The sequence below is a fragment of the Microcebus murinus genome, chromosome 4 (assembly GCF_040939455.1).
Source record: "Microcebus murinus isolate Inina chromosome 4, M.murinus_Inina_mat1.0, whole genome shotgun sequence".
Classification (NCBI taxonomy): Eukaryota; Metazoa; Chordata; class Mammalia; order Primates; family Cheirogaleidae; genus Microcebus; species Microcebus murinus.
In genome coordinates, this window is record NC_134107.1 from 97464541 (window position 1) to 97534329 (window position 69789).

A 69789-nucleotide genomic window follows, 5' to 3' on the forward strand; every position below is an offset into this window, starting at 1 on the left:
TAACGAAATGACAGGTTTTCATTTCCTCCCCATTCCTATCAAGGCTTCAAAGATTTAAGCTTTTAGGCTCAAGTTTCAGTGGGGGGCGCTAGCTCCAAGTGTCCGTGTGTCGCTGCGTGTGCTTGCGTGTGTGTGTGTGTGTGTGTGTGTGTGTCCTTGTCCTCCCATCCACAGGAATGAGAGAGCAGCCTGAGCCGTCCATTCACAAAGCCAGGCCTGTCCCTGCCAAAAGGTGCAGCTTGGACAAGAATATACATGGAGGCCCATAGGCCATGTATCTCATAGTTGAAAGTTGTAAAGAGACTAGTAGATCAGATATGGCCTACCCTCCTACCTTGACAAATATACCTTCGTGACAACTAGGAAGCTCAGCTCAAATTTAGAATTTTTGGACTCCTCAGAATGTGGAGGTGCAGGGAGGCCCGTCCTGTCCCCTTCTAGTACGTCGCCTATATCCCGTCTTGCATCGGGCTCTGTGGGCCTGCCTGTGGACACCCAACTAGCACATCCAAGTCCCGCCACACTTGGATGGGACTCGCCCCGGGCCACCTTTCAGGCCTAAGGATGCACACATAAGTCTGTCTTTGGGGTGACAGGCCTGGGGAAGAGGCCCATGAAGACCCCGGGAGTGAGCTGGGGGAGCTGGGAAAGGCACTCTAGGGTCCCAGGTATGGGGGTAAGAGGTTCCTGGTGGACACATCTTCTGTCCTCCCCATGGGGAGGAGTAAGACTGTAAGAGGGCAAGAGAACAGGCCCCATGTGGGAGCTCCTCTTGCTCTGGTCGTAGAGTATTCTACATTCAACAAGTGTTTATGGAGCATTTACTCCACGCCAGAGCCCGTGCTGGGTATTAAGAATGCTGCAGTCAGGAGACTGACTGTCCCAAGAGCGTTACAGTTTGGGGGTCGGGGGAGATGGACAATAACGAAGTGAACAAACAAAGAGCAACTGTTTGCACATGAAAAAACACTAGGGGCCAGGCATGGTGGGGTGGTGGGGTTAGAGGCGGACAGGGGCCGGGCTGTGTCAGCCTTGGAGGCCACATTCAAAGTCTGGATTTTATAAAGAGTGTTAAGAAAGGCGTGATGATTTAATTTAGTGTCTAAAGAATTACTCTTGCTGCTGTGAGGACAGTGGATTGCGGGGTGCAGAGTGGGAGCAAGGAGACCAGTTAGGAGGCGGTGGTGGCAGTTCAGGTGTGAGAGAGTGCTGGTCTGGATTAAGATCGGGGCTGTAGAAGGGGACAGAGTGCACGAATACAGCAGCATCCACAGACCTGCTGATGGATTCCGTAGGGGGAGTGTGAAGAACAAAGAGATGTCAAGAATAACTGGCCTCTTTTCTCCTGTGATGGCCACATCCTGCCGCAGTCATTGCTGCTGCTGTTGCCATATGCAAGCCCTATAACAGACATTTAAAATGTTGGTATAGTCAAACCTGCTGACACTTCCGAGATTTTTTTCCATTATTTTTTTAAATCTCAAGACCTTTCTCACCTTGAGACCTTATATTGTTTACCCATAATTTTTTTTCTCTCTTTAAATTGGAAATTAATTTTGGTATAACATGGTATTTTCTTCAAACTGCTGGTAGCGACTCACCAGAGAGTTGTAAGATCAATTTACTGCATAGAGACCAGAATTTTCTTTCTAATAAAATAGGAATGGAATGGAATGGAACAGAATAGAATAGAACAGAAAATATCAGAGTTCATCTGACATAATGAAGATAAATATTGCTTTATGAACTTTTGCTTTAATTATGAATTTATATTTATGAGCATATTTACTGGGCTGAAATGTCTCACATATTTCTTACTGTGGGTCATGGTCAAAAAAATATGAAAGCCTCTTTATAGCATGAAATGATAAAATCTGACTATTTTAGTCCCAAATTTAAGAAATTTTCTCATTATCATTCAAAGAATGGTTCTTTCACTGCTGATTAATAAGTCTTCTTTTAGCATGTATTAAATTCTAATCAACAAATATTTTTAAAGTATCTACTGTATGCCATATGTATATTAGGCATGGGGGAAATGACACAATGGTGAATAAAGACATAGACTCTTTCCTCACTTCTGAAGCTTATCGAAACTCTGAGATCTGTTTCTAGGTTATTTATTCTGTTCCATTGATCTTTCTATGGATTTTTGCCCCAGTGCCACAGTTGTTATCATTGTAATTGCCATTTATTGAACAAAACCACAAAACCACAGCTTGTTAGAACTGGGAGACCTTCAAGATCACCTTACCTAGGGCTTCCTAGGCAAGGGTGTTTTGGACTGCCCGTATTCATGCTTGGGCCTCACCCCCGAAGAGTCTGATTCAATAGGTCTGTAGTGGGCAGTGCAGGATTTAAACGATCCCAGAGTGGGTGGTTTAGACACATGGCTAGGATTAAGAACCACTGTCCCTACCCAACCCCCCTGTTTTGCTGGGAAGGAAACTAAGCTGGGGAGGGAAGCAACTTGCTGAAGGCCACACAGAACCATTCTCTAGAACTATCTTAAGACTTGCACTTCTAGAAGTCAGGAATCATGTCCAACTATGGACTTCCTGATAAGGAGAGGGGAAAGAGGAGTAGGGGAAGGAGTAGAGACGGACTTGGCACCTAGACCTGGTATCCCATTTCTCCAAGTACAAGGCTGGGCCAGAAAATTCTTGTGTGTGAGTAGGAAAGGCAGTTGCTTATGGGCAATAATTTGAGAGATGCAGAGGCTTTCACTCCATCTTTTCAATGTTGTGCAGGTCAAGCCATTGAGTGGTTAAAAAAGCAGAGATCTCTCAACGCAGAGAGCCAGTGAGAGAGTCCATATCCCAGCGCTGCCACCAATATTAACAAATCACTTAACCTAATACTCAGTTTCTTTACCTATAAATCATGCTCATTTAACAGAGCCCACCCACAAGCCTACAGGCTCCTTTGACACTTGGCGCCAGACTGGCTGGTCCCGTAGTTCTGCTAAGTATTAGCTACGTGACTTTCGGCAAGTAATTTCACCTCTTTATGCTTCAGTTTCATCACTTGTGAAATGATAACAATACAGGAATAGCAATTGCCTCAGAAGGTTGTTGTAAGGATTAGATACCTGACTATAGTTCCTTAACCTCTGAACCTTGATGTGCCCTAGGCCACAATCCTTAATCACTCCTCTGCCTGTACTCACTTCCTTGGCTTTCAATGCCATTTATAGTTTGGCCAGTTCCAAATCATCTTGAGCTCATTCTTTTCTCCGAACTCTACATTTGAAAAGCCACCTCCCTAATGGAAAACTCCATATGGATACCTAATAGATATCGTCAACCTAACATGCCCCAAACTGAACTCTGGTTCTCTGTCCCTACACCTGCTCTTTCCAAGATCCTTCCTATCTCATTAACTATCTCAATTAATAGCAACCCCATCCTATAGCTGCTCAGTCCAAAGGCCTTGGAGTCATCCATCTAGCCAAAGGCCTTGGCTCTACCTTCACAAGATCCTGGACTCTGGCCCTTTCTCACCTCCCCACTGTAACTGCACTGGTCCAAGTCACCATCGCGTCTTAGTTGGATTCATGAAATAGCTTCTTGGTCTCCCTGCTTCCATTCGTACTATCCTGTGGTCTATGCTCAATGCAGCATCCAGAGTGAGCCTATTGAAACAGAAGTTGCATGGCTGGGCGCGGTGGCTCATGCCTATAATCCTAGCACTCTGGGAGGCTGAGGCGGGAGCATCACTCTTCAGGAGTTCAAGACCAGCTTGAGCAAGAGTGAGACCCCTGTCTCTACTAACAATAGAAAGAAATTCGCTGGACAACTAAAAATATATAGAAAAACTTAGCTGGCATGGTGGCACATGCCTGTAGTCCCAGCTACTCAGGAGGTTAAGGCAGGATTACTTGAGCCCAGGAGTCTGAGGTTGCTGTGAGCTAGGCTGACACCACGGCACTCTAGCCCAGGCAACAGAGCAAGACTCTGTCTCAAAAAAAGAAAAAGAAAAAGAAGTTGCATCATGTCACTCCTGTCCTAAACCCACTAGTATGTCTCAAGAGTAAAAGCCAGTCCAGGTGCAGTGGCTCACGCCTGTAATCCTAGCTATCTGGGAGGCCAAGGCGGGAGGATTGCTCAAGGTCAGGAGTTAGAAACCAGCCTGAGCAAGAGCAAGACCCCATCTCTACTAAAAATAGAAAGAAATTAATTGGCCAACTAAAAATATATAGCAAAAATTAGCCAAACATGGTTGTGCATGTCTGTAGTCCCAGCTACTTGGGAGGCTGAGGCAGAAAGATCACTTGAGCCCAGGTGTTTGAGGTTGCTGTGAGCTAGGCTAAAGCCACGGCACTCTAGCCTGGGCAATAGAGTGAGACTCTGTCTCAAAAAAAAAAAAAAAAAAAAAAAAGAATAAAAGCCACAGTTCCTACCAGGGCCTATGAGGCCTTCCATGATCTGGCCTCATCCTTTCTGATACCATCTGGCCCACTGGCCTCCTTGCAAGTTCCCATATCTCAGAATCTTTGTACTTCCAGTTACTTAGCCTGGAACACTTTTACCCCTGGTATCCTCATGGCTCATGCTCTTAACATCAAATCTTTGCTTAAAAGTCCTCTTGTAAATATTAAACCTTTCCCAAGAGTTCCAGCCTTCCATCTTCCCTTCCTGAGTTGCTTTCTTAATAACATGCATGCCCTTCTAGATAATTTTTGTCTGATGTACTATTTAATATACTTATTTATTTAGTTTATTGTCTGTCTTTCCTCCTTAGAAAGTAAACTCCACGAAGACTTGAAGACAGAAATCTTTGCTTTGTTCACTGCTATATCTTCAGAGCTAGACCAAAAACCCAGCACATAGTAGGTTCTTTATAATAATTGTTGATTAAATTTAACAAATATATGTTAGCTCTAAATTATTATTTTAACATTTGGAAACAGCACCAGGCAGAAAAAGAACAATTTTAAGCATTGACATTTCATGCTGAAAACCTCCAATGTTAATGAGAACATGCTAAATGAAAGGCACCTTGCAAGATTACATGTGTACCATGACTACAAGTTTGCAAGACAGGTGTAAGAAAAAAGATGATGCACAAAACTTATATTAGTTCCCATATACCATTATGATAGATTTTTCCTGAAATTTTCCGATTATATGTATTGTTGATTCTAAAATAAAATTTTAACTTATTGAAATAAGAACAACATGATATCCTTTACAGAAAAACAAAGCAAAACCATACCTTATATTTTCTACAGTGCATAGAACAGGTCCAGAAAGGTAATACACTAACCTTGCCACTGTGGTTATCTCTGGGAAAAACAAGAAGCATGGTTGTGGGTACTGATCAAAGGGCTTTTGCTACAATGTTTAAATCATTTGCAAAAATAATGTGTTCTTATATTGTACAATTTGATTTTAAAAAGAATAAGGCGAGAAGAAATCATTTAAAAGTTCTTGAAGATAGCCGGGCGTGGTGGCTCACGCCTGTAATCCTAGCACTCTGGGAGGCTGAGGCGGGCGGATTGCTCGAGGTCAGGAGTTCGAAACCACCCTGAGTGAGACCCCATCTCTACTAAAAAAATAGAAAGAAATTAATTGACCAACTAAAAATATATATACAAAAAAATATTAGCCGGGCGTGGTGGCGCATGCCTGTAGTCCCAGCTACTCGGGAGGCTGAGGCAGGAGGATCATTGAGCCCAGGAGTTTGAGGTTGCTGTGAGCTAGGCTGACGCCACAGCACTCACTCTAGCCTGGGCAACAAAGTGAGACTCTGTCTCAAAAAAAAAAAAAAAAAAAAAAAGTTCTTGAAGAAAACAAAGTATAGTCTGTGACTAAAGGCTCCCCAAAGCAACAAAACTCTTTCTTTTCCTGCCCAGGCTCAAGCTGCCTTCACCTAAACACCCATTTGGGGACTACAAAAAGGCCTGGAGCACTCACTGTGCCCTCTGGGGTTATGGCTGCAGGTGACACACCCCAGAGGCTTCGACTTGTTTTGGATGTGGACAGGGTGAGAAAGACACCCTCTCCCCTTTCTGCTCCCAGCAGGGCTGCAAGAAACTCCCATCAGTTCCTCAATAGATTGGCCTTCTAGAAGCGAGTTGCACACAGATTTAGTTTGCCTGGAGTCAAAAAGGCTGGAGAGAGCCTGCAGCCTCCCTGGGGTCCTCTGACCTCAGCTTCTTGCAGCTGGGCACCCGCTGGGCAGCGCGCTGGCTTCTCTCCAGGGCACACCCACACAACCAGGGCGCTCTGCGCCGGCCTCAGACTGCAGAGCGGAGCCCTGCATGCGCCTTCTGGGCCACTGATCATTTCTGAGACCCTCTCTGTGATATGCTTACCGCAGAGAAGCAACTGGGTGCATGGAAAGCTGGTGAGGCCATTGGGGGCCCCTTCTTTCCTACCCCTAGGCAGCTCCCAGCCAATCCCTTTCCCTCTGCCCAGCCCATGAAGTCCCCTCTGAGGCTGACCAGGGCTCAGCACATGGGCCTCTCTCCAGGACAGCAAGCTCCACCGCCATAGAAGCCTGGCTGATGTCCCTTTACTGGGCACTGGGCTGGTTCACAGGGGTCGGTGCACTGTGGCTTTCTCCTCCCCGCCACAGGCCTGGGAAGGGCAAAAGCGCCAGTTTGTTTCTGGGTCAGCCATGGAGCAAAGACTGTCCTTATGGACGGGCTGAGCCTCGCTCCAAGCCACTCTGTCTTGGGGGCGTCCCCTCAGCACCCGGCTGGGGATCCTGGAGGGTCCCAAGGCTGGATCATCGCCCAGAGGACAAAATTCCTCTTGTCCTGAGGTAGAACAATAGTAACAGCAACAGCTATGTTCATTTAGTTTCCAGACCACCTTGCTTAATCGGAAGTAGGATTTTAGACTCCAGAGACTGTTGATTTATTCACTGTGCATGTGTTCATCTGCCCATTCACCAAACCTCTAGTGACGGCTCACTCTGCCCTACGTGCCCAGCGCTGTGAGGGGCTGCAACCTAGTAGGAAAGATTTGACAAATGTCAAATGATGTCTGCACTGCCAAAAGAGATAAAGGCAGATACCCACACCAGCCCCAACCCCCACCTCAAAAAGAGAATGAAACATTACCCTTCATTGGATAACTCATCCACAAACTTCACTGAGCACCTACTGGGTACTGGGTGTTTTTGTGTGTTGATGCCACATGGGTCCTCACCTTTGAGGTAGGTATTGTACCATTTACATATGAGCAAGAAGACGGAGGCATGCCAAACATCACGCAGCTACTGAGTACCAAAGCTGAGATCCAAAGCTCATGTCCTTTCTCCTGGCCAGTAATAGCACTGCAGCCCCAGGCCATGGAAAACCACCAGGGAGAGCCAAACTTGGCCTTGCCACAGACACCCTCCCCTCCTCCACTGCCCCACCCTTGTTCCCTCTTCATTCAGCCACAGACAAGTGTTGTGCACCTACTACTCGGGAGGCTGAGGCAGGAGGATCGCTTGAGCCCAGGAGTTTGAGGTTGCTGTGAGCTATGATGATGCCACTGCACTCTAGCTCTAGGGCAACAGAGCAAGACCCTGTCTCAAAAAAAAGAAAAAAAAAAGAAAGAAAGAAAGGAGGGAAAGGATGAATCATAAATTATTTTGTTATCAAAGGCTCTCATAGCCTAATAGAGTATAGTACATAAATAACTACAGTGCAGGGTAAAAAGTAAGAAATGTAGGTAAAGTGCTAGATCAAGTTCAGAGTGGGGGGTACTTTAATTTAGGTGAGTCTTTGTAGAGAGAGGGGCACTGAGATGGGCCTTGAGGATGTTTAGGTTTTGATCATGCAGAGATAGGGGGAAAGGGCTGCCCAGATTCCAGAAATGGAAACATCCTAAGCCAAGGTGTGGAGGCAGGACAGGGGTGGAGGGTGCAGGACGAGGAGGGAAGGGAAGACTATGAGGGTTCTCGTGGTATCATGAAGTTCGTGCCTCTCCAAGGGAGTAGCAGGATATAAGTTTGGAAACACACAGTAAACACATTTTATTAATATTTATTACCTGGAAAACAAAAAGTGACAAATTTGGGCCAGGTTACAGAGGGCGTAAAATGCCAGGCTACAGAACTGGGCGCTTGTTTCTTTGCTAAGGGGAGCCGTTGATGGGATTTACCATTGTCTCCCACCGGCAGCTAGGGCCAGGTGGCTGCTCCGTCTCTGCCCTCTCCGGAGCGGGTCCCACAGTGTCAGCAGCCCTGTCCCCCACTGCTGTGTCATCACTTACTCACTTTCAAGTGCCTGGCCCCCGCCCAGCGGCCCCCACGGTGCAGCCCAGAAAGCTTCCTTCCTGGGGCAGCAGGCCCGAGTCATTTGGAAACCTCTCCCCATTGAGCTCCGTGATCAAGGTGCTGATACGGCAGGTGGGCCAGCCTCGCCCTGTCCTCAGTCTGAGGGTGACTGCGGTGAGGAGTTTCGTTGGCCCATCACCTCCGCCTTGGGCCTGGTTCACTTTCACTGCCTGGGACTGTGCAGCTGCCTCTGACGATGCCATTTCGCCATCCTGCTTCAGCATTTCCTGCCTCTGCTGTTAAGGTCGCTCAGTCCCACCCGACCCAGTTTGGGCCACCAAGGCCAAGCCCCTGACCTCTGGCTGCCGACCACAGTTCCTCACGCTAGACAAATCGAGAGGCTCTGAGGACTGAGAATGGGGGAGGATGGAACTTTCTACCATTTTACATCTTTAGCGTCTCCTCTAGAACAGGCAGGCCGGCTGCCCCACCCGGAGCCCATTCATCTTTTGCTCCGGAGAGGACAGAGCCCTGGGTCCCGAGTCGGAACTAGCTGGGACTCCCTTCTCACTGGATAGACTTACTCGGCTCGTGAGACCCACTGAGCCTTAGTTTTCTCATAAACGTAATAGGCTGAGAACTGGCTGGCGCTTTCCACGGGCTGAGATGAGGCCCTCGTGAGACAAGAATGTGAGAGGGCTTCGTAAACTGTCAATTAAGGTGGGAGTTTTACAGTTGTGGTTATTGGTTTACGAAGATTGAGCTCATGTTGTATTCGCTCTCTTAGCACCGTGCTCTTTTTCCTCGCAGCAATTATATATTTTTTTTAACTCTGAGTTATTATTATTACTAAGCACATGGTCTGTGTGTTTAATGCAGACACGCCGTCCTCACCAGGGCATAAGCTGCAGGCGAGCAGAAGCCATGTTCAGTTTGGTTTCCCATCACGCTCCCAGCACCTAGTTCAGTGCCCGGAATGTCATGGACGTTTAAGGAATAATTAACTGAGAAGTTATTTGAGGGCCCATCACCCATCCTCACAAGAGACTTTTATTACACTAGTCTGTCTTGTTCACTGCTGAAGTCTGGCATGTAGTAGGCAATTAATAAATGTTTCTTGGAAGTGGAAATGAATACACCTTAAATACGAGCTCCATTGTGCAATCCTGTTGCCAAAGATTCTGCCAGGTCTTTCAATTGCCCCCCTTTTGATCCAGATGCTCAGACAGGCTCTCTGAGTCTCTCAGTACCACCCTCCTCGCCTTCTTCTGCTCCAGTCCAGACAGACAGCTCACCTCCACCCCTAGGATGTGCCTAGACCGCCTGCTGACCTCCGTGGGGACTGCGGCCTTCCCTTTTCCCTTCCCTCGAAGTCCTGCCTCAAGTTCCTTCCTTCCCAATCCCCCTTTAAAAAGTGTGTGTGTTTGTGTGTGTGAAAGAGAGAGAGAGGGAGAGACAGACAGACAGACGTAGCACTTTATGCCTATGGAAGATTTCTATTTGGAAAAAAAGGCTTTCACATACACAATGTTATTCAAGACAAATAATAGCAAGATTGGCCATGCAGGCATTTTTCAAGTGTACGTACTATGAAACTAAGGCTCAGGGAAGTTATATTCATAATTTCCAACCTGAGGTTGTGCCTTATGTGTGAATCCATGAGAGCAATTTGGTGTATTAACCTCCATTAATAAAAGAGAGATAGAACAAGAGCAAGAGAGAGGGCAAAAAAGGAGGGAAGAAGAGTAGAAAATGTAAAAGTATATTCCATGAAGAGGGAGTTGAGAAAAAAAGAAAATATGAATATATTAATACATGTTAAGTATTGTTTATGAAACTTATTATATATGTGTTTGTGTGTATGTGTTCACACATGCATGTGCGCCAACTATGCTGTGATATAAAATGTATATTTCTTGCCACAGGTCATGGTCAAAGTGACAGGATTACGTGACCTGCGAAGATGAACTAGCAGAGCTCAAGCACCACTAGTGAGAGTGGGGCCAAGATGGACCACAGAGGTCCAGAGATGGGAGCCAGCTGGAGTCTGGGAGGAGTGACATGATCCTCAGCTGGGTCAGAGGGGGCCAAAAGTGGCCAGGTGCTCTGGGGAAAACCAGCCAGCTGTTGTGCTACTGGCTGGTGCTGTGTTGTTCTGGAAAGGCCTCAGCTACGGCAGCCTTTGTGTGGAGGGCTGCAAGCCCTGCTGGGGGTGGGTCGGGAGCTCCAGTTTGGGACACCAGCTGTGTCAGAGCACGTGTACCAACTGGTACATCTGTGTGTACCAGTCCCGTGCACCCAGGACAGTGGTTCTCAGTCTAGTTCTCAGGCCAGCAGCAGAAGCCACATCTGGGCATTTGTTGGAAAATTCTCAGGCCCCACCCCGGACTTCCTAAATCAGATGCTGCAGAGGTGGGGTCAGCATCTGGATCTAACAAGCCCTCCAGGTGATTTTGAGGTATAGCATTTGAGAACCACCACCCTAAAGACGCTTGATTGGCATCCCGTGTTCAGTGTGCCTTAGAATACCCAGGCAGGGTCTGGTCTACAAGTGGTCTTGCTGGGTCTCCAGTGCAAGCCCTTTGATATTCGAGCCAGCGTTCTTTCCGTCACCCACTCAGCCTCACAGTTTGCCCGGCGCATTCACACGCGGCACTTACGTGCGAAGGAATGCCGCGTGTTTCCTTCCTATTCAGACTGCCTTCCACACGGCTGGACTTCACCCACTCTGCTTTCATCACCACGGTACAGTCTGGTAGACTGCTTTGCAAACATTCTCAAGCTGTATCTGTGTATGAGTGTGCAAACTTGCATGCATGCATCTGTTCTGCTTTCTCTGTTAGACAAAGTGCTCCCAGGGCAGTCTCCCCTCTAGCTGGTGCTCGACTTGGTACTCATTATATAAACACCTGATCCAACCACCTGACCCACTCTCCAACCCTGGTCACACAGCCCACCCCCAGGCCGATGTTCCCAAACACACTCAGGGCCCCTGTAACCTTGCAGTAACCTTGATGTGCCTACCCAGCACCTGCAGCCCATTTCCTCCCCGCAGGACTCTACCTGTTACCTAGCGAGAGGGGAGCTGAGCGTGGGTGCTTTACCACCCACTTCCTGTGTTGACTTATATTGGGCTGTTGGGTCCCTGTTGCCTGAGTGCGCTGTGAACATTCACACTACTTCCCCTTACTGTCTGAAGCTCATTTTCCACATCTATAATATGATAATGAAATATCCAACACCTAAAGACTTTTCAGAAAATGAAAGGAAGAGATGTGTATAAAGACCTTGACACAGTTCTTCGCATATAGTAAGTACCTGATAAACAGCCCACACAGGTTGTAGGCACAGTTTTCCTTTTAGACAGCCAGGTAAGTTCCTGTCCTTTGCAAAACAGTCTGAGAAAGATGGTCTTGTGGAGGGAGCCCTGGATTTGGTGTCTACAGAACTGACTTCAGGCCCTGACTCTGCTAATTACCCTCCCTGTAGTCACGAGCAAGAAAATGAGACTGTTTCCTTATCCCCCCAAAATATGGCCAGGGATGATGCCAAGCACTCCCTCACGAGGTGTTTCAAGGATTATACATAGTCTATGTCCATACCACTCTGAATGTGCCCGATCTCATCTGATCTCGGAAGCTAAGCAGGGTCAGGCCCGGTTAGTACTTGGATGGCAGCGTTACGTACAATTAAATGTGAAGATTAAGTGAAATATGAAGTGAAATACAGTTAAATTTACACATCGCAGGGCTGTGTGGGTTGCTAACTGCTATGCTAGTGTTACTGTGATTCTCCTTGAGTGCCGAGAGGGATGCCCCACTCTTCCTGAGGCTGATGAGGTGGGGGCTCTGTTCTCAATTGCAGGGCAAGACCCAGAGAAAGAAGAGAGCAGGGTCTCTGTCCAGGTCAGAGAGGGAGAGCATCCCAGGATACAGAAAGAAATGGTGGGCAGGAGGGAAACCCTAGCCCATGCCCTGCAACAGCACCCAAGACTCTGTGGAACAACTTCATTTTTCTGAGGAATATGAAAAATGAACTCCAAGACAAGTGATTGTATCTAATATCTGGAATAAATAGAAATTTAACATAATCTATGAACTGCAAAGTATAATTACTGAGGAAAATTCACCTGAGCTGATGTAAGCAGCCACCCACACCCGAACCAGACTCAAGCCCAGAGCTGGCAGATCCACCAGAAATCATTTTTGTGAGAAGCCTAGAAAACAATTCAGCCTTGGTTAGGTTTCCCACGGGCTAGGTATTGGGACACACACGGATGAGATATAAATAAGTTGCAAACTGAAATTTGCGCTGCCTTACCTGGAAGGGTCCCCTCCCATCTGATTGTCACATGCAGGTAGAACCCCTGTCACCTCATCTGTAATGTCAAAGGATCACAGCTTGTGCATTGCCCTCTCTATCCTGGGGAGCTAGTCTGATTTTATGGGTTTGAAGATCATAAGATGATCAATACTGATAAAGGCAGTTATTAGAGCCTTCCAAGGCAACGTCAGAACTCACAATCAGGAGGTATTTACCATTTAGGGTAAACTGAATCTACCATCAAAAGTCAATAGCTAGGACAAATGGATCCTGGGAACCTGCAGTGTATCCCAATATCTGGAGAGAAGGAAGAGATATCTGAATGGGCCCAGGTTGCAAGAAGCACCGGGAAGTCAAAGGACTCGAGAGGAGTTCAGGTGACAGTCACGGGGGTGTCTATTCCATAAGGCCCAGGTCAGCCACAGAGAGGGTGGTAAACAGCCTTCCTGCTGCTGCCCCAACCATCAGAGTTGAAACTACTGGCCAGAGTCTGCTGCTGTTGCACCTGAGAAGTTGTCCTGGCTTCCCCACAACCCCTTCTTCTGGGCCAGCAGCACATCTTGGGAAATGTACAACCGTGGGAAGAATAGGAGAGGAGCAGGCCACAAAAGCAACTCCCACCTTGTCCAGTGCACACTCCAACCTCCTCCTGCCTCCTCCCCCTGCTCCCTCTTATCTTCTTCATCACCGTCATCATCACCGTAACCACAACACCACACACAGAGTGCCCACGGTGTGCAGGGTAATTCTTCCTACACATTTTTTCATGCAGTCATCATCAACTCCTACACCCTCACTGTGTCCCCACTCCTCTGGGCACGTCATGCCTTCACTCCCTCCAAGCCTTCGATGTCCAGCTGGTGTCCTACTTCTTCCATGAGGTCTTCTCTGGCCTCCAGGAACAGTAGGTCTTTAATGGCAGGAACCAGGTCTTCTGCTTTTGGCTTTGTCCTGTCCATATTTTCATCAGGGCTTGGACAAACACAAGGATGGTTTATCTACATTGTCATCATGTCACCAGACGACCAAATCAGGATCACGAAAGTTTCCCTTTATAGGCTAAAATGATGGCTTAGAATCATCAAAATGAAATCCAGTAGGCATGTTGCTAAGGGGAGTGGGAGTCTACAGGGAAGACCAATTGAATCGCAGTTATAAAAGTATAGAATCTTGGCCAGGTGCGGTGGCTCACGCCTGTAATCCTAGCACTCTGAGAGGCTGAGGCGGGAGGATTGCTCAAGGTCAGGAGTTCAAAAGCAGCCTGAGCGAGACCCCCGTCTCTACTAAAAATAGAAAGAAATTAATTGGCCAACTAAAAATATATAGAGAGAATAAATTAGCCGGGCATGGTGGCTCATGCGTGTAGTCCCAGCTACTCAGGAGGCTGAGGCAGAAGGATTGCTTAAGCCCAGGAGTTTGAGGTTGCTGTGAGCTAGACTGATGCCACAGCACTTTAGCCCAGGCAACATAGTGAAACTCTGTCTCAAAAAAAAAAGTATAGAATCTTGAACAAGGAAACTCATATCTTCCTATATTTTGTCCTAATCAGATAATATCTTGACCATTAACCAGAAATCACCCAGAGGTCAAAGAACAGGATGATGAGGTCCCCAGAAACCAAGTCTTCGATGAATGAAGACACTGGGGACGTGTGTTTTGGAGAAGAGAAGGCTTGCAGGGGCGTGCTGTCTTCAGAGGACACTTACTGGAAGAGGGAGCTAGACAGTCTGGACAGAAGGCACAGCCAGGACCTCTGGGGAGGAGTTACAGAAAGGCGTATTTTGACTCAGCATGAGGAATAAGTTTCTGTGTGTGCAGTCATTGTTTTTACATCGCTGTGGACCAAGAGAGGAAATGCCTCTCCTGGAAGAAAAAGCACAAAGATGAGACATGAAGGGGAAAGTGGTCAACATCTATAGGTGGGCTTCTTAAAGACAGAGGCCCTCAGATAGCGCAGAGTCGAGGGCAAGAGCCTGCAAGAGTGGCAGTCTGGTATAGTCGAGAAAACACTAAATATGGAGTCAGAAAATCTGGGTTCAAGTCCCAGCTCTGCCACTGGTTAGCTGTGGGCTCCTGGGTAAGCTAACTCTCCCTCTCCAGGCCTCATGGACCTCCTACATGAAAATTGGGAGTTGAGGCCAGGCGCGGTGGCTCACGCCTGTAATCCTAGCACTCTGGGTGGCTGAGATAGGAGGATTGCTTGAGCTCAGGAGTTTGAGAACAGCCTGAGCAAGAGCAAGACCCCGTCTCTACTAAGAATAGAAAAAAATTAGCCAGGTGTAGTGATGTGCGCCTGTAGTCCCAGCTACTCAGGAGGCTGAGGCAGGAGGATTGCTTGAGCCCAGGAGTTTGAGGTTGCTATGAGCTAGGGTGATGCCACGGCACTCACTCAGGCAACAGAGTGAGACTCTGTCTTAAAAAAAAAATAAAATTAAAAAATAATAAAAATAAAAATTGGGTGTTGGACTGAATGATCTCTGGAGTCCTCTCTAGCCAGGTAATCTATGAAGTTAACAATTTATATACCAATCAAGTTAATTTGTAGGTAGAACATCATTATTTTTGAATCAGAAAATGACTCTGGGCTTATCTTTATGTGGTTGTGCCTTCCTTTGGTGATTTCATTTTTATCTTTCAGTACTGTTTTACTGTTGTTCCCTTTGAAAAGTTCTAACCTATCTCTTCTGAACTTGAGTTGGGATGGGAAGGGGATTTGCCCCTACCTGGGCAAAAGGATGGTGGCAGGTAGTTTGGCCTAGTGCCCTGGTTTGCCCAGGACTGAGGGGTTTCCCATGATGAGATACTTTCAGTCCTGGGCAAATTGGGCTGGCTGATCTCCCTGGTGGTGAGGAAGATGACGATTTGGAGGGAGCTTGGAGGAGAGGGTGCTGGAATAGTTCTTCTCCTGTTCTCTTTCTAGCTGGAGTTTCCCTCCTTGGCCAGCTGACCCGTGCAGAGTTTTCATCACAAGGTGTGAGCCCCTCATTGGGGCACTAGGGGGGACGAGTGAGGAGCAGGCAGCCTTTAAACTAGTCGCAAGCCCCAGATGAGCCAACTGTTGCCGGGAAAGAAGCTGAAATGCTTGACTAGCACTGATGCTGTGGGGGATTTTCCCTTTTTCTTCAAAAAAAACAGAAAAGACCCAGTGGAAAAAAAAAGTGATGAGTTGTGAGGCAGGCAGCGGGCCCTACGCAGCCCCAGGAGACAGCGCGCAGCTCATTTGCTTAAATTTGCAGCTGACGCTGGCTGGCTGGCTGCTACCTCTCTAGACGCACCTGGCGGAGAGTCTCTCGACATCAGTGACCAGTCTGGTGACTCACAGCCACAGCCATGAACTACGCCCTAACCCTGGACATGGACCTCTTGAGCCTGGAGGACCTGGTGAGTGAGCACAGGCAGCTGCCTGTTGCCCAGGCCCTGCTTGGAATTCTAAACATGCTGTGCCAGGTCCCGGGGAGAGGGGACAGTTTGGGAGTCCTGTCCCACTGTGGATCTGTAGAATCTGTAGAATCCTGCCTTTTAAGATTTTATTTTCCATTCTGTGAAGGAAGCAGATAAGTAGAGCAGCTGCCCTTGATAGTCATCCTTTAGAGGGAGTCGGGAGACCTGGGTCCTCCCCTGCATCCTCCCCGAATTGCTATGGGGCCGGGAACGCGATACTTTGCCTCTGCATTCTTCAGGAGGGATTCTCTCCTCTGCCTTAGGATTGGAGTAAGGGACTAGACAGGACAGTATTTGGGAATTTTTCTTAACGTCAGGAGGCTAGCATGGATGATCAATCACTCAACATGTAGTTGTTCCTCTCCTGCCCTATGATTTTGTCATCAGGGCACCACATTCTGTGTCAGAGGGAGAAGTTGAGGACCTGGTCTTTGCCCTCAAATAGATTATGGTCTAGCCAGAAGAAGACACTCCTTCGCTGGAAGCTTTTAGACAATGATTATGTGCTAATCTGAGGGATTATGAGACCAGATGGCAGCAAGGGAGAGGACCCAGTGGGGTGGGGAGCAGGGTGAGAGAACTCTGTTAATCTGAAAAATGTCTTAGAGCATGTTGTGGCCTCCCTCAAAAGCCTGGAATCTGTAAAGTATTCTTGGAAAGATTTCTTGAGTGGGCTAAGAAAACAGTCCCCAGTATGTCTCTCTGCCACCATCCAGTCTCTCCAGTGCAGCATAGTGGTTCAGTTGACTTGGTTGTCACTGAGCTCCCAGATGGGTATGTGGGGAGCAGCTGAGCCAGAGACTTCCAGGCTCCTAGGTGCCAGCAGCAGAGGACTGGTTATAAGTGTTTTTTGGAAACTTCTTCATGGTCCTTTCTCCCTCTGGGGAAAGGATTTTGGGCTAGATCATGAAGGATCCAAACCTTGACTCCCACCAGCTCTCCTGACCCTAAACCCTCCCTGAGATGTTGTTGACTCCCTTCGGCTCCCTGGGATGGAGCCTATTCTGTAACTCCAACAACTGTGTTTCTAGACTCGATCGGAGAAGCCTGCCTCTCACTTGTCCAGATCCCGAGGCTTGGTGGTGAGAACATGGGGAGAAGCTGAGTGGAAGGGTTAACCAGCCAAAGTCTGGCCTCTCGGATCCAAATGCCAGTTAAAATCAGTGCCTGGCCATCCATGTAACCAGGACCTGTTGCATAATTTGCAGGACCCAATGCAAAATGAAAATGTGGGGCCCTTTGTTGAAAAATTATTAGGAGTTTCAAGATGGCAACAACAGAGCAGTAAACCAAGTGGGGGTCTTTCTAGGTTCAGCCCCCATGGGACTGCACAGGTTGCACACCCATGAAGCTACCCTGAGCCTAATCGCACAGTCTGGGCAATACCCAAATGAGACTAAAACCCACTGCCCTGACAAGGCAATGTGCTCCCTGCCCTGGCCCCCAGCCCTGGTTGCTGGCCTCACTTGATTAGGTTACTGGGTGTCTTCCTCTGCCCACAGCTCAACTGACCACGAGCCCTGACCCAGTTGGATATCTTAGTAACCAACTGGAGACTTGGCCAGTCCTGGCTTCTGAGAAACCTCAAAAGTTTCCCCTAACAGCACGCCTCACCTCACTGCATGACCTACTACAGACAGGTGGTAGCAGGGGGTAGGGGGTCAGCAGGGCATGTCCCATATCACAGAGAAATCCTCTACCCCAGGGAGAGAGACCTGGCAACCTGCTTCATGTCACACCTCAATGAGTGGTCCCTGGGCAGGCATTTGAACGTTTCTAGACCCCTCGCTCAGCGTCTAGCCAGGAGCCCGGGAGTCCTGGGACCATATGGGCTTTGAGGCTCTTCAACCAGCAACCAGTATCTTGTCCTGCCTTCACTGACCTCCTACATACTCTTCCTCCGGGGCATTGCCACTCAGAGCACAGACCTTCTCCATCCCACCACTCGCTGCAGGGCCATAAGCAGCCTTGGCAGACTGTCCCACAGTGTCACAAGGGCCCTGGGATGGCGGAGCATGCAGAAGAGTCTTAGTTGCAGTAGCTTCTCAATAAGTATTTATTGATTTGTAGTGCAGCAGTAAAGGTCTTAGCTATTTCTCTCTGGAGAGAATAGTTAGTCTAGCTTCTTCTATTCCTTTTGCTTCGTATTTCCTTTCCTATCTTGTCCAAACCAAGTATTGGTTCACTTTCCTAGAACACTGGGCCCTTTACTCCAATGCTGGGTGAAGAACTGGGGGCTCTTGGCCATAGTCAAGTGCTGATCACCCTGTAATCCCTTCCTCCTCTCAAACTCTAAGATAAACTCTAGCTGCTATGTTAAGCAAATTAGTCCATTTCCTTAAGGTGGGTAGCTAACTGTCATGAATCCACATGATTCATTTTTCTGTGTCAGGATCCACACAGAAAAAAATCTAGATGGCTAGCCAGGCGCAGTGGCTCACATCTGTAATCCTAGCACGCTGGGAGGCTGAAGAGGGAGGATCACTTGAGGTCAGGAGCTGGAGACCAGCCTGAGCAAGAGCAAAACCCCATGTCTACCAAAAACAGAAAAATTAGCCAGGTGCAGTGGCTTGTGCCTGTAGTCTCACCTACTTGAGAGGCTGAGGCAGGAGGATCACTTGAGCTCAGGAGTTTGATGTCGCAGTGAACTATGCTGACACCATTGCACTCTACCCAGGTGACAGAGACCCTATCTCAAAAAAAAAAAAAAAAAGGCCGGGCGCGGTGGCTCACGCCTGTAATCCTAGCTCTCTGGGAGGCCGAGGCGGGCGGATCCTTTGAGTTCAGGAGTTCGAAACCAACCTGAGCAAGAGCGAGACCCCGTCTCTACTATAAATAGAAACAAATTAATTGGCCAACTAATATATACACAAAAAAATTAGCCGGGCGTGGTGGTGCATGCCTGTAGTCCCAGCTACTCGGGAGGCTGAGGCAGAAGGATCGCTTGAGCCCAGGAGTTTGAGGTTGCTGTGAGCTAGGCTGACGCCACGGCACTCACTCTAGCCTGGGCAACAAAGTGAGACTCTGTCTCAAAAAAAAAAAAAAAAAGAAAAAAGAAAATCTAGATGGCTAAGAACCAGAACCAAGAAGAACCAGGTCCCTGGAGTGGGTGTGCCAGGGACCCATCCTGCTGAGAAGGCAGATCTAGGCAGACCTAGAGAAGCCACTGTCTACAGGAACCTTGATCTGAGAGCCTCCTCTCAGCAGAACCAGGTCTTGGGCTGGGGCACTTAAGGAGACCAGAGATAAACTACACCTTCAGCTCCAGCCTGCACACTAGCCAGGAAAGGAAGCTGCTATAGAGCAGGGTAAAGCTGGTCCAAGCAGCCTGGCGTGGTGTCTCATGCCTGTAATCCTAGCACTCTGGGAAAACAAGGCAGGAGCATCACCTGAGGTCAGGAGTTCAAGACCAGCCAAAGCGAGAGTGAGACACTGTCTCTACTAAAAATAGAAAAAAATTAGCCAGGAATCGTGGTGTGTACCTGTTGTCCCAGCTTCTCAGGAGGCTGAGGCAGAAGGATGGCTTGAGCCCAGGAGTTTGAGGTTGTGAGGTGGTTGTGAGTTAGGCTGATGCCATGAGAACTTTAGTCCAGGCGACTGAGTGAGAGACTCTGTCTCAAAAAAAAGAAAGAAAGAAAGAAAGAAAAGCTGGTCCGAGCCCCTGACCCCTCCGTAGATAATCACCACAAACTGTGACTCCAGTGTGACCAGAGCCATCACAGCATCACAGGCTACAAAGCCGGTCCACATGTACCACCTCATTTCGCCAGGGAGGTGTGAAGAAGAGGAACCAAAACTGGCTCAGGCTGGTTCTGGGCTTCACCTTGGGGGAGGGCAGGATCTCCCCCCAACCATGTCAAAAGTCCCAGAGCAGCCCCAGTGGGGAGGGTGGTTGGAGGGTGAGAGACAAGGAAGAGCCCCGAGGCCAGCGTGGGGAGGGGCGGCGGTGGTGCGAGTCTGGGGTCAGGCACACATACTCAGTCTCCATCAGGAGCTCTTGCCTTCCTTGGGGACACAGGCTGTGGCTGATCCTGCGCCTCTGGCAGGATAGCGTCGAAAGTGGCCATGTGTTTGGAACTGAGAATCAGGACAGGAGGACGAGTATTCTCCTTCAGGAGTGATGGGGCAAGATGTTTCAAATTGCTACCAACCCAGGACCTGGTTTTAAGAGGTTGCTACACTCACCTGGGAGACATGTCTACTGTGCCTTGGACTGTGTGACCCTGTCCCCAAAGCGCAAATAGATATTGGGGTGCCAGGTGGGGGCCCCTTTAAATTGAATGACGAGGTGCAGAGGTAGGGGTAGCTTAAAGTCTCCCCCTCAAAACCACACCCAGAGCAGTGCCCACTCCTAATGACCAGAACCCCTGAGTAGAGATGGAAGAGGCTTGCTCCTGAAGGGTGGGGGCAGGGAAAGGGAGGAGAGGTGACAGATGGAAGCCAGCGTCTCAGATGGTCCTTAGGGAGGCTGGGCCTTCTGAAGGAAGAGTGGGGGAAGAGGTACAGACCTACACCCTCACCCCAGAGCCCAGCCTTTCGCCTGCAGACCCCCTGCACTGACGGCTGGAATGAGAGACGCCCTGGCCGGTCTCACTCACAGCTCCTGACTCCGCTGGGAATATCCACACAGGGACATAAAAGGAGATGGAGCTTCTGTGCCTCTGTGTGCAGACACCTCCTGCAGCCAGCATGACTCAGGCTCCGGAGTCCTGGGGTTTGGCTTCGGTGACCTGTGCCCTCAGCAGTCAGCCCTGTCCCACCTCGGGGCTGGGAAGCGAGGTCAGGCTGGGTCATTCACTGGCAAAAGCTCCCAGGTGCTGGGAAGCAACAAACCTGCTGAGAACCAGCTCAGCCTCCGGCAGGGAGTGACAGGCAGAGAATCTGGGAGCTGGGACGGAGGGGCATTTGGAGGGAGGGTCCAGCCTTCTCCTTCTCAAGATAGGAATCTCTTTCCACACACTTTGGTCAAACATTCCTCTCCCTCCCAAGGGCCCCATCCCATTGTTCGACAGCTCTACCCATTAGAAAGTTAGCCCTCCTTTGCCTGAAACACCCCGCCCCTCAGCTTCAGCCCACTCCTCCTGGTCTGCCCCGCAGGCTCCTGCCATGAGTCGGTTCCTGCCTTCTTGCCTGTGGGGGCTCTTCCCAACCCTTGAAAACAGCTCACAGACTCAAGTCTTCTCTGTCCCAGATGCCACACCTCTGAAAACTTCCTCTGGGGCAGGATTTTCCAACCCCTTAGCAAACTGGTTGCCCTTGTCCAGACCAACCAAACTGGGCTGCTGTCCAGCCCACCTACAGGTTTCTGTTCACCTGGAGTAAGGGGACAATAGCCCTTCTGGTAGACATGTCACCCCAGTGACTCAACTTAAGCTTGTAGCCAACGAACTCTCAAGTGTTTTTCTCACAAACTGTTGTTACCAGGTTTTCTCTGACTTGTCCCTGGATGGATAATGTTTTAAACCCGAGTCTAGGATTTTTTTTTTTTTTTTTTTTTGGAGACAGAGTCTCACTCTGTTGCCCAGGCTAGAGTGCCGTGGCATCAGCCTAGCTCACAGCAACCTCAAACTCCTGGGCTCAAGCAATCCTTCTGCCTCAGCCTCCTGAGTAGCTGGGACTACAGGCATGCGTCACCATGCCCAGCTAATTTTTTCTATATATTTTTAGTTGGCCAGTTAATTTCTGTCTATTTTTAGTAGAGACAGGTCTCGCTCTTGCTCAGGCTGGTTTTGAACTCCTGACCTTGAGCGATCCTCCCGCCTCAGCCTCCCAGAGTGCTAGGATTACAGGTATGAGCCACCTCGCCCGGCCCCCTAGTCTAGGTTTCATATTCTTCCCCATGCAATTCTATCTGGCTAGCGTGGGCCCATGGTTCCAGCTTGTGGAGAACTCTGTGTTGTTTGAATGTGTCCCCCAGCCATGTCCTCATCCAAGGGAGGGCTCAGAATGCTAAAAGGAGGGGACCCAGGACAGATCCCCGGAGGAATGCCCTAGACACGCACACACACCTGCTGACATAGGATCACAGTCAGCAAATGCAAGCTGAGCTCCATGCTGGCCAATACAGGGCAGCATCATTGTTTAGAGAAGACAGATGGCACTTGGAGACCTTTTGACATAACGTCTCACTGTGTTACCCAGGCTAGAGTGCAGTGGCATCATCATAGCCCACTGAACCTCAAACTCCTGAACTCAAGCGATCTTCCTGCCTCAGCCTCCTGAGTAGCTGGGACTACAAGTGCACACCACCACGCCTGGCTAATTTTTCTATATTTTGTAGAGATGGGGTTTCACTCTTGCTCAGGCTGGTCTGGAACTCCTGTCCTCAAGCGATCCTCCTGCCTTGGCCTCCCAAGTGCTAGGATTACAGGGGTGAGCCACTAAGCTGGGCCGGAGACCTTAATTATCCAGGGAGGAGCCTCTGTCCTACAGTGGAGGGAAGAAGAATAACATTTGTGGATCCCAGTGGGGGGCAAGGAACAAGCACTTTGCATCTCTCTACTCTCCCTTCCCCTCACCTCTCCCCACCCTGCCACCAGCACCAGACACTGTCATATCCCCTGCCCCTACCCTAGTGCTCACAGCTATCTCCTAACTAGACTCCTAGCTCCTGCTCAGCCTCATTCTGGTCATTGTGCTTTCTTGCCCTCTTTGGGGCACGAGTCCTTGGCCTGTGCATAGGTCATTCATTGTCTGTGGAGTGCCTGCCTATGCCACATGCTGGTGTGGCGCCATCTGGGCACATGTCTGTGTCTATACAGGGGCATGCTGCTGTCAGAGAGTGTGTATGCAAAAAGGCCTTGGGTTCCTGTGGCTTTTTATGTCAAAGAATGAGTGAGCCACTAATCCAAATTGCCTGCATTGTGTTCGCTCTGGGTGTGAGTCTTGGAGGGTTCCCTCTGGCACTACACCCCCCAGGATTTAGGATTTCCAATTCCTCAACTTCCTTCCAGGCCTTAGCCAACCTGGCTTTATTACCTGTCTCCATAGTTTGGGGGAAGGGGAGGGTGCCAGAACCCCTGTGTATGGGATGTGGCTTTAACACATGCCACTCCCGAGCCCCCAAATGTCTGTTTGACACCTCCTGTTGAGATGTACTGCTGACTCCCACCAGCCTCCTCGCATTGTCCCCTCTCTGCCCGAGCACTTTGCCAAATAAATAACTCCTGGCAAAGAGGAAGAGACAGAGCTCTCCCAACCCTCCTCTGAATCCAGGTTCTTGGGAGCATTGACTTTAAATGAGCAATAAATCAATCAGCCTGGATGCTTTGGAGGTGGGTCTCGCCAAGGGCCAGTGGGCGGGACCTCAGCCCTCCACCGGGTAGCAGGCAGCCAGCCAGGCTTCCACCTCTGCCAAGGTAGGATAGTCCAGCCCGGCTGACTGCCCCTGGCCCTGTGCCTCTCCTCCCTCTGTCCGAACGACTTTGCTCTGCATGAAGACTGCTCATCTCACAGTGTTTTTCCTTGGACTCCTGCTGCGTTCCAGTATGAGTCAAGTGGTTGTATTTAGTGACGTCATTGAAAATAACCTCCAATAGGCAGAGAGAACTCAAGCTAGGCTCTAGGCTGTCAAGGGCATTGGGAGAAGGTAGGAATTGCAGAAGGACACAGAAGTGAGTCCCTGCTGAAGCACTTGCCTGAAGTCCCAGGATATAAAGGCCCCTGGCCTTCTTTGGGAAACTGCTTTCAGAACAAGTGAGCACACATCTGCTGCATGTCTGTCATATGTAAAACATATGGCCTTGGGAGGGGGACACAGAAGGCCTCCAGGACCTCACCATCTGGTGAGGAAATGGACATCCCAACTCTAGGTGCTATAATAAATGCACACGGGGCTGGGTGCAGTGGCTCACGCCTGTAATCCCAGCACTTTGGGAGGCCAAGATGGGAGGATCACTTGAGCCCAGGAGTTTGAGACCAGTCTAGGCAACATAGCAAGACTCCATCTGTACAAAAAATAAAATTTTTAAAGTATGCATGGTGGTGGGTACCTATAGTCCTAGCTACTCAGGAGGCTGAGGCAGGAGGATCACTTGAGCCCAGGAGTTTGAAGTTACAGTGAGCTATGATAGCACCACTGCACTCCACCCTGGGTGACAAAGGGAGATCCTGTCTTCTGGGGAAAAAAACAACAACATATACATATCATAAGGAGGAGAGAGAATGTGATTCCAAATAGAAGAAGCTAGAAGGAATGTAGGAAAGTAAGATTTAACTGTAGCTAGGGCTACAGTTGTGCGCCATCACACCTGGCTCCGTGGATTTTCCTTAAAGAGTACCCGTGACTGTGTGTATTACAGGGTTTCCCTGCGGTGGGGATGGTGGTGGTGCTGGTAGGATTGAAATGGGCCTTGAAGGAAGGGTAGAAATTAGATAGGCCCTTGGGAAGAAAGGCCCACCAGGCAAAAGGAAGAGTTTGAGCAAAGGTTTGGAGACAGGAATGTGTCAGGTGTTAGGAGCAGGATGGTGGGTGGCCTAAAGCAATAATGTAGAAGATAAAGTTTGACAGATGAGAAGAATGCATATTTGGGAGAAATTTAAAGAACCCTGTTGAGGAGTTTAGGCCTCACCCTACAGGTCCATGGTTTTCAAATGAAAGTAGAACCATTTTCTTAAATAAAAGCTTATGTGTGGCCGGGCATGGTGGCTCACGCCTGTAATCCTAGCACTTTGGGAGGCCGAGGCGGGCGGATTGCTCAAGGTCAGGAGTTCGAAACCAGCCTGCGCGAGACCCCGTCTCTACCAAAAATAGAAAGAAATTAATTGACCAACTAAAAATATATATACAAAAAAATTAGCCGGGCTTGGTGGCACATGCCTGTAGTCCCAGCTACTCGGGAGGCTGAGGCAGGAGGATCGCTGAGCCCCGGAGTTTGAGGTTGCTATGAGCTAGGCTGACGCCACGGCACTCACTCTAGCCTGGGCAACAAAGTGAGACTCTGTCTCAAAAAAAAAAAAAAAGCTTAGGTGTGATCACACAAGCCCAAAGTGGAGAGCTCCGGTTTAAAAGCAAGGAGGGGAGCCTGGAGCACCCCACTACCACCACCACCATCCCCACCGCAGGGAAACCCTGTAATGCACACACAGTCACAGGTACTCTTTAAGGAAAATCCATGCAGCCAGGCATGGTGGCTGCAACTGTAGTCCCAGCTACTTGGGAGGATGAGGCTGGAAGATCCTTGAGCCCAGGAGTGCAAGGTTGCAGTGAGCTATGATCAAGCCTGTGAATCAGCACTGTACTCCAGCCGGGACAACACAGAGAGACCCTGTCTCTAAATTACAAAAAGGAAGACAGTCCGTGCAATCATGCCACATGGGATGCCCTGCAATTGGTTCTAAAATTCAGCAATGTGTGTTAAACATCTTTTCCTAAGAGGACATGCAACAAACCTCATTTCTTTTCAAACACTGTTGTATTCTGTTGTGTGAACACACTGAACTTGACTTACTCCAATCTTGTATTAATGAAAATGATCCCAAACATGACTTTTTCTTATAATTGGCTTTGCTATTAAATGTGAAGTTGAAAAAAATAAATTAAAAAAACACTGCTTACAGGTGATGGGGAAGCAGTAAAGGACTTTGAGCGGGACACCGATGTGGTGAGATTTGCGTGCTGCAAAGCTCACCCTGTCCTCCGTGCAGGAGGTGGACGGCAGTGGAGAAGCTGGCAGGAACGGAACCCATGCAGAGACAGTCGTCCTGAGCGCTAGGGCGAAGAAGGACTAGACTGAGGCAATGGCAGAGGATGCTGGGGAGGGGCAGAGAGCTCTGCCATTGCACTAGTGTATCTCCTGCACCCCCTTCTCACAGAGCACCTGCCCCAGGGACCAGAAGGAAAGACCCAGGTCGGGGAATGGGTCTATCCACATTAGGGGTGAGCGTGTGACCCACAACTGGGGCCCCTGGCAAGAAAAGCCCTATGGTAGCCAAGGCAACCACCTCCTGCTTGAGGGGGAACCCTTGCTCTCCTGAAAGGGGAGCAGTGTGAGACCACCCAGAGCCTGGGAGACAGAGTACCCCATCCCATCCTTGGCCACCCTGGGGCCCATCATTTATATAATTGCCTTTTGGAACCCGCATGAGTTGGTTCTCATTAGTTTTGAATTGCCATGGGGAGGGGGTTTACAGGGGAGGAGTGGGAAGAACAGAGCTGGGAAGCGAGGAGGAGCAGGTGCAGGGGACAGCTGCCAGTGAAAGGTGTGAAAACAGGCACTAGGTCTTCCTTTGCGGTTAGCTGGGTAAACAAGCTGAGTGCTGGGGTGATGAGGAGGTGCAATGGGGCGAGAGGAGGAAGAAGAGGAGGAAGGGGAGGAGGTTGGGGAGGAGGGAACTTCCGTAGACACAATGGGCATGACTCTTTCACCTGGAACAGGCTACCTCCCTCCCCGTGCCTGGCCTCTCTGTATCTCCCTCCCATCCTCCTGCCCCTCTGCCTCTGGGCTTTCTGCTTCTGAGCTCTCTTCGCTGAAGGGAGCTTGCCAGCGATGGGAAGTGGCAGTGAGTGTTGCATCTGCTGCTCTTCCGGCAGCTTTTAGAGGGAAGCCCAGGCAGTGCTGCTTAGTGGGAAGCATTGGCTCTGGAGATAAATGTCAGTTCAAACAAACCTGATCTTTAGCAAGACATATCTATAAAACATGAATAATATTACACACCTTGAGCTTGTGGTGTGGGTTAAACCGGATGGGAGGCTATTACTACCATTTTTATGATAATGAAGACAATCAGGAATAGGGCCACACCAGCCCCACCCCCACCCCAGCCCCCAGCGGGATCCTAGGTTATCCTGCCCGCTGTTCTGTTCAGAATTGGAACAGATGCCTCCTTGTCCCAACCAGATCCATTCCCAAAATTGAAGTCCTGTGATTCTAGAGCCTGCAAGCATCTGTACCTGAGGACACAAAATAACTGAGAGGGACATATAGCCCTTCAGCGTGTAGGAAGCAGGTCTACGCCCTGTACCTCCCTTCCTCTTGTCACTACTCTCTGGGGAATGAGCCCCTTTTACAGATGAAAAATTGAAGCTGGAAAAGACAAAGTGATTTGTTCAAAGTTGAAATTTGAACATTTGAAATTTGAAATGTGGGCCGGGTGCAGTGGCTCACGCTTGTAATCCTAGCACTCTGGGAGGCCGAGGCGGGAGGATCGCTCAAGATCCAGAGTTCGAGACCAGCCTGAGCAAGAGCGACACCCCGTCTCTACTAAAAAAAATAGAAAGAAATTAATTGGCCAACTAAAAATATATAGAAAAATTAGCCGGGCATGGTGGCGCATGCCTGTAGTCCCAGCTACTCAGGAGGCTGAGGCAGGAGGATCGCTTGAGCCCAGGAGTTTGAGATTGTTGTGAGCTAGGCTGATGCCACGGCACTACAGCCCGGGCAACAGAGCGAGACTCTGTTTGAGACTCTGTCTCAAAAAAAAGAATTTGAAATGTGGTCAGTAGCACATATCAGGGCGCAAGGACAGAAGCAGTGAGCCTGGAGGGGTAAGAAAGATGTCCGAGGGAGTTGGGGTTCCTCACCCTCCTGTCTTCTTGTCCTTGCAGTACAAGGAACTGGACAACTACAATGACAGCACGGACCCCCCACTAGTGGAAAATCACCTCTGCTCCACCGTGGAGGGGCCCGTCATGACCACCTTCAAGGCCGTGTTCATGCCTGTGGCCTACAGCCTCATCTTCCTCCTGGGTCTGATGGGCAACGTCCTGGTGCTGGTGATCCTGGAGCGGCACCGGCAGACGCGCAGCTCCACTGAGACTTATCTGTTCCACCTGGCTGTGGCCGACCTCCTGCTGGTCTTTATCCTGCCCTTTGCGGTGGCCGAGGGCTCTGTGGGCTGGGTCCTGGGGACCTTCCTCTGCAAAACTGTGTTCGCTCTGCACAAGGTCAACTTCTATTGCAGCAGCCTGCTCCTGGCCTGCATCGCTGTGGACCGCTACCTGGCCATCGTCCATGCCGTCCACGCCTACCGCCACCGCCGCCTCCTCTCCATCCACATCACCTGCGCCGCCATCTGGCTGTTGGGCATCATCTTCGCCTTGCCAGAGATTCTCTTCGCCAAGGTCAGCCAGCCCCATCACAACAACTCCCTGCCGCGCTGCACCTTCTCCCAAGAGAACCAAGCCGAAACCAACGCCTGGTTCACCTCCCGCTTCCTCTACCACGTCGGGGGGTTCCTGCTGCCGATGCTGGTGATGGGCTGGTGCTACGTGGGCGTCGTTCACAGGCTGCGCCAGGCCCAGCGGCGCCCGCAGCGGCAGAAGGCGGTTAGAGTGGCTATCCTGGTGACGAGCATCTTCTTTCTCTGCTGGTCACCCTACCACATCGTCATCTTCCTGGACACCCTGGCGAGGCTGAAGGCCATGGGCAACAGCTGTGAGCTGAGCGGCTCTCTCCCTGTGGCCATCACCACGTGCGAGTTCCTGGGCCTGGCCCACTGCTGCCTCAACCCCATGCTCTACACTTTTGCCGGCGTGAAGTTCCGCAGTGACCTGTCTCGGCTTCTGACCAAGCTGGGCTGTGCTGGCCCTGCCTCCCTGTGCCAACTCTTCCCCAGTTGGCGCAGGAGCAGTCTCTCTGAGTCAGAGAATGCCACCTCCCTCACCACCTTCTAGGTCCCAGTGCCCCCCCCTTTGTTTCTGCTTTCCTTGGGGCACACAGTGATGCCGGAAGCCCTTCCAACAGGAGCTGGGATCCTAAGAGCTCACCTTGGCCAGCATCCTCAGATGGACCAACTTCTCTTTCTAGGACGTCCCTGCCAGCTCTTCTGCCAGCCAGCCCTGGGGTGAGGCTGGAGCCCAGAAAGGGGAAAGCAGCTCAACGGCAAACCAAAGGATATCTATACCCACCTGCATCTCCTTGGGCGGAGAGGGCCCCACATACCTCCCATCCTAACCATCCAGAACTCAGGAAACAACATTTACTTCTGCCCTTGCCTAAGGGGAAAGTCGGTCCCTTCCCAGAGTACATCATCTTTAGGGCTGCTAACCTTCAAAGCTGCCCGTCTCTCCTACGCCACCTGCCAAAGACAGGAGAAGCTGAGCACCAGGGGATGACTGGAGGTTAAGGCTGGAAGCCAGGCGTGGTGGCTCACACCTGTAATCCTAGCACTCTGGGAGGCTGAGGCAGGAAGATTGCTTGAGATCAGGAGTTCAAGACCAGCCTGAGCAAGAGTGAAACCCTGTGCCTACCAAAAATAGAAAAAATTAGCTGGGCAAGGTGGCCCATACCTGTATTCCCAGCTACTCAGGAAGCTGAGGCAGGAGGATTGCTTGAGCCCAGGAGTTTGAGGTTGCAGTGAGCTATGATAACGCCATTGCACTCTAGCCCGGGCAACAGAGTAAGACCTAGAGGTGGAGTGGAGAGCTCCCAGGGTGGCCCAGGGGAGCTGGGTCGTGGCACTGATGGGGAAGGAGGCAGTTTTGTCTTCCCCCTATTCCCTCCCACAGGCTACAGGGCCAGTGGACTCGCTGGCTCAGCAGAGGGCCCCCCGGCCACAGCAGAGGGAGCTGCGAGTTAGAATGGAGATGTAGACCCCTGAGGGGGAAGACAGACTGAAAGTGACCTCTGGGAGTCATCTCATCCAGCCCCCAGCCATGGCGTCACCTCAGGCAGGGGAGTGCAAAGAAACAGGCCTGGGCAGGGAAGTCCCCAGGCCCCAGGAGGCCATGCCCTGCCCCTGAGAGGATACACTCAGATGGAACCAGAGGAAGCTGCTCCGTGCTCACTTGGGGTGGGGCCTGCCAGGCAGCTCTGGGCTCTCCCCACCTCCCCCCCCAGCCCAGGGGCGGGGAGTCGGGGACACTTGCACTTACTGAGAGCAATTCCGGTTGCTCAGCCCCACTCAGGGCAATCAGCCATGCTCCCTGGAGGCCCCTGCTGGGGAAACCACAGCTGTGGCCCAGGGGACTGTGTCTTCACAGTGGGACCCTGAGGAAGCCCTGGAGTCCCAGCATCTAATAGCAGTGAAGGAGCCAGACATGGAAGCAAACAGGCAAGAGGTTGCATTTTGAATTTTCTTTTTAATAAAAAGGCACCTATAAAACAGGTCAATAGGTCAATACAGTACAGGCAGCACAGAGACCCCCGGAACAAGCCTAAAAATTGTTTCAAAATAAAAACCAAGAAGATGTCTTCACATATTGTATTTATATATTTATATTTATATATATATATTTATATAATGGTACAAAATGGCTGGGGATATGGCCATGGATGGAGGGAAGAAGTAGGCTGGCCTGTGGCGGAGGTGGGAGAAGAGGGGACAGGCAGGGCACTGGGCCTCTTACAGTCTGACCCCTCTCTCCTCAGGGCAGGAAACATTTAGAGTCAGACAGGCTGGGAAGCCTGGGGACAGGGGTGGGGGCTCATGGGCACAGGGCCCAGATTGGGGCAGGTGGGCAAAGCGCCTGGCAGGATGGAGGGCAGGCGGCCCCTGCACACAGAGGCCCCGGCCACGGCCCCTGGCAGGTGCCAGGGAGTCAGGAGCCTGTGGCCAGCCCGGAGGAAGCGTTGGGCCCGGCTGGCGGTGGACTGAGAGCACAGCACCAGACTGGGAGTGGGGCAAGTTCCCTTTACGTTACAGCTGCCAATGTGAGACCAGGCCCTGCAAGTCAGGGAGGCTGGGGACGGGGTCCTGGTAGAAGACACCCTGTCTAGAATGGCCCTTGGCCCTGCCAGGGAACTGCCCCACCACCTCACAAGGCAGGAAAGGAAGTGAGAAAAGGAGAAGTTTTTTACTCCTGGGGCCAAGGGGAGCAAAACACCCAGTCGTATATGGCTTCATCTCTGACCAGAGGTGGATGGGGAGCTCTTCCGGGGAAAAGCAGGGAGCTGAGGGGGAGGCAGTGGCTGTGCCTGGGTGGGCACAGACAGATCTGGTACATGGTCCTGAGCCCTGGGCAGAGGGACCTTGCCGGTGAGTGGGCAGGCAGAGAGGAGGCAGCAGGATGCTGTTTTCCCTATTCCATCCTCAAGGGGTGGCGGCTGGAGGGGAGGCAGACTGACTCAGACAAACCCTGTTGCTTTCTTCTTTGGTAAGAAGTAGGTGGCACCCTCTGGAAGAGTCAGGGCCCTGGAGGTTCCCTGGCCCAGGGCTACTGTGGCCACAGGCCCAGAGGCATCATGCCACACCTCCATGGCTCCACTCAATGGGGCATACAGCCACCGCCTCTTCCTCCTTTCCTTCATCCCAGACTGGGGAACAAAGGACTTCAAGTTCTGGCTAAGATGTAGCAGCAGGGGACACCCAGACGTCCACAGCGGGATGTCAGGGCCCCATGTCACTGGTGTGGGCAAACACGCATGCACATACACGCATGTTCTCCCTGAATCACTCAGCAGCAGACGGGCTGCCGCCCTGGGGGTCTCAGCCCTGCTGGGGCTCACCAGGTGGAAGCCTAGCTGGTCTGACCTCAGTTTCGGTGTGGGGCATCTAGGTCATTTTACCATTTGGGGAGGAGACAGGAATGGTATCCCTTCTGGACCCAGAGACACTGCAAACAGTGGGTGGGGGTGTCAGGCAGCATGTCCCTGGGTCCAGGGGAATGGAGGGGGCAGCAATTTGAAGGGGGAAGGGTTTCTTTTATCTTTTTGTGTGACGTTTATCAAAACACAGAAATACAGCACACACACAAACCGGCACAAAAGCGCAGCGCTCTATTTACAGCTACGGCTGGCACCTGCCCACCTGGCCAGCCGCCTGCAGGGAGGGGTGGGAGAGGGGTCAGCCACATCAGCAGGAAGAGGAAATGAGGCAGGAAAAGACAGAAGGAAAAACGGGGGGCGCAGAGGAACCAAAAGGAGGAAGGTGGGGCTCGAGCAATGAAGAGACGAGACAGTGGCAGAAAGGGATGGGGGAGACCTCTCCTCTCCTTCCTCTCTCCCCCAAGACCCCCAGACGGACTCCAAAAGCATAGCTGAATGGGGACAGGGTTCAGGGGAAGAGGGAAAACTGAGGCTCCATAGGAATTGGGGGCAGTGGGGAGGGGCAGTCCTAGTGGCCGAAATGGAACAAACCCCACACCAAAATGCCCACCCCACTCTGCCACCTCCCCTAAGCTGCCAGCACATCTGGTTTCCACAAATGCCACTCCCCACACAAGCCCCCTCCCACCCTCTCCACCCCACCCCTTGACCCAGGCCATCCCAACACTGGAGGGGAAGAACGTTTTAAGGTTATCATATTTGCAACATTGCCCCGGCTTCAGCCCCCAGCAGGGACTTCTAGAAGGGCAGGTTGGCCATGCTGCCCGGCGCCGGGAGGTAGCCCAACTGGCTGTCCAGAGACACACTGCGCTGCCGCAGGGGGTGGGACACCATGAGGTTCTGCTGGGGAGGGGGACCCATGAGGGAGCCCTGTGGGGAGAGCATGTGGGGGGGCTGGCTGTAGACCTCTCCCCCCACGCCCCGTTGCTTCATCAGCATGAAATTCTGCTGGGTCATGAGGCCTTGTGGAGGGGACATGACGCCCTGGTGCAGGCCGTGGGGCACCATGCCCTGCTGTGGGGGCACACCTGTCCTGCCCAGCAAGGACATCTGTCCGGGGTGGCACATGGACATGTTGAGGCCCCGTTGAACACCCTGCTGGCCCGGGAGGTTCGGGGGCCGAGAGGGGGTCTGCTCCGCCATCATGTTCTGCAGGTTCATTAGATGCAGATTGGGGGGCTGGGTCTTGGGGGGCTGGTTCTCGCTCTTAGGGAAGTACTGGAGGGTGCTGCTTGGCTTCTCGGAGGGGATGATCCTCGACAAGTCGAATTCAGGGATCCCCGTTGGGGTGGGCCGGATCACCTCGCTCAGCTCGGGGTCGTTCAGCACTGATGCCACCCCAGGGAGCACACCCGGTGGGTATGCGTCACCCATGCGCCCAGCCATGCCTTTGGCCATCAGGTGCTGCTGGGGGGGCATGGGGCCAGGTGGCTGGCTGGGCAGGTCCTCTGGGGGCAGGGGCATGCCTGAAGGGTAGTGCTGCTGCAGGCCAGGCCCCCCGCCCCCACCCCCAGCGGGGGCCATGGCACCATGGGGCTGCTGCAGCCGAGGGGGGAAGGGCACCATCTGGGAGGAGCTGGGCACAGGCCCGCAGGGGGCGTTCAGGGAGTCTGGGCCTCCCGGAGCCATCATCATTGAGTTTTGAGGGGGCCCTCCTGTCCCCTGCGCATTGGGGTGCAGTGGAATGTTGGAGCCCAAGGGGGTGGGGGAGGGCAGCATGGTAGGCGGGGGCTCATGGGACAGGGGCTGCTGGCCTGGCAGGTTCATGCCCATGGGGCTCTGGGCAGCAGCTGAGTTCAGGTGCATCTGGCTGGGCTGGTTGCTGCTGATCCCTGTGGGGAAAGAGGATGAGGAGGTCAGGTGCTGTGTGCACCCAGAAGGAGTAGGGCGCACAATGCAGTCCTCCCCACACCCAGCCAGGTAGTGCCAGGGGTCACCAGTGGCTTCCCCTGGCCGGGAGAAAAGGGACTGGAGGTGTTTAAGCCAGAAGCCAAGAGACCAAGTTCGGGCCCAGTTCCCCATGGACACATGGCTGGGTGTTGGCAAGACCACTCAAGTGCTCTGGGATGGGCGGCACTGAGTGACTGCAGTGGGTGGAACAGCACCCTGGGACCTCACCCCCCCGCCCCCAGGGCCCTTGAGAAGCACAGAAAAGCCAGCATGTCCACAGGGCGACTCCTGGCTGTGCCCACTCTCCCCACTCCCAGCGCCACATCAGCGCTTCTTCCCCTGCCCCTGCCTGGCCTCACACCTGGCCCGGAGCCCTGCGGCGGTTGTGGGGGTGGTAGCAGGGGCCGGTCAGGCAGCAGCTCATCATCTGAGGTGGCGATGGTCTTGATGGCATTGTGGTAGAGCGGGGTGGAGCTGGGCATGGCGTACTTGGACATCTGGGACATCATCAGTGACAGGGGGTTCTGGGAAGGCGTGGGGTCTGGGGAGGAAGTGAACGGTAGGCTGGGGTTCATGAGGCTGCTGGGAGGGTTGGCGGGAGGCGCCGAGGAGCTGCTCCGGGGGCCGCTAGGCGGGAGGGCACCTACAGAAGTGGACAGATAGAGAGCAGGGCGTGACTAGGAGAGGAAGATAGATCCGGGTGGTCGCACTCGGGGGTTCAGGAAGAGTCAGCTCCCCAGATGCCCATCTGATGCTCCAGGCACGCCTATGTCCCACTGACACAGGCTCCTTCATCACGACAGTCCCCCAGTCTTCAAGCAACCCCTGCACCCTCAGGGCCTCAGACGCCGGAAAGACCCCCAAGTCCCAAGTACATCCCCTCTAAATGCCTGGCAGATAAGCACAATGCCCCCTGAGAAAGGCCAACACAGCTGCCACCATCGGCCCTGCAAGAAGACTCACCCACCTCTGTGCCCTGATACAGACACCTTAACACACTGCCCAGCCCCAGCGCAAGGAAACCCCCCTCGGGGGCTTCCCGTGCCGCAGCCCAGTACCCACTTGCCTGCCCAGTTGACTCACCCTGTTCCATGTTGCCCAGGGTGGTGGAAGAGTTCATGTTGATAGGCGGCTGCTTGTTCTGGGAGACCCCAGGGCTGGGCATAGCTGTCTTGGGGGAGGCGACCCAGCCTGGAGAAGGCACCGCCATGGAGGGAGACTTGAGCCTGCTGGGCGAGCCCGTGGGCGACCGGACACTGAGGGAGGAGCTGAGGACCTGGGGCGACTTGAGAGGTCCTGGTGGGTTGGCAGAAGGCAAGGGCACCATCTGTGAGGGAGTCTGGGGAGACTTGAGGTTGGCGGAGGGTGAGGTGACCAGGGGTGAGTGCACCTGGCTAAGAGTGGGCGACTTCAGGTGCCCCATGCCCGGTGAGCCCATCTGATTAATACTGATGGTGAGGTCTGAAGGCCGCCTGCCCAGCCCCCGGTTGGGGGCTGCATGCACGGACCCAGAAGGGTTGGACGCAGGGGGCAGAGGCATGTGGCTGAGCCGAGTGGTGCCCACGTTGCCCATGGGCATTGAGCTTTGCTCAGGGCTGAACATGTCTTGGGTATTGCCCATGTCCTGGGACATGGCTTGGTAGGATCCCTGGCCCCCAGAGAATCCCTGCTGGCCCTGATTGGGAAACTGTGAAGACATAAGCATCTTCTGCGGGCCACCCATCATGCCACTGCTGTTCTGGGCCCGAACCCGGGCCATCTCCTCAGGACTGAGGCCCTGGGGCCCCATCATGTCGCTGGGGCCCCGCATCTTCTGCGACATCAGCATCTGCTGCTGCGGGGTCATCTGCACATTCAGGTTCATGTTCATGTTCATGTTCACATTCATGTTCATGTTGAGGTTGCCTGGCCCCATGGGGGGATCCACCTCCCTCAGCCCAGACTGCCCCATGGGAGGGCTGAGGAGGCCTCGGCCCCCAGCAAACTCCATGCCCATGGGAGCACCTGCCAGGCTCTCGCCACCAGCCATCTGCCCGGGGAACATGGCGGGATCGATCTGTCGGTGCGCCTGCATCATCCGCTCCATCTCCATGCTCTGCCCCATGCCACCGCCTGCCATGCCCAGGGGACGCTGCATGCCCATTGACCGCTTCTCCAGCAACTGGTGCCGCAGCAGCTCCTCCCGGACCCGAGGGGTCATGAATCGCTCCACTTCCCCTTGCCCACCTGGGTAGGGCACGGTGTTCTGGGCAAAATTGCTGGGTCCCCCCATAGGGGGCAAGTCTTCGGTCCAGCCCATGCCTGGCCTCACAGGCCTCTGCATGGCATTCATGGGTACCTCCATGGGCATACTCTGCATGCCCCCAAACCCAGGCACCCGTTGTATCTGGTTGCCCGGGAAACGGGGACCAGGGAAGGGAGGTCCGCCCCGGAGCTGCATGGGATCCTGGACATCCATGGGTGCTCGCAGCTGTGCGCCCACCCCGGGCGGCCACTGATCCGCAGGCTTGCTGTGGTAGGGCGGCGGGGGCCCTCTCACCATCATGCCCCCCAGGCCCATCATGTCCTGCAGGGGGCGCCCGCCATGCAGACCGATCTGCTCCTCCTTCCGCCGTTTCTCCTCATAGTACTCCTCCTGCAGCTTGCGCCACGCCACCTGCTCAGGCGTGAGGCTGTCCTGGCCCAGCCTCTGCATCATCATGTTCATCTGCTGCCCCATGTCCCCGCCTGGGGGGTGCCCAGGCACTTCATGCTCCAGCGGGGGCCCCCCCAGGCTCTGCGTCTGCGAAATCATGGACTGCAAGGGTTCTTCGTACTTCTTCAGCCCACTGGGAGGGGCGGTGGGTGGCTGCTGGGGGGCGGGTGGGGCTTGTGCTGGCGGGCCCCCCTCGCCCGTTCCTCCTGGGGGCCCCTTGAGGAAGGGCTCGGTCTCCCCGCTGCGCAGGAGCAGCCGCTCAATGTCTCGAAGCGTCTGGAGGGACCGCTCCCGATGCTCCAGCTGCTCTTTGGACAGACCCTCCGAGCCCACCAGGTTGCGCTGCCCATTTCCGGTGGGGGTGGCCTCCCCCAGCAGGGCAGGGCCGGCGGCACCACCAGGGTCTCCTCCAGGAGGCAGAGGGTTGCTGGTGGTGGTAGCCGTTGGGGTGTTCGGGTGGGTGCCCCCAGCCCCACCACCGGTGCTGGCAGCTCCCACCGAGTTGGGGGCCAGGTCCTGACTGGTGTCTTCGGGAGGCCCCTCTGGGGGCAGAGCAGGCGGGGCACTGCCAGGGGCCGGGGGTGGTGGTGGCGGCAATGGAGGTGGCTGGGACTGCGGGGTGCCCGCTGATGGTGTGCTCAGGGGCAGCGGTTCTGGGGTGGGGGTTACTTTAGGGGCCTGCAGGAGGACAAAGGCAGAGTGTGAGACAGGTAAGGGGATGTCCCACCCACCCGCTGTTCATGGAGGCGCCATGCCCGGGCCTGTGAGGTTGCCCCTCCGGGCACCACGCTCACCTGGTCAAGCTTGGCCCGAGGCACGTTCTGCTGGTGGTAGGCGAGGATGGAGTCCGCCCGGCCCTGCAGCACGGCCTCTGCAGCCCTGCACCAGACGGTCAGGCGCAGGACTCAGACAGGGGGGCAGGAGGGAGCCCACCCCCTCCCCCGGCTCACTCCCACCCCCTGCCACAAGCCCCCTCAGGACCCCAGGCTGAGGGGTGCTGCCCGGCCAGAGTGAACTTGGCTTCCCCGAGGCACTTACGTGTTGGCCAGGTGGGTGGTGAAGACGTACACAAACTGTGAGGGAGGCTTTCCGGGGACACCCCCGCCCCCGGCCCCAGGGGCATCAGGCCGGAGACCTGGAGGGGGCCCATGTGGGGGGCCTGGTGCGCTGCTCTCGCTGAGGGGCAGTTGGGCAGTTTGGCCAGGACCCAGCGGTGGGGCCGCCATGGCTGGGTCTGCTACATTACAATCTGCGTGAGGACAGAGGAGAGGGAGAGCGGGTGAGTGGCCCAGATGCAGGGAGGAGACCCAGCTGGTACCCCCTTCCCAGGGAGGCTCACGCGCTGTAAGGCGCGTGCCCCAGGGTCACTTGCTGCTGCAATCCGGTGCTCTCCCCAGCCTGGTTTCCACACTTACTCGCTCTAGATCAGTCTTTGACCAGGATGGCAAGGTTGGTGACCATGTGGAGAGGAGGGGAGGGCGCATGCAGCCCTTTCCAGTGGGCCTCCATGTGCCCAGCATTCCACTGGGCACTCAACAGGTGTCATTTTATCTAATCAACACACCCCTGGGAGGAATGTGCCACACACTCCACTTTACAAAGGAGGAAATAAGTCACTCGCCCATAGTTACACAGCCAGCTAGTGCAGAGCCAGGATCCGAACCCAGGGCAGGACTCCAAATCCTGCCCTGAGCTCACCCTCCTGTCATCGCACATGTGCACACACCCCCTCTAGTGACCCCGAGGAAGGAGGCTTCACAAACTGATGATGCAAACCGACTGACTTTGTCATTTTACGAATAAGACACATCCTCCCTCTAAGCTGCTTCATCTACAAAATGGAAACACTAACCCCCGCCTTGCACAGGGGGCATGCCAGAGAAATATATTTTTTATCAGCAAGTTCAGAACTATGTCAAAGTAAAAGATCAATTTGAAAAACAGAGAGTTAGAAAAGGTGGGCATACTGGGAACACTCCCAGGACAGACCAGCCACCCTCAGCATCAAGAGAAGTTTGGTTCCATGGTGACAAACCTCACTCTAAGTCTTAGCCTAGAAAAGATCCACAGGGGACAGAGGAGGATGATGATGAAAAATGACTTAATGGGTACCATATGTCTTATTTGGGTTGGCGGACACCCTAAAAGCCCTGATTTCACCACTACACCATGTAACAAAATGGCACCTGTACCCCAAAAATGTATGCCAAAAATAAAATCTATAATTGGTCATAAATGGGTCTAGGTGAGTGGCAGGCCCATTCCCATGCCAAGAAAAACAAGTCAAAGCGCCTGACCTGCAGACAGTAAATGGCAGCATTCTCAGTTAATATAGGAAAAATTGCTTGGCTGGGCACAGTGGCTCACATCTGTAATCCCAGCACTCTGGAAGGCTGAGGTGGGAGGGGTTGCTTGAGGCCAGGAGTTTGAGACCAGGCTGAGCAACACAGTGAGACCCCATCTGTACAAAATTTTTTTTTAAATTACCCAGGTGTGGTGGCCCACACCTGTAGTCCCAGCTACTAGGGAGGTTGAGGCAGGAGGATCACTTGAGCCCAGGAGTTTGAGGTTGCCGTGAGTTATAATCAGGCCATGGAGCTCCAGTGTGGGTGGCAGAACAAAACTCCACCTCTAAACTTGAGCCAGGACAGCAGCCACCTTCCCATGGGCCCAATGTCAGGCTCTCCTCCTTGGATAGACCATTCCTGGCAGATCATAATGGAGGGGACCCTGCCGCTCCAATTTTGCACAGAAGTACACAGGCAGAAGTCTGGGGGGATCTCAGAGCTGACCTCAGTGTGTGAGGGCCGCCTGGGGACAGAGAAGGTGTATACTCAGTACCTACAACAAGGCTCTTGGATACGAGCTATGGGGAGGGAGGCAGGGTTCAGTTCAATAAGGAACTTTCTAGTACAATGACAACAACAAAAAAGCTAACCCTGTTCTAAGTATGTTACATGTATGAACTCATTTACTCCTCATACCAGCCCTATGAGGTAAATAACATTTTTATAGATGAGAAAACCGAGGCCCTTTCCCAAATTTACATGAATAACCTAGGGCGCAAATCAAGGCAGCCTGATCATAGAGCCCATGCTATTAACGTCTGTGTTAGACTGTCCCTCTGTTAAGGACTCTTCAACAATCCAATGGCAGTACAATTAAAATTGTCACAACGGTTGCCCAGGTATGGGATGTCAGCAATTTCCTCTTTGTGTTTTCCTGTGCCTTCTTAGGTTTCTACAACAGTGCAGTCTCGAGTTATAAAAGTGAACCGGGGGTTGCAGGGGTGGGGGGTGCGGGATGTCTGTCCTGGGGGGCAGGCAGAGGCTCAGAGACCACTAGTTAGGCCCACGGGTGGGGGCAAGTCCTGGGACTGGATGGCATTTAAATCCCCATCCCCCACCTCCACAGACATGGTCCGCTCACTCCTCAACATTTGCTAACTCTTTCCTCTGCAACAAGCATCACAACAACACCTGCCTCGCAGCACTGTTGTAAGGATTAAATAAAATGACATGTCCAGCATACTTTCTTCTTTCTTATTTCTATGGTCCCTGCCTTCAAGAAGTTCACGATTGAACATTCTCTGGCCACTTTCTTACACATTAAGTTATCTCTGCCCCCAAACAGAAGTAAGCTCTGAGGGAAAATACCACATAAATGAGTATGAGCTTCCCAGGGGCAGGGGGTGTGCGTGGCTCACTCACAGAAGGCCCAAACATACACGGATCAATACAAGACCAAGAGGGGTGGGCACCATCCGCGCCCACCCCTTGTCCTGGTGACGCAGCCTGGGTACTTGTCCCGAGTCAATCAGAGGTTAAGGAAGGGTGCCAGAGACACAGCCAAGGGTCAGCTCACACCCAGGCTTAGCATGGCTTTGCACAGCGGAGCCAACTGTCAGCTCCCGGGGAGGCTGGACCTTCACCGCCCTCCCTCTGCTGGCCAGTAGGTGGCAGCATAGGCCAGGAATTAGTGGGCAGAGGCGTAGGTGATGGTGGCCACCTGAGGGAACCCCACCCCACCTCAAGTCCCCAGGGAGAGGACGCCACAGAACACCCAGAAGGCAGGGGCTGGGCTGTCACAGTGCAGAAAGGGACAGTCTGAGAGGTGGGACAGGAAAGAAGGAGCCTGGGCTCCTGGCCAGCCTCAGTCCTCTCCAGTCCCAGGTAAGGAGAAGGAGGCTCCGTCTGGGCACCATCCCCCAGGGCACCACGGGGCCACAGCAAGTTGGCATCAGTGGGCACTCACTGTGGGTGGCCCCAATGGGCTTGTCGTCCTCCTCGCTGTCGGGTCCAGAGCACCATTCGTCCCCACTGTATGGCTGCTTCCGCTCCAGCACACAGCGCCGCTTACTCCTGGGTGCCACCTCTGCCCAGGCAGGACAAAGGCAAGCAGGGGTAAGACTGAGTGCCCAGAGGCCCTGTCCTCCGACGCCCAGGGTCCCTCCCAGACCCATTCTCTAAGATGCCCCACCCGAGGGCACTGCCCAGGCCATGGTGGGCACTTTGCCAGCCCTTGGCCCCCACCACACCACCATTTGTTTCTGATTTCTCTCTATAGCCCCGGCTGCCTGTCTCCCCTCCCCCCCAACACCAAGCACAGCATAATCCCCAACCACACCAACCACAACTGGTTCTAATTAGGGGGGGCGGGAAGGGAGGGGGAAGCTGCCTGCTCCCAAACGCTCCCACCAGGCAGGATACCAGGAGGCTCCTGGGAGGTGTGAGGGTCTGCTTCTCACCCCAGAGCATCCCCCTCTCCCCCTCTTGAGTACTGGAGGGAAAGCAGGGGGGATGAGATTAGAAGCCCCATCACTCCATGTGACCCCGCCATAGGTGGCACCCTGCCCAAGACCTGGTTGTCGGATGTGAAGAGGTAAGAGAAAACATGCCCATGCATAAATGCTGGAGAAGAGCAGGGATGAGGACTGGCTGAGGAGGGCAGACAGATGGTCTCCCAGCACAGCACATTCAGGCCTTGGACTGTGGAGGATGCTAGGGTCTCAGGGATCAGGAAATGGGGTACCTTTGGCCTCTGAATCCAAGGACGGGGTTCCAGCCTCTCGTTGCTCTCCAGAGTCCACAGACACGCTCCGTTCCCTCTTCACCTTGCCCTTGAGTGAGCTGAAAGGGGGCACCCCTGCCTGGGGGTTCTTCAGACTTGAGTTGCTAGGTGAGATCTGGTTGGCCTTGGCCCCATGGTTCCCCGCCCCCACGCCCTTTGAGCCCAGGTTGCAGGTGGGTCCTTGGTTCACATTCTGGTGCTGGGATTGGGCCCCGCCATTCCCTGTCTTGCCATGATTGGTCAATTTATTTTCTGGGTGCATTGGCTTGGCTGGGGCAGGGGGGCAGTGGCCGCGAGGGGACAGCGGCGGGCTCCCTGGAGCTTCTCTCCTCCTGGGGTGGGGTAACCTGGGAGAAGGTAGGAGAGATGTGAAAAGTTAATCTTGCTAGGGGCTACCCATGCTTGCGCTTTAATTGCCCCATCCTGCCTCACCTAAAGAGGGGAGGGGAGCTGAGTGGCATCTCAAGACCACCAGCTATTCACTCCTCCTATGGCCCCTCAGACAAGGGCTGATGCCCCCTCCACTTCCAATTACAATGAAAACCAGGGCTTTGAGTTGGCAGAATCTACCCACCCCCAGCCCCAACATCCATCAGACTTGCAAGCTTCTGAGGCCACCCCTCTCCTCTAGCACCTGAACAGAACTCAAGCATCCTCTCTTCTAGGGTTTGCTGTCTTCAGACTCCTTCCAAGGTCTCAAACCTGAACTCCCAGGTGTCCCAACATCAACAGAGAAGGGACACAGGACCTGGGGGTCACTGCTCATGCCCCAGTCCCATTCCCCAGGGGAGGTGGGGAAAAGCACACCCAGGAGTGGTACCCACTGGTCCAGAAAGCTCACTAGAGCTGGAGGGGAAGCCCTGAAGAGGGTGGGCCGGCAGGCAGGAGCAGGAGAAAGGGGGAGGGGAGCGGTGTGTCAAGCAGAAGGGAGTGCAGCTTGAAGCCAAGGATTCCTGCAGCCTAGGCTGCGGGCCCTTTAAGCTCCAGCCCGCTCCCCCCGCCGCCTCCCCCTCCCCGGAGACCTATTAATAGCCGCTGGAAAGATCACATCACGGGAGAGGATATTTATCCCCCCTCATTCCACACCAGCTCAGATTTATTTCAGTTCTGCTGTCCTGCTGCTGCCGCCTGGCCCTGTCTGCCGGCTTCTCCTGGGGAGGAGGAGGGAGGCAGGCGCCGCCCCCAACTCCTGTTCCCACCCCCAGCTAGACTGAGGCCAGGGGCTGCCATCCGACCCCACAGTAGGGCGGGCAGGAGTCTGCTCAAGCCATTTTAAGGAGGGAAGACCGAGAAGGGACCAGGAGAAGCAGCAGGCATAGCTGGCTGCCAGTGCCCTCTGCCCCCTGGGCCCAGGCACCAAGGCTGGCTGCGGCTCCTGACTGGTCCAGGCCTTCCCGTGCTAACCCCTGGAGCCCACTGGTGGCCGGGGAGCCAGGTGCCCAGGGGGGCTAGCTCTCCAAGCCCGCACAGCCTGGGCCTTTCCCTTCCCCACACTCCACACACACGTCCCGCCCTCCACGACACCCACACACCTTGTCTTGTTAGCCAGGATCCTCATGGCTCCCACACACAGTGGGGCTACGGCCCCTGTGCGTGCCCAGGGCCCAGCCAGGTACTCGGTACTGGAGCACGGACTGCAGCAACAAGCCCCAAAGAGAAAACTCGTGACTTGGGGAGGGGGTGTGAGAGGGGGAGGGGAGAAGGGAGGACCCAACAGCCCTGGGACTAGGGAACTGGATAGGGTAGGGTGGGACTGGAAAGGGAGGACTACGAGATGGGGTCTTGATCCTAGAGGCCAGTCTTGTTCCCATCCCTCCCGCACCTTGCCCTCAGGGAGCTTGCAGTCTCTACCAAGCTTCCCCCCCTCCACGGGCAGCAGAGGCAGAATTCACTAAAAGACTGGGTTGCAAGGGTGCCCCGTGGGGCAGCTGTGAGGTCTGCTCTGGCCCCTGGGAGGGACTCCCGCTCCCAGACGTGCCCCTCACCCAGGGTGGGGAACCCCTGGCGTCCCGCCCCCAGCGCTGCGCCCTGCCCCGGGGCTCTCCAGGCGGGGAGGGGGCCCGGGGGTGGGGGGGCAATGTCCCACCCCGCCCCCAGCTCGAGGCCTAGCCCGTGCCCATCCCAGCAGGCCCGGGCGGGCAGCGAGAGGCCTGGCGGGGCCCCGGGGCTGCAGCTGGGCTCTTCTGGAGACCAGTAACGCTGGCTCAGATTCCTCCCCGACCGCAAGAATGCAGGAGCCTCCCCTCCCCCCGCCAGCACCCCCACCCCGCCCCCTTCAGCAGAGCCCGGGCGGAGAGGCAGAGCGAGCGAGCGACAGCCAGCGAGACAGCGAGCTAGCAAGCGGGAGGCGGACAGGGCTGCAGCGTGGTTCTCCAGGCCCTGCGCGCGCGCGCGCGGACAGACACACGGACAAGTCCCGCGAGGGCATGGGCGTGCGCCAGCCCGGCAGAGGCTCGGCGAGCCCTGGGCGCCTCCGGGCAGGGGCGTAGAGACCCACAGGCAGCTGAAGTCTGACTCTCACACACTCACAGCTCACACGTGGACAGGGAGACAAAGACACGCACGGAACCCAGGAAACCAGAGGCGCGCTCACGCCCAACCCGCGGAGGTGTGCCCGAGGGCGAGGGAAGCACTGGCCCGAGCAAGAACCGCTGAGACGGCCTGGGGCGCGCGCGGACGCCCAGGCCGCCCCAGGGCTGAGTGGGAGCTGCCCGACTCATTGAACAGATGCAAAGACTGAGGCCGGCCACAAGGGAGCCGTAGAAAGTTGAGCCTGGTAGTCACAAAGAAACACACACGGCCATAGATACAGCAACAGACTTATACAGACACAGAAGCCTCACCCAACCACCCCCTGCCCCGGCTCCCCCCTCGTCTCCATACCGCCCACCCACCAGCAGCTCAGCCCGGTTAAAGGTGGGGGAGGGAAGGGGTGGAGTCTTGGGCCCAGGAGCTTTGTCCTGGTGACAGGCCCAGCCAGACACGGGTGCACACTCCGCTGCTCCCTGCCCGGCTGCGCTGGGACCTCAAGGTGAGGGGGCCCACCTGTCACCCCGTGGGAGCCTAACCTCAGTTTAACCCTAGGGCACATTGGCGTCCCCACTCCAGCTCTGTCCCTGACCAGGAAGGCTTCTCAGGGAAACGTTCCAAAGTCCAGGGCCTAGCTGGGAAGCAGCCTGCCACCCCGGTCTCCTGCATCACAACCAGGGAAGCCCCAGGCAGGAGTCACAGGAGACACCTGGGCTTAGGGGCAGACCTACAGCTGACATGCACCTCAGGCTCTCACCTTCACCACCTCGCTCATTCCCCAAACTATCTACCTCATGTCACAATGAGGAAACTGAAGTCTGGGAAAAGGAAGTGCTGTGCTCTTGGGTCACGTAACCAGTGCGTGGCAGTGCTAGGACCATCCTTCCAGACACTGCAGTGACACCTGCCCGCCCTCATGACTACTCTGAGCCAGATGGGTGGGCTGCCCCCATTGCAGCCACAGTGCCTGGGCCCCTGTAAGGGGGACAGGAAGGGGCAGAGCAAGGGTCACCCATTACCTCCTATGTTTACAGCCTCAAAAACTGGGGACCTGTCATAATTTGGGGAGGAGGGGCTGTTAGAAAATTAGTCCTCTCCGGTGGCCAGCCAGGCCTAGGCTCCTCCCCAGAAACATCTTAGAGTCAGTCACCCTCCCCTCTAGGACTCCACCCCCTCTCCCACCCAGCTGCAGGGCGAGCTGAGTCAAGCATGCATGAGTCAGGACTTTCCCATCTCACACCTCCCCCCTTTACCCCTCAGGAGTCTGCCTCAGCTTCCAAAGACCCCTCCTCCTCCACCACGCACAGTCCCAGAAGACACCTGGAAGGCCTGGCCAGGGGAGGCAGGAGGGCTGGTTCCTGGCCCTTGCAGTTTTTAAATGAGTGAAGGGGGCTTCCTAGTGTCAGGCTAGGAGCCCCTGAGGTAGAGAAAGCAGAGCGATGGGGCTCTGGGAACACATCACTGTGGCCCCCTCTTAGGGGTAGGTGAGGAGGGGTAACGTGTGCACAAACAGGGAGCAGGTGCGAGTCACCTGAGTGAAAGGCCAGGGGCATACCCAGGAGAATGTGCCCAGAGGAGGCGACTGAGACAAAGAGCCTGAGATCATTTGCCCCCTCTGTGTGACACGAGGGCGAGGAGCTGGCAACCTAAGTGTTGCAGTGGGCTTGCCCCCAGCTGGGGGAGGGAGACAAGGGAAGCTCCCATGCCCAGAGCCCAGAGCCTCCAGGTGTGACATCAAGCTCTGCTCAACACAGAACTGCCACAGGTAGGGCAGCACTCGCACGTCCAGTGGCAACATGCCTATTTCCAGCTGCCCCTGAGCTGGGAGCCTCTACTTGGTTCACCAGCTAGCCCACCAGTCTCATTGCCTAGCTCAGAAAGAGGCAGTGAGAAAGCTCTATGGAGGGTTCACTGAAGGGTCCACGCTTCCACATGCAGGGGGCAGACAAGACCAGAGAGGAAAATGTGCTGTCAGGACCCCCTGCTGGGAGCGATGGGTATGGTGAGACCCTTGGCCTCTGGTTCAGGGAGATCCAGCACTGAGGAGCAACAAGGTCCCAAAACCCCTTTCTCCAGGGTGTCAGGACTCTGTTGGTCCTTAGAAGCTCTCCTCTACCACTCAGGTCACTTCCTCTTCCTGAGCTGGTGACTCAGCCGGGTGGGGAGGTCAAGGATTCATAGCCCAGCAGGAAATCTGCTCAGGGACCAAGGTGTTGCTCCAGGACCCTCTATGTGGGGACTTCCAGGCTTGGGGGGCCTCCCCCTGGCCCTGGTTCCTAGCAGCTCTCTCCACTTCCCCCCACCCAGTGCCAAAGGAGGCCATGCAAATCAACCATTTTTGCTTGGGAGGTTTTGCCTGGGAGTTTCCAACTCCACCCTACCTGCAGCCCCAGGGTAATGTCAGACAACCCCAACTCTAGAGGGCCATGGAAACTCCTGCTCCCAGGCCTTCCTAGTCTGGGATCTTTGAATGGGGTGCTTGGGGCTGGGGGGGGGTACATTCTGCATACTGTCCCTTCTAGAGCCCACAGGTACAAGTAGCATTGCCTATAGACAGGCCTGAGGTCACCTCACTTCTCTTGGCTTCTACAGCCATTGCCAATGTGGCCAGGCCTTGGGAAGCAATCATGCCCTGGCAATGGGGTGCCCCCAAAGACTGCTGCCCAATCCCTGGCTGCTCCCTCCCACAGTGGGGAAGGGTGGAGAGGGGGTGGGGGGCACAAGGAAACAAGACAGGGCAGGAAGCCCAGGCAGGCAGCGGGCACTCTGGGCCAGGCACAAACAGCCAACACAGGAAACCACAGCCCACCCCCGCCCACCCCACCCGCCCAGGGCTCTGGGAGAGAGGAGTGCCAGAAGCCTTGTACCCCAACAGAGGCAAGGGCCAGGGGTTGGCCCAGGACAAGGGAGGAGCAAGAAGCTCTCTAGTCCTCTCTCTGCCCCACACCCTACCTGGGGAGGGGGAAAGGAAGCCAGGCTGGCAGGGATGGTGCTGCCTCTTTAAATCCACCGAAATCCTGACCTAGGCCCAACCCAGCTCTGGTTTCACAGGAAGGAAAGGAGCTCAGGAGCCAATAGGGCAGGCGGTGGTGGCTGGAATTAGCCCCACCGGCCCAAATATATCTAGTCCCCTGCCTGCCACCCCACTGGCACTTCCTGCCCCCTGGCACCTGTACCAGGATGGGGGTGGGAGAGGGTCTAGGTGCTCCTCCTTACCCCGTGGGAGACCCTGATCTCAGGAGGTGGCCTGTTGCTGTGTACATGTAGGTAGAAGGTGACTTCCCAAGCCTGGGCTCCCAGAGTAGGGTGAGATGGGCAGGGCAGATCCCTGTGGGCCCTCACCTGGCCTCAGTCCTCCAAGGGGTTAATGTGGCCCCTATTTAGGGGGGTAGGGGTGGCCAAGGAACCTCCTCCAAACTGCCTGGCTGCTGGGAACAATGGGGCCATTGTGGGAGGAGTGGAGTGCCGCAGACTGCTGGCACAGCCAGTGTTCCACGGGGTGGGCGGGACCTCACCCAACGCCTGCTCTCTCCCCCAGGTACTGCCAGAGGCACAGACATCCTCCCAGCCCCCTAACCTCGCCTGCTGGCCCGAACTCTTGGCGCTAGCAGCACCTGGAGGGCCCTCGAGTTTAGAGCTTAGCCCACGTTGACATCCAGACTGCCATGACCCTCCAGGAAGCAGGGGCATGTGGGCCAGGACTGGGAGGGGCTGGGGGTGATGAGACAGGATGTGTGCCTGTGATCCTCCTGCAAGGGAGACAGGAAGGCCAAATGGGGTTTCTGGTGTCAGTCCTGGCACCCGCAGGCAAGAAGGGCTTAGGGGATTGTGAAATCAGGGACAGGCAGGGTCCCCTGCCCCCAGGCCGTCTTTCCCATGCCCATTCCATAAACCTGCTCTCTGAGGAGGTCCCCTACATGGCAGCCTCACCCTAGGGTTGGGACCCCAGCAGTGTGGCACAGTGGAATGGGAACTGAATTTGCAGTCAGGCAGACAGAGTGTCAGTCACAACCTGCCCCTTCTGAGCTATGTGGCTTTGTCCAACCCTTCATCCCTCTGAGCCTCAGTTTCCTCATCTGCAAAATGAGGATAATTTTATAGAGTGAGATAATAGTAGTGAAACTAACAGAATGCCTAAGACATACCAGCCCTTGTCAAACCACCTCTGCACTGATGTACCCATCTTTACCGCCTGCCATAGCACCCAAATACATGAACATTTGGTAAAGGTGGACATTGTCCAGATATTTGCCCCAGCGGGGCCCATGGGCATCACATTAGTGGTACCAAGTACAAAGACTTGTGTTTTCCTCTGTCCTCCTTGCAGAGGCCAGCTCCTTCTGCGAACACACCCCTGGGCATCCCTGGGCTCACTGCTACACTCAAACCCAGAGCATGAACCCAGAGAGTGGCTGTCCACCCTTTTAGTCCAGGTCTCAAAACCCCAGATGAGTAAAGGGGGCTATCTCTTCAACGATGGCCAGCCTCCCCTCTCCAGGCGCCCCTCTCCCTGCCTGACCCCATGGCAGTCACCTGCAGTGTTTGGGCTGAGACCTGCTGGAGCTTACTCTCTTGCATGGACCTCTTTGAAGAGTGGAGAGTCTGGGACAGAAAGAACTGACAAGCGGTACTGGAAAGCAAGGGGTCCAGGGAGAAGACCTGTTCTCTTCTCAACTAGAGAGGGCTCTACCTCTCAGGGTGGCCCCACAAGCCCCCAAAGGGTTAACAAGGCCCTAAAAATAACTTGCTCCCAGCAGGACCTGCTGATCGGAACCCTCCAGCCATCTGTTCCCATTTTCTCCTGTTCACATTGGAACATCTGAAACCAGCCCCAGAGCCCCAGCCCGATCCCAAAAATAGCCCCAGCCTGCCCAAGGAACAGGCCCCAGGGGCTGGGCACAGGAGCATGGCCAGCCCAGCAGTGAGGCATGGCCTGGGCAGACTCTGAGCCCTCACGCCCCAGGCCCATGGAAGGGAGGTGTCCTTTCTGGACCCAGAGAGAGGTGGTGGGCTGGCCAGGCCAGAGAGGGCACCTGCTAGGCAAGCTGAGGCCTCTGAACCAGGAGCCCTGGCATTATTGGCACTTCTGCCACATCTTGATCCCCAGGATATTTTAAACACCTGTCTGCATAGCTCCCCTCTCACGGTAGACACCTGATCCCTGCCACCCACCCCTGGGCCCCTCACCTAGAAGTTCCCAACCCTCAGTCCCTCCAATATCCGCTCCCAGCCCAGGGCCTTTAGGAGCCCTGACCACCTGGCATCACTCAGCATTCTCCCAGTCCCAGGGCACACAGGGCAAAGGCAGAACTTTTTCTAGCACTGCCCATACTCACCCATGCAGCCCAGGGAAGGATTCAGGGGGTGTCCTTTGGACACAGTGGATACTAATATGACCCCTCTCCCTTTATGGGCTTAAGGATGCCCCTCCTTGCCCATCGGTGTCCACACATCTGGGTCCCTCCACACATCACAGGGCTGGGCACTGCCCTTCCACACTCAGGGAAAATGCCCAGGCAGGTACAGGGAATCCAGGGGACCCCAGTCCCTGAGGCAGGCCTAACAGCTGCCATCCAGGTCACAGCTCCACAGGGCCACTCTTCTCCCCAAGGAAGGTCCCTGTCCTCCAGGTCAGGAAGGAGAGGAGGCCGCCATTTAAGCCATTTAAGGACGGAATGTCTTGTTCGGCTGGTGAAAGAGCAGAGAGCAGCAGGGGCTGGGGCGGTGGGAGGAGTGCTGGAGCTGAACTGAGCAAACAGCCTCAGGGAGGGAGGGCTGGCCCTGGAGACAGCCAGGGAGAGGAGACGTGTCCTAAGCTCCGCAGGCCTCCTCCAGGCGCATGGCTATTTGGCAAACTTGCAATCAAGATGTCAGCCAGCACCAACAGTGGGGAAACTGAGGCAGCAAGACAGTGGATCTGAAAGGGAATCCAGGCATTTGAAGTACTGAAAAGGCTGTCTCTTCCCCACCCCTACACTCCCTCCCTCTCTATCAATTCTTCCCCTGCTGAAGCCCCTGGGAGGGCCAAAAGTTCCTGTGAACAGCTCTGACTAATAATGAGGAGGATGTCCAACATTTATTGAGCATTTACTCTGTAACTGCAACAGTCATAGATGCTTCACATGCATTATCTAATCCTTAGAACAACCCTACAAGAAAGTATTTTTATATTTCCCACTTTACCAATATGAAAGGGGAGGCACAGGAAAGTTAAGTAACTTGCCTAAGGCACACAGCCTATAATTAGAAGAACCAGGATCTGAACCCAGACACTGTAACATTTGGGTTCTAAACCATTTCACAATATTACGGATTCACTGTGGTATCAGTCCTCTGAGCTATGATGAAAGAATGGGTGCCCAGGCCTCACCCACTCATTCCACACCCCTCCCTCCATGCCTGATGTGTACCAGGTCCTGCACTGGGGCCAGTTGCTGCCCAGGGAAGAGATCAAAGACAGCGCAGCACTCCCTACCCCCTCCACACAGGTGCCCTGCCTGGCCTGTGCCTGTGCTCCCCAGCAGAGCAAAGTTCCTGGGCCTCCCCCAGCCCCGCCCACCCCAATCCGTTACATCCTCACCTACCCAGGTCCCTAACGGTCAGGGGAGGGTGCAAGGCAAGTTACCAGGAGGACAGCACAGGGCCAGGCTGAGAGTAGTCCTGGGCTAGGGAGAGGTCTGCTGCCCCTCCCAGGTCCCAGGCGGGGGTCAAAGGTCAAGTGGGACTCGCCAGTGAAGGGTGGAGTCCAAGCCCTGCCCCCACCCACCTGCTCAGCCACACCTGGCCACTGCTCCCCACTTTTTTCAGGGCCTGAACTGAATGCAGGACCACTTCCTCCCTGTCCCCACGGGCAGTGGCTTCCAGTGGGGAGGGTGGGGGCATTCGCTGAGTGGATTAGAAGCCCGCTTGCTCCTCCCTCCTTGAGGACAGTCTAGGAGAAGCTGAGCGCCTCCTCCCTGTCCCCAGCTTTCTCCAGCTTTCCCTAGTCAGACCAGGAGCCCACAGGAGTGTTTGTTGTGAATTCAGGGAGTTGTTGCTAAGTAAGGAAGGAGGGGGCTGGCGGGAGGGAGAGAGGCTGTGTGTGTGTGTGTGTGTGTGTGTGTGTGTGTGTGTGTGTGTACAGGCGCTGCGCCTAGGGGACCAGGGCAGAAACCACACTATGGGGGCTGGTAACCACCCTGGGCCACCCTAGAGGCCAAAGCCAGGGAGGAAGAGCAAGTATTTGGGATACCCAGGGAATCGTACCTTGCCCTCCAGAGCGACTGGCTGAATCTCCCCACCTAGCACCAGTCACACAGCACCCAGGAAAGACCCCGCATAGGAAAGGGCTGGACTCTCACTGGAGTCCAGCTTTAACCCTTCTGGTCCAACCCCACCCCCACTCCCTACCAGGTCCTAGGTCGAAGGCTTTTTGGCCACCAGGAGCCAGAGGAGACCTCCCTCCTCTGGCCAGAGGGGAATGAAAGGAGAAGTGGGGGCAGGAAGCCAGGAGGAGGGCGCTCAGGAGACAAAAAGCCAAGCGGGAGGCTAAGCCAGGATGATGCGGCTGCTGCAGACAGAGATGGGGAGGCCGAGAAGGACACACATAAGCACACGGACCTCTCACCTCAGGAATAATGTGTGTCGGGCTCAGGCTCAAGGGTGTGGTCTGGGATGGGGGCTCCCTGTGAAGAAAGGGTCACAGCTAGAAGCCCCCTGCCACCCCCGCCACCGCCCCAGCAGTCTGTGCCCCTGCTCCTCCCATCACCCCAGCCCCAACCCCAACACACACAGCATGTAAACACGTACACACGTACACACAGCCTGCAGCTCCAGGAAGTCTCTGAGCTACTCAGACACCACCCCCCCAGGACTTCTGTGGATTGGCTGGGAGCCAGGCCTGACCCAGCTGCCCCACCAACCACGCTGCTCCCCCTCCCTACCCTGGAAGCAGGGAAGGAGAAGGCACTGGAAGACCTTAGAGCTCCCTTAAAGCTTGGCCCACAGAGAGGAGGGGCAGACGACTCCCAGGACCTGGCCTGAGGACCTGGGGGGAGGGTAAGGATAGGGAGGGCCAAGGACCCCAGCTTCTAGCACCAGCCATTCCTGGGTTAGCCTGTGTCAGGGAAAAGGGCGGCTGTGGGTTCTACCTCCCTGTGTGGTCTCCTTGGCTACAGCCCTGGTCCCCTGAAGACACAAAGTCCTGGGGACCTGGTCTGGTTGGGAGGGCCTGGGGTGAGGGACTCTGGTTTAGCAGTTCAGTAGGAGGGGCTGGGTGAAGCTCCCACAGCAGGCGGGAGGGAGGCTGGTGGCTGGGCTCAGTTTGTACTGGGGGGTCAAAGGGGAGTTCTTTTCCGAAGAATTCTGGGAGAGACGCCAACTAGAGCAAGCTGCTAACCACCCCTCCCTCTCTCTCACTGCACTGGGGGGGGGTGTCCCTGCCAGCCAGACTTAACCCACTCCAGCCTGTGCTGCTCCCGGGGGTTGCTGGGGAGGAGACCTCTGCCTGGGCTCAACTTTCATTTCCAAGACTCATGAAGAGCAGGGCGTCTGCCAGCACAAGGAGGCTGGATCCACATGGCCCTGTCTGGCACTGCCCTGCCCTGCCCTACCGCCACCTGGGTGACTTTACTGGGCTCATCTCCTGAAGGTGTCTACAATGACGTGTGTGTGCGTGTCTCAGAGACAGAGATTGAGAAATAAACTGAAAATTCCTTGCCAAGGCCCTCCCCCTGCTGGGTCACAGAGCACTGTACCAACCTGTGTCTCTACCCCTCCCTTCCTCCCACTGTGCTATGGGACTAGAGGAGACCGGGGTGAGGGTACAAAAAGGACAGTTTATCCTATGTCCACCTCCTGCTGCTGTCTCCACTGGTCCTTGACTCCTACAAACACCCCTGCCCAGCCCTCACCTTCCTCACTGCCACAAGTGCTTCTAGAAGGAACACATGCAATTACAGCTTGGGATCTGAGAACGGGTCAGAGGGAGGTATCGGGGATTCCAGTGCCCGCATCCCATGCCACTAAGACCATCCTTGCTTTGGTCAAAACAAAACACAAAAAATAATAAACCCTAGGAATCTCCCCTACAGTAGAACACTGTCTAGCTGCAGCATGAGGGAATGAGATTAAACACCAAAAAGGACTTCCCAGGATCAAGGCTACAATGGCAGCTGGCCCCACCCCAAATGCCTAGATTCCAGGGCCTTCTGTCTTCTGCTCAGGCCAGAAATATGAGTATCTTATCTTGCTTAGCTATTTGGAGAAGTCAACTTTTCTAAACCTTAAATTTGCCACCAAGCTCCCAGCTCTGATGGAATTGTTTGTTCCTTGTCCCCAATGAAGTGAGTGACCCCATGGATGGGGGGTAACTCCCTTTCCCCAACTCTTTTCCTTTAGAGCACTGGGTCTCCACCCAGATTGACAACCACCAGTGTCTCAGCACAAGAAGAGGGTGGGCTTTCTAGAGTTATCATTCACAAAAAAAAACAAAAGAAAAGAAAAGAAGAGGGTGGACCGCTGTTGTAGGGACCCCTCATGGCAGTGGGTACCTGTGAGGGCCAGAGAGAGGGCCCAGCCTTCAGGGACAGTTTATCCCAGTCTCCCCCACTTCACCGCTCTCTCTCCAAGGACCACAGAACTGCCAGAAGCCTTGGCCTCACTCTAGGAAATCTCCCTATCAAAGGGCAGAGGACTCCATGTCCCTGGGAGCTGCAGGGAGACCTGTGACTACACACCCCAGACACGTTCCCAGGGAAGAGAAAGGAGGAGAGAGAAGCAAAGCGCACGCGCGAGTGTGTCTGTGTGCACAAGCGCACATACACACATCAAAGAGACGCGCCCCCAGCACACACACTTCCCAGAGATACCCCAGACACGTGTAGCTGAGACAGACACAATTTCCAAAGACGTACATGCAAAGACATCTCCTAAAAATAACTCCAAACTCTCGAAGAGTGGCCCCTTAAGACCCACAGAGACGCCCATATTCCTAGAGACAACCCTGGAGAGCTCAAGAAACACACACACACCAGCCAGTCACACACATCACTGACAGAAGATATACCCACGCTGGGACACGCACACGGTAGTACGCGGCCATGTGCTAGCACACAAACTCAAACACACAACCTTGCAATGCACAGCGTGAAGTCAGATTAGAGGACAATGTTCCAAAGCTCTAGTGGGGAGGAGGGGAGTCTGAGAGGGGTGGAGAAGTACTCAGGGATTTCAAAACAATCCTGGTTTCGAAATGCTGGAAATGCTGGATTCAGGGCCATTCCCAGTTGAGGCTGGGGGGGGGGGCGCTGGACAGTGAGGGGGAGGGGAGGACAAGCCAGCCCAGGGCTGCCAGCCCATGGGAGAGGGAGAGGGGCTGGACAGAGGGAATCCCAGCCCCTGTGGAAGGGGACCTACAAAGAGACACCAAGGTTAGGAGGGGCACCGGCCCAAGGCCAAGCAGGGAGGGCCTGGGCTGCTGGGAAGGAGTCAAAGGAGAGGCCTCTGCTTTTGCCACAGATAGGAAAAGTAAGAAGGGGGTTGGGGGGTCTCCTCTCCCCACAAGACTGACAGTAAGGGAGAACCTGTTTGTGTCCCTTCCCCTACGCACAGGCAGTAGTGACCACCTCCCCTCCAGAGTGGCATCCTGGCTCCCCTTCCCTATCCACCAGCAGAACCCCAAGGTGGGCCAAAAATAGGGGGTCAGAGAGTGTGGGGGACAGCAAGGGCCCGCAGGATTCAGGGGTCTTCCACAGGATCCAGGATGCCCCCTACTCAAGGCAGGATGGGGGGCATTCCCCTGGAAACCCAGGGCTTCCTGGGACCTTTGGGGGACTGAGGCAGTGTGACATACACCCACACCCAGGAAGTCACCCCTTCCAAGGCAGCCAGCATGCTCTTACCGCCAGCCCCTCCTCCAACCTCTAGGGAAAGTAGGCAGAGCTCTCCAAGGAGGGGACAGAGGGGAGGTCAGTCTAGGCTGGGGGTAGGGCTCTAGAGGCCTGGCCCTGGCACCAGGCAGAGGAAATTCCAGGCTGTAACTCCAGGCTGCCTCCAGGGCCACTCATCCAAGTGACATGCACCAACTCAGGAGCTCTGGTGCTGTGGCCTTCCTCATCTAGCCCCTCCACTCCTGACCCTGGCTACCCAGCCCTCCAACTGGCTCCAGCCCCAGCCCTGGGAGTTAAAGGACAGGACTTGGGGGAACTTAGTCCCCCTCCTCAGTCCTGGCAGAAGCCCCCACTAGTCCCATCCTGGCCCTTCTGGCCAATCAGCTCCTTTGTCCAGATCTCTGGGGGCAGCCCCCACAGTGTGGCTATGGGTGGGCAGCTGTCAGGGCTGGCAGGCAGGGGCAGAGATGCCAAGCTAGAGCAGCCAGGCGCTCAACAGGTTGAGCCAGTCCCTGGAACAGCTGCCCCACCCCAGGGAGAGCGGGCCTGGCAGAGGCTCTCTGCCCGCGGCACCCAGCCTGTACCCGCTTGGCTCCCACGGCTGCCCACTTTCCCACAGTGCTATCCCCCTGCCCCCTCCCCCCAAGTCAGCACCCAGGCAGTGCCCAGGGCCCTGGTACAAGGAAAGAAAGGATGGCATTCCTCTGTCACCCTGGGTGCCGAGGCTCTTGAGGTATCTCGCTACCAGCAACCAAGTAGCTCCAGAAAGAGTAAATATGGCATCAGGGCAAAAAAGAACCCCAGAGTGCCCCCACCTCTTTGCGGGCCTCTTCTCATCCTGGGAAGACTGGACACTCAGACACCCTGGCTCCCTGGAGCTGCCCCAGGGTGCTGGGACAGAACTTCAGCGTGTGGTGCCAGAGGCAGTGTGGGGTGCCCCCAGCTCCTCCTCTTAGATTCCTTGGAGGAGGGGCTGCAGAGCTGGTGACAGTTGGCTCCCTCCACTCCTGCCAGAGCTGCTGCTGCCGGCGACCCTGGTCCTTTCCTCCCACCCCACTCCTGGGCTCCACAGAGCTCCATCCCAGCCGCTCCCCCAACAGGCGGGCAGCCCCCCTTTGCACAGCATCTCCTTTAATCTAAAGCAGGTGCCAGGCATTCCAGCCCTTGCTGAGTCCACACTGCCACCCCCTAGGACTCAGCCCAGAAGGCTACTGCCCTGTCTGGTCATGGAAGTGGAGCCCTCAGCCTAGGGCTCCTGCTTAACCCAGGTACCAGGAGCTGGGAGACAGGAACCTGCTAAGTGGAGTCATGGGTGCCCAATGCAGATTCAACAAGCAAGATCACTAGGTCCCGAATTGCCACTGATGCGCTAGCCCCAATTTCTGTGGTCCACCAATCCTTTTCTAGGACCCTGGATATCTTCCCTCTCCCTTGACTCCCCATCATCATAGCCAGGGATTCATTCTGAGCCTTCAAAAGCCATCTCCAGCCATGGGACCCCTGCTACCCCAGGCACAAAAGTCACTCGGGATCCAAGATTATAGGTATTCTACCCCTCACCAGCAAGCCAACCATCACGAACCCCCACGCCGACCCAAACAGGAGCAACAGGGGTAAGCAGAGAACCCCTAAAGGAAGGTGGCCCAGAAGGCTGGACTTCTAGGCCTGGTCCTCCAAGGCCAAGGAGGCAGACCACCTGGGAGAGGTAGCACCTCCCTTCCTGCCCCTCACCTTCCTAACAGGTTCTCACCCTATCCTCAGGCCTCTAGCTGCAGGACCTCAGAGCTGACACCAGGAAGCCAGGGCCTGAGCATGCTCTTCCCCTGGGGCCATGAAATCACGGTCCTGACCCAGAGAAGGCAGCCAAGCCTGTGCTGAGGAGCAGCAGAGGAGCTAGGCAGCCCCTTCCCAGAAGTGGCTGGTCCCAGAGAGGCTGAGGAGAGGGACAGAAGAAGGGGAGTGGAAGCCAACCCAGCCTCACTCGGACAGCTGCTCAGAGGCATCTGCAGGGTTACAGCAGATACAGTTGAGACAGCTTTCCTAGGTAAACCAAGGCTGGGGACAGGAGGGCAAAAGATCAAGGGGGCCCTGGAGCCCCTTTCTGAGCTCTCAGACACATGCTCAGCACACCTCTCCGAGCCACACTCTCCCTCCCTGCAGCAGAGGTCCCCCAGACACAGAGACTGACACACACCCCAAGCAGCAGACAGACAGAAAGAGGAGGGAGGGGGTGTCAGAAAAACCCGGAAGGAAGGAAGCTGGACAGACAGACAGAAGTTGATCCTGGCTTCACTGTTCCAGAAAGACACCCTGCAGACTCCCAGACTCTGAGCGACATTCTCCTTCTCAGCCTGCTCAGTCTCTCCTGAAATCGAATTCCAGCAGCCCTGGAGTAGGACCTACCCCAGCCAAGCAAGAAGCCTAAGCCTCACTTCTCTTCCCCACATTCTTCCCCCAAGGGCTCCTATGGACCAAGGCAGGGGCCACCTCCCCTTAGCAGTGCAGGGACACCTCCAAGGAACTGTGACTGCCCCACCCCCCCAGCCAAGCCCACACCACTCTGAATCCTTGGCAGGGCACAGTCCTCAGTCACAGCCCCTGAGGCTCATAGGCACTGCCTGGGGACACAGGGTGACCCCCAGCCCTCCTCAATCCCAACCCACCTTCTTCTGGAGGCTCCCATCAGCCAGGAGAAGAGTACTGGGGAGCTGAGACCCACGGGGTTGGTGAGCCTGGGAGGGGGACTACATCTCCCAGAAGCCCCCAGGGCAGGGTTCGCTGCTCCAGCTGGCCCAAGGCCGGCCTTGTTCTCTGCGCTAGGGTGGCAGGGTCCCCTGGCTGCCCCTAAGTCCTCCCCACTGTGCTCTGGGGCTGCCAACCTGATTGGGGGCCTAAGAGTAGCCTCCACTGACCCTGGGGGCGTACCCCACCCCCTAAACAGCCTGGGGGTGCGTGCCAGAGAGCAAGAGACAATCAGACTGTGTTCCCCCTCCCCAATTCGAACTGGCTCTCCCTCCTCCCGCCTCTGCTGGCCTGGCATGACTTTTGCCCTCGCCCCCAAGCCACCCCTCACCTCGCGCGGGTTGGGGGTCCTCACGCCAAGCCGGAGCTGGACGCCATGACCAGGTCAGGGTCGGTGGGTGGATGGGGGTCCTCCTGCTCGCCAGTTGGAGGTGCAGAGGGGGCGGGCAGGCGGTGATCTTTTGATCCTGGACGCCTTGATTTCAATACCAGCCCGGCCCGGGAGAGGGTATCCGGGGATCGCTGGGCGCCTGGGTTCCTGCCTCCCAACCGCGGAGCATGGTCTTGGGCGCCGGGCAGCGGCGGGAGAGCGCGCACACCCGCTCGGGCCGGGCTCGGGGCTGGGGTCTCGGCCCCGAACCTCAGGGCTCCGGCTCCTGCTCCTGCTCCTCCTCCCTTCCTTCCTTCCTTCCTTCCTTCGCCTCCTCCTTTCACTTTCCCCGAGGCCCGCGGGGACGGCGGGCGCGGGGCGGGGAGGGGGCTGTCTGGTTGCTTATTGTTGGTCGGACGCCGAGGGTCCGGGTCGCAGCCCCCGGGCGGCGCGGCGCCGGGGGACCCAGGCGTGCGGGCGTCCAGCTGGCTGGCTCCGGGCGGCGGCGGTGGTGCAGCGGCCCCGGGTCCGGGGCATGTCCGGCCACTGGCTCCGCCGCGCGCCGCCGCGTCTCCGGGCTCCCCTGCACTGCCGGAGCCTCGCTCGCCCCTCCACTCGGCTCCTCTCCCCAGCCTGAATAAGCATCGGGGCTCTCTGGCTGCCTCCTTCTGCCTTCATACCAGAGCCCAGAGAGGCCCCTGTCAAAATAAGAGCTCCCCCATCTCGCTCGCCTCCTCGCTCAACCCGGCTCCCCCAGCCTCCCAGTGGTCTGACTCGGTAAGGCGCCCGGCCGGCTAGCGGGAGGCAGGTTGGCTTGGGGAGGGGGGCTTCTACCCTTCTCTCCTCCCCGCTCTCTAGGATTGGGGAGGAGACGCGCCAACAACATCCCAGGCTAGGGAGAGGTTTGACAGACCTACCTTCCTATCTGCACTGATTGGAAGGAGTGGGAGTTGCCTGGACACACACACACACACACACACACACACACACACGACTGAGGCTGAGTCCCCTCTTCATTGTACCCACCCACATCCATTATGCACTGAGCATCTCTTTATTCATCTCTCTCTCCTAGTAGATCATGAGGTCCTCGAGGACACAGACTGAATTTTTTTCATCTCGATCTTCAGCAGAACAAAGTGGATGGTGAGAAAATCTTTGTGAAAGTGAAACCTTTGTCTTCTCATAAGAACTCTCTCCTAACCTCAAAGTCCTTCTCTCTCTCTCTCTCTCTCTCTCTCTCTCTCTCTCTCTCTCTCTCTCTCTCTCTCTCTCTCACACACACACACACACACACACACAGAGGACCCTATAGGACAGTTAGATGCACTTTTTAAGCAAAAGAAAAAGAAATTGTGAAGCACTTTTTAAAAGGATTTCACATATTATTTCAGTGTTACCACAAACCTTCGAGAAAGATATTATGGTTCCATTACTCAGGTGAGGAAACTGAGGTTTACATTACCTAAAGACTTAGGGATACACAGCTAGAAAGGGATAAGCCCAAGACTAAAATTTGAATCTCCTTATCCTAGGGCACTGGTATCCTACTGCCCCCATGCACTCAGAATCAATAGCAACAAGTGACAAACATTGACTGCTTCAAAAAGGAAAGTCACTAGTAAGCCTGCTAGCTCCTGCAGTCTGTTTCCTCTGCCCTCTGCCCTGGCCCTTCTCACAGAGGGGCCATAGATAGCTGTAGCCCTCACTGATTTCCCTATCATGTCTATGCCATCCGAGTACTTCCTTCTATGTTTTATCTCGTTTTTCCTGTGTGTATGTCTGGTCACCCCAAAAGATTCCTGAGGGCCCAGACCATGCCTTCTGGCCTCTGTATTCCCCACAACACTCAGTGCTAGATGGGTTCATTGTAGGACTTCAATAAATACTGACTTGATAACTTAATGGTACCAGCAGCAGGGCACTGGGCACACTCTGGGGAAGCACAGGTAGAGGGGGGCACAAACCCTGAAAGTAACCTTATGACCCCTTGCGTGTGCCACCACAGTTTACAAGGCACTTTCATGCACATTATTTCATGATCATGCTTTGATCCAAACAACAAAACATTCCCAAGTGCCTACTAACTGCTGTGCCAAGCACTGTGCTAGGTTAGAGGTTCAGTCATCACAATCCTGGGAAGTAGGTTTTATCCTCATTTAAAGGAAAAAAAGCTGAAGCCCAGAGAGGCTTCTTGTGTGAAAGTTCCCAGCACCTAGGATATACCTGACCCACAGGAATAGGGTTTAGTTTTTTCTCTTCTTGGCATGGATGTGGAGAGATAGGAACACTCATACACTGCTGGTTGGACTGCAAACTAGTACAACCTCTATGGAAGGTAGTAGGGAGATAGTTCAAACAACTAAAAGTAGAACTGCCATTTGATCCAGCAGTCCCACTACTGGATATTTACCCAAAGAAAAAAAAGACATTCTATACACATGCAAAGACGAGAAAGAGAGAAAATAAAATTTCTAACAAGTATAAAGAAGAAAAAGAAGCCGGGCGCGGTGGCTCACGCCTGTAATCCTAGCACTCTGGGAGGCTGAGGCGGGCGGATTGCTCGAGGTCAGGAGTTCGAAACCAGCCTGAGCAAGAGCGAGACCCCATCTCTACTATAAATAGAAATAAATTAATTGGCCAACTAATATATATATAAAATTAGCCGGGCATGGTGGCGCATGCCTGTAGTCCCAGCTACTTGGGAGGCTGAGGCAGCAGGATTGCTTGAGCCAGGAGTTTGAGGTTGCTGTGAGCTAGGCTGACGCCACGGCACTCACTCTAGCCTGGGCAACAAGCGAGACTCTGTCTCAAAAAAAAAAAAAAAAAAAAAAAAAAAAAAGAAGAAAAAGAAATAAAGAATGTAAAGAAATTTAAAAATATTTTTAAAAAGAAAATAAAAAAGGCATTCAATAAAAAAGACATCTGCACTAGAATTTATTTTATTTATTTATTTTTTTTGAGACAGAGTCTCGCTTTGTTGCCCAGGCTAGAGTGAGTGCCGTGGCATCAGCCTAGCTCACAGCAACCTCAAACTCCTGGGCTCAAGCAATCCTGCTGCCTCAGCCTTCCGAGTGGCTGGGACTATAGGCTTGCGCCACCATACCCGGCTAATTTTTTCTATATATTTTTAGTTGACCAATTAATTTCTTTCTATTTTTAGTAGAGATGGGGTCTCACTCTTGCTCAGGCTGGTTTCAAACTCCTGACCTCTAGCAATCCGCCCGCCTGGGCCTCCCAGAGTGCTAGGATTACAGGCATTAGCCACCATACCGGGCCTGCACTAGAAATTTTAATAGCAGCACAATTCGCAATTGCAAAGATGTGGAAACAATCCAAGTGCCCATTAATACTTGAGCTGATTGATAAAATGTGGTATATGTACACCATAGAGTACTACTCAGCCATAAAAAACTGGTGAACATAAAAAACTCTTGAATTAACCTGCATGGAACTGGAGACCATTCTTCTAAGTGAAGTAGCACAAGAATGGAAAAACACCACGTGTACCCACCATTAAATTGGAACTAATCGATCAATACTTAAATATGCACATATGGAAACAACATTCATCAGAAATCAAGCAGGTGGGAGGGAGGGGGAGGGCATGGGTAAATTCACACCAACAGGTACAATAACTTTGTCTCAAGTTGTAAAAAAGCAATTTATGTAACCAAAATGTTTGTACCCCCATAATATTCTGAAATTAAAAAAAATTATTCTCTCCAGGAGGGCATAAAATGAGCCCCAGTTCTCAAACAGGATACTTGTTAGAAGGGTACACTCTATTTATGTGGCTCAGTCTCCCGTTACCTCTATGACAAGCCACATGGGCTTGTTTGGCACAATTTCAGGTTCATAGGAGGTCCAGAAAACAATGTTTGTAGGGCTGAATGATAGTTGTGTTGCAAGGGGTCTCTTAAAGGTAGCACACAGTAAAGTTCAAGAGCGTTCGGCATGTCCTGTGGAGCGGCCATGTGGAGCGCTCCCCTGGGTGGGGCTGTGACTCATTCCCCCAGCGTAGGTTCCAGGTTGGGATGCTTAGCCGCGGAGCTCCGGAAAGCCACGAGTTCTGGATGGAACCCTGGAGTGCGCGAGGAGGAAAGGAGAGAAGCAGCCCGCGGCTGGAATCGAGCGGCTCCCTCTACCGGCAAACTCGGGAATCCACCGTGTTTCCGTGTATCTGTGTGTCACTGTGTCACAAGGGGTGTCACAGGTGTGCCAGTGCGTGTCAGTGTCGGAGTTTGCAGGTGGAAGTACCGGCATGGGTATGAGCGTGCGAGGGTGCTTGTTTGTGGCACAGTGTGGGTGTCACAGCGCCACGCGGGGCTGTTGCTGGAAACACAGGGTGTACACACACCACGTCCTGTCTTACAATTTACTTTGGGGGTGGCGGGGCGGCGCTAGGGCTGCTGATTCTCGGAGGTTAGGCACCCTGTTCCTGGGGTTACTAGGACGAAAGGATCCTCCAGCCGGTACTCCTCGCCGACCGGCGCACTAGCCAGAGAAGGTGGGAGGGGTTCAGCCCGGGAGAAACGTTTCTGGGTAGGAACTCTATCCCCTAAAGCAACTAGGGACCCAAGAAAGGGTTAACTTTGAGCCCCACCGTGATTTCAATCATTGGCTCAGGGCACTGTCAGTCAGAGGTCCGGGGGCGGGGTTTCGGGGCCGCAGTCGGACTGCCCAGCGCCCTCACTTGCCCCTCGACCCCCACATCATTGCATTGCTTGGCTGCGCCCACACCCCCATCTTGATGGAGACACCTTCCTGGGCCCTGGAGGAGGAGCGGATCCGGGCATCCTGCTTCCCCACTCACTCCAGCTGCCTGGCTTCCTGATAGATGGTGATTATTATATAATAGACTTGCTGGACAGAACGGTGCCAGCGCTCGGAACACTTTGCCCCCTCTTCGAAGCCTGCCCCAGGGCCTGGCACCTGCCGCACAGAGCCTGCTGTCCAGTTCTGCCGGCGCCCCGAGCACTACCGCCATCCCGGGGCGGGAGACGCCAGGGCCACGCTGGGGTCACGTCTTGAGATGGGGTCGGCGCCCTGCAGGTCTCAGGGTCGGCCTGAGGAGTGTGGCTCTGCCGGCGCCTCTCGAGGATTGCGGGACCCACCTGGCCCCCTCCAATCTGAACTTGGAACTTGGGAGCCAGTAGAGGTGGGGCTAGGGGACGCAGGGCCAAACTCAGAAAGGGGAAGGAGTTTCGCAAAGGTGCGGGGGGCAGGAAACCGGAGGCTGGGAGAGGGGGCCGGCAGGGGCAGAGGGGAGGGACTCTTATCCTGACAGGGCTCCCGCCTTCCCCGACTGGAGGGTTTGGAAAAACTGAGCAGGCAGCCAAGGCTTGGCTGGAAATCCTGCAGCCCACCCTCCTGGGGACACAAAGCTGGAGGGCGGGGGCAGGGCGAGGGAGGAGAGCACGACCCCGGGGAGGGCAGGGCCTCTTTTGGGGCTGGGGGCCCAGGGGCCAGGTCCCTGGGGAGGGGGTTCCTGGCGCTGTCTCCCTGCAGTCTGCTTCCCCCTTCTCCTTCTCTGCCCCCTCCGCTTCCCCCTCCTCCCTCTCCCCGGCTCCAGTCTTGCAGATTGCGGGCAGACTTAACTCCTTGCGTGCCAGCCCGATGGACTCTGAGTGGTGACGCCGAGAGGGAAGGAAGGAGGGAGGGACTCTGGACCCCACTCCTACCCACGGTTTAACACTCTGTAGCCCGGAACGCAATCCCGGAACTCGGGCTGGTCACATCTCTGAAAGGCTCTCTGGTTCTAGAGGAGCAGCGCGCAAAGCTGGGCACCTGAGCCTTGCGGAAGCCAGTCCAGTCTCTTGCCCAATCTTCGCTGTCTACCCTCCCCACCCCCATCTTCTGAGTCTCTCCCCTACTCTTTGGCCCTCCCTCCCACCCCAGGCTCACCCCCACACCCACGTTGCTGCCAAGGCCCTTGCCAGATAGAGGGCTGCGGGGAGCCCGGAAGTCTGGGTTCTGTAGCTGTCTCAGCATTCTCTGTACCCCGCCTCTGAGGCCACCGCAGGTGACCACAGCCCGTCTCCAGAGGGGCTTCTTCACCCACCCGAGGGTCTAGCTACCCAACGGAGGCAGGGAATGCTAGCCTCTCACAGCTCCAGCTAGGACAGGGACCTGAGTAGCTGGAAACCCTGACTTCACCTCTACCCTAGCCCCTCCCCTAGCCAACAGCCCCTCTCTGTCAGATTTGCCCCCTCAGTTCTGCAGCGAATGCCTCTGCCTGGGGGAGGTACCGCAAACTAGGCAGGAAGGGGTTAACGGAGCTACCGGGCTCTACGTGGGAGCCAGGTGAGGCACCGCCCATCTTGGCCTTCAGGTGTGTGGGTGGGGAAGGGAAGGGACGCTGACCTTAAGAGCCGCTTTTTTATTTTGCCCCCTGGCGGCCAGATCTGGCTTAGCAGCCGCTGGCAAAAATATGCTCACGTGGGGATTCGCGGAAGAAAGACACTGTTGGTGACAGTAGAGTGCTCCTCTTTGAGGAACAGCACCTTCCGAGGGAAAGAGATCCTTCTGGGAAGGCCGGTGGAAGGAAGAAGCTTCCACAGTCCCTGCCACACCATCCCCATTCACAGGCTGCCTCAGCCACTTCCAGATCCTTGCCCTAGGGACTCTACTTGTGGGTCCCAAGTGCCCAGACACTGGATCCTCCCAGAGTCTCCGTGTAATAGAAGGGGTCAGTAGGAGGACGCTGCCTTCCCTTGTTTTCTTGCTGCGCCACAGGCCTTCCCAGAGCTCCCATTCACTCCACATCCAAGTGTCAAACACAAACATCTAGCTAGGCTTCAAAGCTCCTGCCAGCTACCCACCAGACTCCACTTGAGGGATTCTAGGTGCTCACAACCACTTCCTCTTATCCTCAACATGGGCAAGACCTTTCCTTCCGTCTACCCAGAAGCCCTCCCAGGTTAGCAAAGCCAGTAAGTTTGAGGGGCTTCTTCCCACCCCCTGTGCTTTTAACTGTCTTACTTTTCTCCCTCTCTTCATTTCCCACTACTTTCTTCTTTTTTTTTAAACAGAGTCTCGCTTTGTTGCCCAGGCTAGAGTGAGTGCAGTGGCATCAGCCCAGCTCACAGCAACCTCAAACTCCTGGGCCCAAGCAATTCTCCTGCCTCAGCCTCTCGAGTAGCTGGGACTACAGACATGCCCCACCATGCCCGGCTAATTTTTTCTCTATATATATTAGTTGGCCAATTAATTTATTTCTATTTATAGTAGAGACAGGGTCTAGCTCTTTGCTCAGGCTGTTTTCAAACTTCTGACCTCCAGCAATCCACCCGCCTCGGCCTCGCAGAGTGCTAGGATTACAGGCGTGAGCCATCACGCCGGCCATTTCCCACTACTTTCTATCCAAGACTTCCTTTTGCATAGGCAGTTCATCCTACTGAGGACAATTCTGGCCTCCTTATAGGCTGTGATACTTGACTCAATATTTGCCTTTTTTGCCAGGTGTGGTGGCTCACGCCTGTAATCCTAGCACTCTGGGAGGCCCAGGAGGGCGGATTGTTTGAGCTCAGGAGTTGAGACCAGCCTGAGCAAGAGTGAGACCTGGTCTCTACTAAAAAAATCAAAATTAGCTGGACAATCAAAAATATATATTAAAAAAGTTAGCTAGGCATGGTGGCACATGCCTGTAGTCCCAGCTACTTGGGAGGCTGAGGTAGTAGGATTGCTTGAGCCCAGGAGTTTGAAGTTGCTGTGAGCTAGGCTGACGCCACGGCTCTAGCCTGGGCAACAGAGTGAGACTCTGTCTCAAAAAAAAAAAAATTGCCTTTTTTGGTGGGCACAGTAACGCATGCCTGTAGCCCAGCTACTCTAAAGGCTGAGGCAGGAGGATCACTTGAGCCCAGGAGTTCTGGGCTGTCACGTGCTCTGCCAATTGGGTGTCCTTGTGTATCCACACTAAGTTCGGCATCAACATATGGTGACCTCCTAGGATCGAGGGACCACCAGGATGCCTAAGGAGGAGTGAACCAGTCCAGGTCAGAAATGGAGCAGAGAGGTCAAAACTCTCATGCTGATCAGTATAGGATCACACCTTCGAATAGCCACTGCATACCACCAGCCTAGGCAACATAGTGAGACACTATCTCTTTTTTTAAAAATTGCCTTTTTCGGCCGGGCATGGTGGCTCACGCCTGTAATCCTAGCACTCTGGGAGGCCGAGGCGGGCGGATTGCCCCAGGTCAGGAATTCGAAACCAGCCTGAGCAAGAACGAGACCCCGTCTCTACTATAAATAGAAAGAAATTAATTGGCCAACTAATATATATAGAAAAAATTAGCCGGGCATGGTGGCACATGCCTGTAGTCCCAGCTATTTGGGAGGCTGAGGCAGGAGGATTGCTTGAGCCCAGGAGTTTGAGGTTGCTGTGAGCTAGGCCGACGCCATGGCACTCACTCTAGCCTGGGCAACAAAGTGAGACTCTGTCTCAAAAAAAAATTGCCTTTTTTCTAAGGGAATCCTTCTTTGACCAATCCCACCTATTTATTCATTCAACAGATATTTATTGAGAACCTACTATGTGCCAGGCACTGGACTAGACACCAGGTATGTGTTGGTGATAAGATAGATGTGGCCCTTGCCCTCATACAGCCTACAGCCTGGTCAGGGTCAAGTGAACAGGCAATTTTGATTCAGTGCGATGAGGGTTTGGGGCATGCTTAGGAGAGAGATACCTACCATGGACTTGAGAGTCTGGGATAGTTTCCTGCAGGGACCGGCACCTGAGCTGAGACTTCCAGCTTCAAGTGTGGTTCTCTCCAGGCAAACAGCCCCTCTCACTAGGGGTCTCAAGATAGAATAGGATCCCAGCAAGGGAGCTCCACCGGATGTTATGAGAGCCCTCTAAGCCTCACATTCTTGAACAACCCATTTCTAATTCTCCAAGGCCTAAAAGAAAGAAGACTGGCCTGAGAGTCCACAATCCAGGACCTTGACTTAGTCACTCCCGGGTCTCTGGGCCTCAGTTTCTTCAATGTAAAATAAGAGGGTTGGGTGAATGTATCTCCAAGTTCTTTTTTATCCTGAAGATAGTGATTGAATGGCAGGCTTCTTGGAAGAAAAACACCACCTGGGGAAGGGGTGGAAGTTAAAATGAATAAACAAATAAACAAACAAATAAATAAGATAGAAAAACACTCATTTAACTCTGATTTGTTTGGGGTGAGCAGAGTTCATAAACCCAGGAGCAGCCATCCGAGGCCCCCAGAGAAATCCGGGCCAGGGCCAGTCACCTCTTGTTTCTTTTCTTTTCTTTTTTTTTTTTTTTTTTGAGACAGAGTCTCACTCTGTTGCCCAGGCTAGAGTGAGTGCCGTGGCCTCAGCCTAGCTCACAGCAACCTCAAACTCCTGGGCTCAAGCAATCCTGCTGCCTCAGCCTCCCGAGTAGCTGGGACTACAGGCATGCGCCACCATGCCCGGCTAATTTTTTCTATATATATTAGTTGGCCAATTAATTTCTTTCTATTTGTAGTAGAGACGGGGTCTCGCTCTTGCTCAGGCTGGTTTCGAACTCCTGACCTCGAGCAATCCACCCGCCTCGGCCTCCCAGAGTGCTGGGATTACAGGAGTGAGCCACTGCACCCGGCCCTCTTTTCTTTTCTTTTCTTTTCTTTTCTTTTCTTTTCTTTTCTTTTCTTTTCTTGTTTTTTTTTTAAGACAATTAGAGAAAGGAAATTCTTTTCTTTTCTTTTCTTTCCTTTTCTTTTCTTTCTTTTTTTTTTTTTTGACAGAGTCTCACTTTGTTGCCCAGACTAGAGTGCCATGGCGTCAGCCTAGTTCATAGCAACCTCAAACTCCTGGGCTCAATCCTTCTGCCTCAGCCTCCCAAGTATCTGGGACGACAGGCATGCGCCACCATGCCCAGCTAATTTTTTCTTATATTTTTAGCTGTCCAATTAACTTCTTACTATTTTTGGTAGAGACGGGGTCTCGCTCTTGTTCAGGCTGGTCTCGAACTCCTGAGCTCAAACAATTCACCTGCCTCGGCCTCCTAGAGTGCTATGATTACAGAGTGCTAGGATTACAGGTGTGACCCACCGCCCCGGCCAGGACTGTTATTTTTAAGAAATGGAATGTTGGCTGGGGCCGGGCTCACACCTGTAATCCTAGCACTCTGGGAGGCCGAGGGGGGTGGATTGCTCAACGTCAGGAGTTAGAAACCAGCTCTGAGAAAGAGCGAGACCCCATCTCTACTATAAATAGAAAGAAATTAATTGGCCAACTAATATATATAGAAAAAAATAGCCGGGCATGGTGGCGCATGCCTGTAGTCCCAGCTACTCGGGAGGCTGAGGCAGCAGGATTGCTTGAGCCCAGGAGTTTGAGGTTGCTGTGAGCTAGGCTGACGCCATGACACTCACTCTAGCCTGGACAACAAAGCGAGACTGTCTCAAAAAAAAAAAAAAGGAAGAAAGAAAGAAAGAAATGGAATGTTAATGTTCTCAGGTGAGAAAACTGAGTGATGAAGGCCCAGAGTGGTGAAAGGACTTTGCCTAAATTCACATGGCTGGGAAATGGTAGCTGGAAGAGGTACCCGGGCCTCCTAATTCCCCATCCAGACTCTTTCCACGACACCACTGCAGTGCTTGTTTCCAACTTTCCACTGGACTTCTTCCTGTGTCTGGCTCATTTCCCTGTGAGGCCATAAGATCTGGGAAGGCAGGCTTGGCCTCCTTATCTGGACATCCCCCAGAGCCTGGAGGGGTGCTCCGAACCCACCCTCCCCTAGGCCCCCCTTTTCTCTCTCATCATGACCCTATTTATATTTATGTGGCGCTCTTACTCATTCTCAAAAGGCATCCCTGGATTGTGGACAAAGCCCTGGAGCAGGTATAGTCCCAGTCCCAGCCAGACCTAAAATCTGCTCTGTGACTTCAAGCAAACTGATTAACTTCCCTGGGCCTCATGTTCTTCATCTGTCAAGACCCATAACCTATTCTAATTCCTAGGGCATTTGTAAGTCCAGATCTGAAATCTTAGATCAGGAAGGGTTTTTTTTTTTTTTTTTTTTGAGACAGAGTCTCGCTTTCTTGCCTAGGCTAGAGTGAGTGCCGTGGCGGCAGCCTAGCTCACAGCAACCTCAAACTCCTGGGCTCAAGCGATCCTCCTGCCTCAGCCTCCCGAGTAGCTGGGACTACAGGCACAAGCCACCATGCCCGGCTGATTTTTTTTTTATATATATATATATTAGTTGGCCAATTAATTTCTTTCTATTTTTATGGTAGAGACGGGGTCTCGCTCAGGCTGGTTTTGAACTCCTGACCTTGAGCAATCCGCCCGCCTCGGCCTCCCAGAGTGCTAGGATTACAGGCGTGAGCCACCGCGCCCGGCCCAGGAAGGGTTTTTAAAAGACAGGGAATAAGCCTCATGTTTCTGTCTTCCTGCGGGCTCCCGAGGCCTCAGGACCACCTCTGCTCCATCCTCAGGAGCTGGGGTGCTCCTTACTGGAGCACCTACACCCTGTCCCCTGGCACCATGCTGCGGTCCTGTGAAAATGACAGGATATGTAAACTAAATATATTCCGGGACCCTGCAACCCAAATACCAACACTAATTTCAAGAAGGAATTCCAATTTTTATTTGTATCTCTTGAAGGTAGTCCAACCTTCATAACCTACAGAAACATTTGTTTTTTGTTTTGTTTTGTTTAAATTTTTTTTAAAAGGCTGGTCAAGTGAAGCAGTGGGAGTGCAATGCTTGTTACAATTTCCTTTCCTCTGCTGTTCTCCTACACCTCGAAGCAGTAAGGGCCACTCTGCAAACCCCAAATCAGCCCCTGCCTGTTCTCTGTTGTCAAAAGAACTTTACTGCTGTCTTTGTCCACTGCCATCTCTTTATTACGTGGATTGGAGTAGCCAGCTCAGGTTTCATTATTTTCTTTTTTCTTCACCCATTACTCAGATTCTCCCTAACACACAACAAGTTGCCCTCCTCCTGCCTCCCCAGTCTTTTTTTTTTATTATTATTAGAAAGTTTGATTACATGATTAATGACCTCCTAAGTCTTATCTCTCCCCTCCGGTCCTCTCAGTTTTGCATCACAAAAGCTCTGGATCAGAGCCGGCCAAGACAAGATTTCCAACAACAGGAGAGGGATAAAATTATCTTGGGGGCTGGGAACAGTCAATGATTAAGTTTTTCT

The 69789-nt window shown here is 54.0% G+C and overlaps 2 protein-coding genes across 4 annotated transcripts; one reads left to right on the forward strand and one right to left on the reverse strand.

Moving 5' to 3' along the window:
• Positions 1 to 15760: 15760 nt before the first annotated feature.
• Positions 15761 to 28595, forward strand: CXCR5 (C-X-C motif chemokine receptor 5). Its single transcript, XM_012773596.3, has 2 exons — positions 15761 to 15921; positions 27527 to 28595. Exons 1-2 carry the CDS (start codon positions 15871 to 15873, stop codon positions 28592 to 28594), a joined length of 1119 nt encoding a protein of 372 aa, XP_012629050.2. The 5' UTR covers positions 15761 to 15870; the 3' UTR covers position 28595.
• Positions 28596 to 30113: 1518 nt separating this feature from the next.
• On the reverse strand, positions 30114 to 58381 carry BCL9L (BCL9 like). 3 transcript variants are annotated; one of them, XM_012773589.3, is made up of 10 exons: positions 57592 to 58381; positions 51257 to 51314; positions 42654 to 42755; positions 41083 to 41468; positions 40306 to 40425; positions 37090 to 37300; positions 36846 to 36930; positions 34440 to 36729; positions 33718 to 33999; positions 30114 to 33298 (listed from the first exon to the last, which is right to left on the reverse strand). In XM_012773589.3, the coding sequence occupies exons 3-10, from the start codon at positions 42677 to 42679 to the stop codon at positions 32205 to 32207; spliced, it is 4494 nt and encodes a 1497-aa protein (XP_012629043.2). In that variant the 5' UTR covers positions 42680 to 42755; positions 51257 to 51314; positions 57592 to 58381; the 3' UTR covers positions 30114 to 32204. The 3 variants fall into 3 exon arrangements, with proteins under 3 accessions (XP_012629043.2, XP_012629045.2, XP_012629048.2); XM_012773591.3 differs by lacking the exon at positions 51257 to 51314; XM_012773594.3 differs by lacking the exons at positions 42654 to 42755; positions 51257 to 51314.
• Between the last annotated feature and the right edge of the window lie 11408 nt (positions 58382 to 69789).

What these genes read in the sequence shown, in the direction of transcription:
- CXCR5 (XM_012773596.3), top strand. Translation starts at nt 15,871, where the DNA reads ATGAACTACGCCCTAACCCTGGACATGGACCTCTTGAGCCTGGAGGAC. An exon ending in TCTTGAGCCTGGAGGACCTG is followed by an intron (nt 15,922 to 27,526) that starts GTGAGTGAGCAC and finishes TTGTCCTTGCAG; the next exon opens with TACAAGGAACTGGACAACTA.
- BCL9L (XM_012773591.3), bottom strand. Translation starts at nt 42,679, where the DNA reads ATGAGGATCCTGGCTAACAAGACAAG. An exon ending in ATCCTGGCTAACAAGACAAG is followed by an intron (nt 41,469 to 42,653) that starts GTGTGTGGGTGT and finishes ACCTTCTCCCAG; the next exon opens with GTTACCCCACCCCAGGAGGA. An exon ending in CTTGGATTCAGAGGCCAAAG is followed by an intron (nt 40,426 to 41,082) that starts GTACCCCATTTC and finishes CTGCCTGGGCAG; the next exon opens with AGGTGGCACCCAGGAGTAAG.